Source organism: Megalops cyprinoides, chromosome 1, assembly GCF_013368585.1.
Source record: "Megalops cyprinoides isolate fMegCyp1 chromosome 1, fMegCyp1.pri, whole genome shotgun sequence".
In the NCBI taxonomy this organism is placed as follows: Eukaryota; Metazoa; Chordata; class Actinopteri; order Elopiformes; family Megalopidae; genus Megalops; species Megalops cyprinoides.
In genome coordinates this window covers 45,994,970-46,055,917 of record NC_050583.1, presented here as the reverse complement: position 1 = coordinate 46,055,917, position 60,948 = coordinate 45,994,970, and the positions used below count along the sequence as shown (strand labels likewise).

At 47.3% G+C, this 60,948-nt stretch overlaps 4 protein-coding genes across 4 annotated transcripts; 2 read left to right on the top strand and 2 right to left on the bottom strand.

The window, feature by feature from the left end:
* Window positions 1-787: 787 nt before the first annotated feature.
* Window positions 788-11,310, top strand: habp2 (hyaluronan binding protein 2). Its single transcript, XM_036523535.1, has 13 exons — window positions 788-903; window positions 1,308-1,341; window positions 2,881-2,973; window positions 3,577-3,684; window positions 3,785-3,901; window positions 4,630-4,746; window positions 5,632-5,800; window positions 6,268-6,374; window positions 8,570-8,828; window positions 9,211-9,353; window positions 9,571-9,705; window positions 10,169-10,311; window positions 10,759-11,310. Exons 1-13 carry the CDS (start codon window positions 832-834, stop codon window positions 10,918-10,920), a joined length of 1,659 nt encoding a protein of 552 aa, XP_036379428.1. The 5' UTR covers window positions 788-831; the 3' UTR covers window positions 10,921-11,310.
* A 91-nt stretch (window positions 11,311-11,401) lies between these two features.
* LOC118774299 (nebulin-related anchoring protein) lies at window positions 11,402-38,917 on the bottom strand. Its single transcript, XM_036523548.1, has 43 exons — window positions 38,730-38,917; window positions 38,209-38,303; window positions 37,768-37,855; window positions 35,636-35,740; window positions 35,173-35,277; window positions 34,923-35,027; window positions 34,475-34,582; window positions 33,610-33,714; window positions 33,032-33,139; window positions 32,278-32,373; window positions 31,665-31,772; window positions 30,632-30,748; window positions 29,632-29,736; window positions 28,871-28,978; window positions 28,065-28,178; window positions 27,615-27,713; window positions 26,520-26,624; window positions 26,091-26,198; window positions 24,893-25,000; window positions 24,457-24,654; window positions 23,985-24,089; window positions 23,749-23,847; window positions 23,040-23,144; window positions 22,683-22,790; window positions 21,892-22,203; window positions 21,302-21,406; window positions 19,867-19,965; window positions 19,654-19,758; window positions 18,943-19,050; window positions 18,494-18,607; window positions 18,061-18,258; window positions 17,577-17,681; window positions 16,948-17,046; window positions 16,720-16,824; window positions 16,314-16,421; window positions 15,618-15,929; window positions 15,236-15,340; window positions 14,874-14,972; window positions 14,653-14,757; window positions 13,984-14,091; window positions 13,418-13,729; window positions 12,856-13,008; window positions 11,402-11,876 (listed from the first exon to the last, which is right to left on the bottom strand). Exons 1-43 carry the CDS (start codon window positions 38,799-38,801, stop codon window positions 11,748-11,750), a joined length of 5,355 nt encoding a protein of 1,784 aa, XP_036379441.1. The 5' UTR covers window positions 38,802-38,917; the 3' UTR covers window positions 11,402-11,747.
* Window positions 38,918-39,677: 760 nt separating this feature from the next.
* Window positions 39,678-53,818, top strand: casp7 (caspase 7, apoptosis-related cysteine peptidase). Its single transcript, XM_036531508.1, has 7 exons — window positions 39,678-39,817; window positions 40,446-40,565; window positions 48,726-48,877; window positions 49,532-49,660; window positions 50,027-50,202; window positions 50,499-50,637; window positions 51,016-53,818. The coding sequence occupies exons 2-7, from the start codon at window positions 40,468-40,470 to the stop codon at window positions 51,240-51,242; spliced, it is 921 nt and encodes a 306-aa protein (XP_036387401.1). The 5' UTR covers window positions 39,678-39,817; window positions 40,446-40,467; the 3' UTR covers window positions 51,243-53,818.
* Window positions 53,819-55,076: 1,258 nt separating this feature from the next.
* Window positions 55,077-59,156, bottom strand: si:ch211-28p3.4 (E3 ubiquitin-protein ligase TRIM39). Its single transcript, XM_036544355.1, has 6 exons — window positions 59,139-59,156; window positions 58,854-58,949; window positions 57,958-58,191; window positions 57,738-57,757; window positions 57,102-57,244; window positions 55,077-55,648 (listed from the first exon to the last, which is right to left on the bottom strand). The coding sequence occupies exons 1-6, from the start codon at window positions 59,154-59,156 to the stop codon at window positions 55,077-55,079; spliced, it is 1,083 nt and encodes a 360-aa protein (XP_036400248.1).
* Between the last annotated feature and the right edge of the window lie 1,792 nt (window positions 59,157-60,948).

The following is a 60,948-nucleotide window of genomic DNA, read 5'->3' as shown; positions in this document are numbered from 1 at the left end:
TTTTATATAGGTTACAGTTTTTACATATTATCCATTTATACAGCTGGATATTGATTGAGGCAATTGTGGATTGGTACAGCAGCAGTGCTCTACTGAGGAGTCAATCCACCAACCTTTCAGTTACAAGCCCAATTCCTTACCACTATGCATACTGTGGCCCACTCAGCCACATGGTGCACAAATTTAAATGGTCATCACCCAGCAGACGCTCTCAGTCAAAGTGACCCACATGTCCGTCATGGGGCGACCCTACAACAGCCTACAGCCGCAGCTGATGTGCGTAACCGGGGAGAGCGGGCGGATTCTCTTGACGGTAATGAGGGAGAATCTGCAGGGTCAGGCCATTGAAGTGGCGACGCCAAAATCGCTGGCGGAAAAGAAGGGGACCACAGTGGAGCCGTGTGCGACATGAAAACGTTGGTTGCGAGGACCGAGCTAACTATGCTAGCTGTTACAGCCTGCCAAACCCAAATAATACCTGCGGTTTCAGCGTTTGATTACAAAACAGAAACGTTTATACATTGACAAGTGTATAATAAATTATAAATAATCTATGTGCCAAAATGATCAAAGCGAGAACCATAGGCAAGGGACGCTCAAGAGTGACCCACCTTTGACCCGGCTCGTGCTATCCAAACTCTCTCGAAGGTAGCTGACTCCGTATGGCTACCGTCTGACATTAAGAAAACACTACGATGATTGGATGATTCGTGGATGTAAAAATCAATGGATAGAGATAATTATTGACAGACCGAAACTTCTGGAATTTGATCCCTGCTGCCCTAGCTTAGCGATATAGTCCTGTTTTGGCTCCCGCGACGGACGCGCAAAATGGTTGGAAAGCTGGTGGTCTTGCTCGGCCTGTGCGCGTTCCTTGCGCCGGCCTCTGCTGGGAGTTCGTCGGTACGTACAGTATGCGCCGTTTCTGCATAAATTGTCCAGTGGGACAGCAGCTCTAGTTCCAGAGACTGAATTTGAACTCCGAATCCGACGAACTAATTTTCCCAAAGAACAGTTGCCACATCATGCGTTTTTTTCTGATATGGTTCTTTGCATCTATAGTCCTGTTGTGACATTAACACATTTGGACAGGTTAATGCAACTATGTGAGGTTGCAAATAAAATAAGGATAATAAGCATACTTTTTTATGCTATTGAAGTAAATATGTCCTTTGTAAAACTAAACTGTATTATTGCTTAAGCAGAATATGTAGTGAGATATAAATCAACTGTCCTCTTCTACATATGACCTGCTTCGTACCACATTAAAGTTTTTCTCACGGGGAATAATTATAATGTCCGTGTAGGAGTTGTTGGATGTCCTTGGTGTGCTCGTGGATGGTGAGTACATCTACCTTTTCACCAGTGGCGGCGGGTGAGCTGGAAACAGAGGAAGCACGAACACTACCTTTAAATCTATCATTACTTTCAATCTGTTCCCCTTTATGATTAACAATAAAACAAATAATTCACAGAATAATCGACACCAATCGCGTAATTAGAATAAATGATTATGCTCGCGAAACACCGTAGATTTCCTGTAGTTTGTGTGCTTGCGAAATCTACAGTGTGAGATTGTTTAACAAGGATGGCATTTATCGATTTAAATTATGTTAAATGCTCATGACACATCACAGCTTTTGTGAGGTCTGTGTTCTAAACATTATTGTTCATTGCACTCAACCTAACCTAAAAGTTTATTCTCAGTAATTTAAATCGATTTAACTAAATTTAGCTCCGTGTTGTAATTTGAATTTTGTGACACAAGAAAGCTATAATGTGAAACATTTAAGAGAAAGCTTTGGGGTTACTTGCCACTTAATTATTCAAATTGCCATCCTTGTTAATTAAACAATCTCATGCTGTAGCTTTTGCAAAATAGCACACAAATTTCCGACAATCTGCGGTGTTACGCGAGCATAATCATTTATTCTAATTACGCGATTGGTGTCGATTATTCTGTGAATTATTTGTTTTATTGCTAATCATAAAGGGGAACCGGTTGAAAGTAACGATAGATTTAAAGGTAGTGGTCGGGCTTCCCCTGCTCCCAGCTCACCCGCCGCCACTGCTTTTCACATAGTGCCATTGTTTCAATTTATAATCTTGAATTTTCATAAGAGTTTTACATATATTTAACATGATCAATACAAAAATCAGACTGGCAAATTTACGAAACAAATTCTTGGTCTTTGTCTTTTGAATATCTTAAAATGTGGAGTTATTTTCAACTGTCGCAGAGTAATCGCGCTTGACAGGCGTCCATCTCTGCCTTTGTTAAACTGTGTAATCTGCGGAGTTTTGCTGGACTGATTCATGCCCCATGCAAGTCGTCAAAGGAATGGTAGCTGTTTTTGGAACGCTTCGACACTACAGTCTCTTAGTGAACTCTGGGAGGCTGTAAATGGTGGGATTCGCCTTGTTGGAAAAAAAGAGAGAAACCCTCCGTCCTCTGACGCCGCTTCTGTAACCGGTGGGCTCTTGCGTTGTGTTGTATGACTCGCCGCGCGTCTCACGCAGGCTGTGTGGCTGCTGTAACCTGTTAACATGGGCGCCGAAATGAAAATCAAGACGTTTACATTTACATTTATTCTAACTGTAACCTTTTACATAGGTTACAGTTCTTTACAATGTCATCCATTTATACAGCTGGATATTTACTGAGGCAAGTGTGGGTTAACACTGCTACACTGCCGCCCCGTTCCGCAACCGTCACGCAAACGCAACGCAACTGGTATCAAATACTGTCGCTAACAATCCAAGTAGTATCTGAGTTGTAAAAAGGAAAAGTGTAAAAAGTGACTACACTACAAACAGGTGGGAAGTGGACATTTCCCGCACTTTCTGTTATTTCTTCTTTTCGCTCTTCTGTTCATACAGCGTTGTATGAGTATTTTGACGAGGGAACAGAAATGCCAACAGAGGGGGAACCTGAAGACTACGACTGGCTGTACGAGTTCCTGGAGACAGAGGGTAGGAGTAATTACGACCACATTTTGACAATATCTACAAATGAATACGTAAGTACTTTTACGATAAACAATATACACTATAGGGATCAAATCTGCAGCATCGGGGGGTTACTTTAGCGTGAAATGTCGAGCGAGCATAAATAACATTGGGGTACCTGTAATTCAGTCACAGTTGACAGCCGCAGACTTTCTCTGCTATTGCTTTTATTTTTGTTCTCGCTCAACGTTTTAGATATTTCTGTATTTCTGTAATATTTTAATGCTTAGAAAGTTATGCAGGCTTTTTTCTGCATTGACTACAAGACCTAAGTTTCCTAGCACATTGATTTTCACTAAGAATAAATTAAGATTTGTTTTAGGACGCTTTTGCTCTGAATAAAGCAGCATCCCCTTTCCTGAGATCGGGCTTTTTGAAAACCTTTTTTGATCTAAATCCCGGTATTTACTGCCATATTGCGTTCTGACGGCATTGCTCTTAATCAGTCACACCCACGTTCTGCTGTAACCCCATCTAGTGGTTCCTCTTTCTCACACAGTTTTCCCATTTCTCTGTGTAACTGATTCAAAGCCGGGTCCTTTTCCAGCTTCTTTCTTTCTCTTTCAGATGAGTGTGATCCAAACCCGTGCCTGAACAACGGCAAGTGTGAAGTCAAAGGAGACAGCTTTAAGTGCACCTGCCCTGAGCCCTTCACGGGCAAGAAATGTCAGAAAGGTATGAGACTGTGCAGGCATGACAGCTGATGCAAGCCTGATCTGAGATCAGTGTATAGCCTGTATGTTGTCCTTGACTGAGGTGCTGTTTGCCTTTTCAGTGCGTAACTACTGCAAGAGAGTGAACTGCGGCCGTGGTGAGTGCGTCATCACCTCAGTGGCGCCTTACTACGAGTGCAAGTGCAAAGCGCCCTTCCAGCCCCCCACATGCAGGAAAGGTGCGTGCAGCAGACGCCGCCTCCAAAGCCCGGAGGAGGGCTATGCCAGGCCACTGCAGGCTGGAGAAATTTTTTTTTTATCGCCTTAATGTTTATAAAATTAAATTGCTTTGCATTTTTTATGGAGGACAGCAGTGTGGTTTAGTGGTAAGGAGCAGCAGTGTGGTGTACCGGTAAGGAGCAGCAGTGAGGTGTAGCAGTAAGGAGGAGCAATGTGATGTAGTGGTAAGGAGCAGTAGTGTGATGTAGCGTTAAGGAACAAGGCAGCAGTGTGGTGTAGCGGTAAGGAGCAGCATTGAGGTGTAGCGGTAAGGGGAAGCAGTTTGGTGTAGTGGTAAGGAGCAGCAGTGTGGTGTAGCGGTAAGGAGCAGCAGTGTGGTGTAGCGGTAAGGAGCAGCAGTGTGATGTAGTGATAAGGAGCAGGGCAGCAGTGTAGTGTAGTGGTCAGGAGCAGCAGTGAATTGTAGCGGTAAGGAGCAGCAGTGTGGTGTAGTGGTAAGGAGCACCAGTGTAGAGTCTGACAAGAAAATGTAAATGTAAAACTGATATTGATAAAGGCATTGTCTAAATGAACTAATCTTCTAATAATGTACTTGCTTTATTAGTACGTCCATATGAATGCTTGTGTGGAGCTCACAGTAATGTGAATAGGGACGGAGGCATGTAAACATTGTCCAGCAGAGGGCGCTATTGTCCCTACTTGATGCTATGTGTGTGTGTCCCCTCAGGGGCGGCCTGTAAAGAGAACCCCTGTCTGAACGGTGGCACCTGCATCAAAGGACGCACCAGGTCTAGATTCACCTGCGTCTGCCCCACAAACTACACCGGGAAGTTCTGCCAAGTCGGTAAATGAGTTCTCGTTTCACTCTGAGAACACCGTGAGTACACGCATGCCTCTCAGCCTAAGCGGGTATTCCTCGTCCAGCTCTGCAGACCTTCACACTCACACACACACACACACACACACACACACACATACACACACACACAAACACACACGCACGTCTTCTGCTGTGCAGGGGCATAATTTGACAAGCACTGCAATTAACATTAAATATGTTAAGGATCTGCAGTGCTGGTTCCCTCCCATGGTGGCTGAGTCCCAGAGAAACACTCCTCATGCAGCAGTGTGTACGTGACAGTGCTCAAGCATCATATGATCAGGCCACCTTAAAGCAAACGGCTGTGCGGCTCTCAGCAAATGTGACATGTGGCATTATCAGAAGCTCAGGTCTGTAACTCTATCATGTCACACACACGGTCATGTTTAGCAACATACCATACATTAGTATTATTATACGAACATTTTCATATCAAAGAACTGAATTGTGTGCAAAAATGATTCAGAACTCAGAAAAGTAATTTCAGTCCTAGTGAACCAGGTGTCACTGACTCTGATTATACATGGTGTGATTTTGGGATTTTTCTCAGTATATTCTGTCTGTGATTAAATAGATTTGGCCATCCACTTTCACAGGCTCAGATGCACTGAGTGGGAAAGCTCTGTGTGAGCACACAGTGAAATAAAGTCCCAAGAGAAAGATCGTCCTGTTGGCTATGTGTTGGGTGTGTGTGGGTGTGTCGGTGTTCCAGTGCGGCAGTGGATCGGCATGTCCGTGTGCGGGTGTGTTGGTGTGTCGTCCTGTGTGCTGGTGTGTCGTCCTGTGTGTTGGTGTGTCGTCCTGTGTGCTCGGAGGGTGTCTGCTGAGAGTCCCGCTCTCGCCCCGCAGGACCGGATGACTGCTTCAAGGGCGATGGCTCATATGACGGTTTCGTGAGTGAGACAGAGGATGGGGTCGAATGCCTGCCCTGGAACTCCCACCTGCTGCTGGAGAAGCTGGACGAGGACATCTCTATGTCCCAGGATGAAGCGACCCTCCGTGAGCACAACTACTGCAGGTCAGAGACCCCTCAGCGCCCCCCTCTGCGCCCCCCTCAGCGCCCCCCTCTGCGCCCCCCCTCTTTTTCTCCCTCTCAGCAGAGACTCAGTGTGTAAGAACATAGATCATGTTCAAAGAGTCCAGAGTGATAAAGGTGGTTGAAATCATGTATTTTTAAGAATGATTAATGATGTTTTATGAAAAAAATACAACCAGTGAAATTCAAAGTGGTCTTACACTTCAAACACTGCAGTCAGAAAGGTGTCCTTATTATAACAGGAGCTGAGGTATGCTGAGGATGAGGTGTGGTAGTGTGTTAGAACAGGAAGCCATGAAACGATGATGTAAATGTTTATATTCAAATTTACAAAATACATCAATATCTCAGTGCAGACTTTTAGCTGGTCATGTGCCCTGGGTTAGCCTGCGATGTGAAGCTGATGAATGAGTCCTATCTGTAAATCCAGGCCCTGCTTCTCTCTGCAGAAACCCGGACAAGGACGTCAGGCCCTGGTGTTTTGTCAAATTGAAAGGCAAACTGAACTGGAACCACTGCAATGTGACACAGTGTCCTGGATCAGATGACATAACAGGTACAGTTATGCTGTCAGTATGCTGCAGCTGCCCTGAATCACACAGTGCAGCTGCAGACACACAGCAACCCTGAATCACACAGTGCAGCTGCAGACACACAGCAACCCTGAATCACACAGGGCTGCAGACACACAGTAACCCTGAATCACACAGGGCTGCAGACACACAGTAACCCTGAATCACACAGTGCAGCTGCAGACACAGTAACGCTGAATCACACAGGGCTGCAGACACACAGTAACCCTGAATCAGACAGGGCTGCAGACACACAGTAACCCTGAATCACACAGTGCAGCTGCAGACACAGTAACCCTGAAATCACACAGGGCTGCAGACACACGGTAACCCTGAATCACACAGTGCGGCTACAGAGATACAGTAACCCTGAATCACACAGTGCAACTGCAGACACACATTAACCCTGAATCACACAGTGCAGCTGCAGACACACAGTAACCCTGAATCACACAGGGCTGCAGACACACAGTAACCCTGAATCAGACAGGGCTGCAGACACACAGTAACCCTGAATCAGACAGGGCTGCAGACACACAGTAACCCTGAATCAAACAGTGCAGCTGCAGACACAGTAACCCTGAATCACACAGGGCTGCAGACACACAGCAACCCTGAATCACACAGTGCGGCTACAGAGATACAGTAACCCTGAATCACACAGTGCAGCTGCAGACACAGTAACCCTGAATCACACAGGGCTGCAGACACACAGTAACCCTGAATCACACAGTGCGGCTACAGAGATACAGTTACCCTGAATCACACAGTGTAACTGGAGAGATGCACTAACCCTGAATCACACAGTGCGGCTACAGACACACAGTAACCCTGAATCAGACAGGGCTGCAGACACAAAGTAACCCTGAATCAGACAGGGCTGCAGACACACAGTAACCCTGAATCACACAGGGCTGCAGACACACAGTAACCCTGAATCACACAGGGCTGCAGACACACAGTAACCCTGAATCAGACAGGGCTGCAGACACACAGTAACCCTGAATCAGACAGGGCTGCAGACACACAGTAACCCTGAATCAAACAGTGCAGCTGCAGACACAGTAACCCTGAATCACACAGGGCTGCAGACACACAGTAACCCTGAATCACACAGTGCGGCTACAGAGATACAGTTACCCTGAATCACACAGTGTAACTGGAGAGATGCACTAACCCTGAATCACACAGTGCGGCTACAGACACACAGTAACCCTGAATCAGACAGGGCTGCAGACACAAAGTAACCCTGAATCAGACAGGGCTGCAGACACACAGTAACCCTGAATCACACAGGGCTGCAGACACACAGTAACCCTGAATCACACAGGGCTGCAGACACACAGTAACCCTGAATCACACAGTGCAGCTGCAGACACAGTAACGCTGAATCACACAGGGCTGCAGACACACAGTAACCCTGAATCAGACAGGGCTGCAGACACACAGTAACCCTGAATCACACAGTGCAGCTGCAGACACAGTAACCCTGAATCACACAGGGCTGCAGACACACAGTAACCCTGAATCACACAGTGCAGCTGCAGACACAGTAACCCTGAATCACACAGGGCTGCAGACACACAGTAACCCTGAATCAGACAGTGCGGCTACAGACACACAGTAACCCTGAATCACACAGTGCAGCTACAGATATACAGTAACCCTGAATCAGACAGTGCGGCTACAGACACACAGTAACCCTGAATCACACAGTGCAGCTGCAGAGATGCACTAACCCTGAATCACATACAGTAACCCAATCACAGTTAAAATGTGCACAAAAATAGCATTATCATGTCAGACACAATTAAATACAAAACAATCAGTTGCTGGTGGGTGATGCTCTCTAAAATGGCTTCTTGTTAGTTGTGAAAAACTGTCAAGCCCATTTTCACTTTATAATTGTAATTCCGCTCTAATCATATCTTGCTGACGTCAGTTCAAGGCAGGTGAGCAGAAACACCATGAATTGCTCTGTTTTCTTCTCAAATTCCTTAGAATGTGGTCACAGCTGAGCATTTGCATGGTACGGCATACAAGTCCAGCAAGCTAAGACCTTGCCTTGCGTATGTGGCCGTTGTATATGACCGTTTCCCTGTTTATGACTGCACGTGTGACCTGTGCACGCGACCGCACGTACCCTCACACTGTCATGTTGGCGCTGTGTTTGGGGCAGTCCCCCCTCCCCCGACGGACGATCCGTCGGACCCGGCAAGTCCGACCGATGCGGTGACCACAGAGTTCACCACCTGCGGCATGCCTGAGCCCAGCGAGGTGGTGGCCAGGATCTACGGTGGCAGGAAGTCCATCCCTGGGGCGCACCCCTGGCAGGTCTCCTTGCAGACGCGGCCCAACGGTTCCAACGAGGAGTTCGAACACATGTGCGGAGCCGCCCTGATCCACCCTTGCTGGGCTCTGACCGCAGCCCACTGTATGTGAGTGTAGCCACCTTACCGCACTGTGACCGTAATGTGACCATACTGTCATCATGGCTTCCAAATGTGTATATATGTTACAGACTGTATGATGACCGTAGCTCACTGTGAGGATACTCTCCTGACTGTACTGTGACCGCAGCTGCATGTGAGGATAGTCTCCTGACCGTACTGTGACCGCAGCTGCATGTGAGGATAGTCTCCTGACCGTACTGTGACCACAGCTTACTGCATGTGAGGATCCTCTCCTGACTGTACTGTGGCCACAGCTTACTGCGTGTGAGAATACTCTCCTGACTGTACTGTGGCCAAAGCTTACTGCGTGTGAGAATACTCTCCTGACCGTATCATCGCCGTGCATCACTGTGCTTCTCCTGAGCAGTAGCCCTCATGAATCCTGGAGGGTGCTTCTGGGCAGTGTGAATTTGCACAGAGATGAGTGGACGAGACAGGCAGTGGACGTGGAGGAAGCCATAGTTCATGAAAACTACACCGAGACATCAGAGGCCCTCTATAACGACATTGGTGAGTCGTTACTTTTGACTCTGATCACCACTTTGGCCTCCAGGCTGTAAACGTACCTAAAGATTTGCCCTGTCAGGTGAATGGGTTTCGCTCCATTGTGAGTATCATATTAAACGCAGATCCACACCTTTGGGGCGGTTTATGTTTGGCAGGGGATAAGGAATTGGGGAAAAGCGGTTTTGGGTGAGTGTGTCGTCCTCTCCCCCCCTGGGTGCAGCCCTGTTGAAGCTGAAACCGGTTGACGGCCGCTGTGCCCGGGAGACGCGTTTCGTGAAGACGGTGTGCCTGCCCGAGGAGCCTTTCACCGACGGGACTCAGTGCAGCATCTCTGGATGGGGCGCTACTCCAGATAGTATGAGCCACCCCGTCTCTCCCAGCAGCGTCCCGCCCCGAAACACAGCATCACCAGACAGACAGTACTCTCTATCACACACACAACGCCCCAGACCGCTCTAACACTCAAACACACAAACACACACACACACAGCATCACCCTAATACACACACAGCATCACCCTAATACACACACAGCATTACAATACTCTCTTCTACACACAGACAGACTGGGGGGAGGAGCACAACAGAGAGCAGAGAGTATGAAATTCCTTGTTTTCCCTAAAGGATGTGAGAGTGTGTAGGGGCATGTGCTATGCCAGCGCAGGTGTGGAGCAGGAGTGTGAGAGAGAGGGGACCCCAGGCCCCGGTGCTGCATGTGGCAGGGCCGTCCCTCACTCCCCTGCTCTGTCTGTGTGTGTGTGTGTGTGTGTGTGTGTGTGTCGGCCGGTCCCTCACTCCCTCTGTGTGCTGTTTTGTAGGCAGTTTCTCCAAGCAGCTGCTGGATGCACAAGTCCTGCTGATCCCTCAGTGGCGCTGTGCCTACAACTCCTCCTATGGAAACAAACTGGACCAGAGCATGCTCTGCGCCGGCCGCCTGCGAGGAGGGGTGGACTCCTGCCAGGTGCGTGCGTGCATGCGTGTGCGTGTGTGTGTATGAGTGTGTGTCTGTTTGGTATATCTGTGTATCTGATTGATGCCTGTGTGTGTGTGTGTGTGTGTGTGTGTGTGTGTGTGTGTGTGTGTGTGTGTGATTCTCCTGACAGATACGGAACACATTGATTATGTTATCGGTCCCACTGAGGCCTTACCCGGGGCGTTCGCTCAAAGACCAAACTCAGTGTCGTAACAAGGACAAAAACCTGCAACATTCTGGGTGCAAACACACTTCCCTCACCACTGTGGTCTCGGACAGTGGAACAGAGTGAGAGAGCAGTGAGCTGGAGCGAGTGTGGTATAGTGGGCCTGTAAGCTGCAGAGTGGATGATAAGCAGTGTGAGCTGCTCTGGGTGCGAGAACCAGCTGAGCTAATGTGAGATGGTGAAGGTGTTTCCCTGTGCCGTCTCTGCAGGGGGACTCCGGGGGCCCGCTGGTGTGTGAGAAGGACGGGAAGCACTTTGTGTATGGGGTGGTGAGCTGGGGGGACCGCTGTGGGGTGAAGAACAAACCCGGAATCTACGCCCGCGTCACTGAGTTCACCGACTGGATCAAGGCTAACATACAGGCCGCTTAGCGTTGGGAAACACGCCGCTGCTGTGTGTCTGTGTGTGTGTGTGTGTGTGTGCATGCACGCATGTGTGTGTCTGCATGTGTGAGTGGTTTTTTAAACTGGGCTTCCACCTACGTGTCCAGTACAGAACCCAGTCAGTCAACTGTCAGGGAGTGAGTGAAAGAGAGAATGAGTGCTTTAATAGAGAGTCTTTATTTCTAGAGATTACAGTCTTCCTCTCATTAGTGCACAAGTGCATTCTCAGTGCTGAACCTGTCAGTCGTATTCTCAATGATCTCTTTTTCAGTGTCATTATGTGGCCGTTGCCATTGGCAGTCCAAAAACAGACTGCTGATCACACGTTAGAGCCCAGAAACGCATGTTAAGCAGGGAGAAAATAAATCTCTACCTGAACCTGTCTGGTCTGGTTCTGTTCTGCCACTTTCCTTAGTCCTGCTGCTGTCTCAGCCCCTGCCTCCAACACCCAGACCCACTCACTGAATAAGCAGGCCATCCTTTCTGCTCAAATGCTCTTCCCTCTTGCAACATCCAGCGTTCCTTCACCCGTGCATCATATACATAATTCAAACCAAACATTCTTTAAGCATTCATAACCTAAAACCTTTCGATCCGCGCAGGAGTTCTGAAATATTTCAAACCCTGTCGGATATTCACTCTGCACACTTATCTCACCCATTTTGGGATGCCATGCAAAGGTCGTTCAAAACAATAATTATACATGAATATAAAAATGATAATAATTAAAAAAAAAAAAACTCCTGCAGACGGCATCAGTTAAAGGATGTTTTAAGGCCCGCCCACTGAGACGCGATTGGCTGAACGGCAGGGCTCTACATGGTGGACTTCTTGATGGTGCGAGTGGTCTTCTTGCGTTTGACATGCAGGATCTCTGTGGCGTCTGGGTTCACCCCTGGCTGCTGAAACTCCTCTGTGGTCTCCTCCACGTGTTGTGCTGACTGCTGCAGAAGGGAGAAAGAGGGAGACAGAGAGCAAGGAGAGACAGAGAGAGAGTGAGGGAGCAAGGAAGAGAACAAAGGAGAGGGAGAGAGATGGACAGAAGGAGAGAGTGAGGAGAGACGGGGGAGGGAGTGATAGAGGGAGAGGGAGAGACAGAGACAGAGGTTGCTCAGTATGTTATTGTAATGTGCTGCAGACTGGTTGGTAGTGTTACTGTAATGTACTGCTGGTTGTGTAGTAGTGTTACTGTAATGCACTGCTGGTTGTGTGGTAGTGTTACTGTAATGTGCTGCAGGTTGTGTGGTAGTGTTACTGTAATGCACTGCTGGTTGTGTGGTAGTGTTACTGTAATGCACTGCTGGTTGTGTGGTAGTGTTACTGTAATGTACTGCAGGTTGTGTGGGAGTGTTACTGTAATGTGCTGCAGACTGGTTAGTAGTGGTACTGTAATGCACTGCTGGTTGTGTGGTAGTGTTACTGTAATGTACTGCAGGTTGTGTTGTAGTGTTACTGTAATACACTGCTGGTTGTGTGGTAGTGTTACTGTAATGCGCTGCAGGTTGTGTGGTAGTGTTACTGTAATGTACTGCAGGTTGTGTGGTAGTGTTACTGTAATGCGCTGCAGGTTGTGTAGTAGTGTTACTGTAATGTGCTGCAGACTGGTTAGTAGTGGTACTGTAATGCGCTGCAGGTTGTGTAGTAGTGTTACTGTAATGTAGTGCAGGTTGTGTGGGAGTGTTACTGTAATGTGCTGCAGACTGGTTAGTAGTGTTACTGTAATGCGCTGCAGGTTGTGTAGTAGTGTTACTGTAATGTACTGCAGGTTGTGTGGTAGTGTTACTGTAATGTGCTGCAGACTGGTTAGTAGTGGTACTGTAATGCGCTGCAGGTTGTGTAGTAGTGTTACTGTAATGTACTGCAGGTTGTGTGGTAGTGTTATTGTAATGTGCTGCAGACTGGTTGGTAGGTTCTATCTCTCACCATCATCTGCTGGTACTGGGCGATGGCTGCATCAGGGTCCAGCCCCTCGGCATAGCCCAGCTCTGCCGCACGGCGGGCCATCTCCACCCTATGGGACCCTGGTGGGGTCCAGCCCACCCCTCTGATCCAGTTCAGGTCCGCTTTGTAGTTCACCTGCAACCAGACGCACAACCTGTCACGCTGCGTTTGGCTCAGAGCGTCACTGAATACTGCGTGTGTGACTCTGTGAGGCTGAGTCCTTGTAAAACTCTGTGACTCTCTACTTTTGTTTGAGATTCACTCCGTGAGTCCTTGACTATTAGTCAGCATACCTATAGGTCTCAGTGTGTCTGTGTGACACCTAACTGTGAAAGTGCTGACAGAAGATTTTCAAAAATTACCCTGTTTATCAAACATAGAAAGGTCTGGCCACTCCTTGAGGTTGTATGAAACTTAAAATGGCCTAATTTCTATTATTAAAGGAATCCTAAGTGAAATGAGTGGGGAGATTAGGACATGAAAATGCTGTTAGCCAAGGGGATACGGCAGCGGAGCGCCCTCTGGTGGACATGCAGACTCTTACATCACTCTGGAGCTTGTAGGCCTGCTTGGCGTGCTTGACGTTGAGCTGCTCAGGGTCGCAGGTGTACTGGTGCAGGTGCTGGCGGTAGTTCAGGTCGCTGGCCTGCGCCTGGCTCTTCTTGGCGTGCAGGAACTGCGGCTGGTCGCTGTGGATCTTGTACTGCGACCGCGTCTCCTGGAACTGCTTCTTGTACTCGTTGCTGCTCTGGAGTTTGCTCACCGCCAGAGAGTGTCTCATCCTGGGGTCGTCCTCCACGCTGCGGAGCCCGACCTGGTGACCCTTCTCCTTCACAAACGCCTCCTTGTATCGGAACTGCAAATGTTGTGATCGAGTGTGCGTTAATCACAAACAAGTGGAAAATAAAATAAATATACCAGACAAAATAACAACACTTTAATTGCCTTTGGATTTTTAAAAAAGAAAAGTAACTGTGTGATCTTTTCTAAGAGCTGAATCAGTGCAGTAAAATGAGCCCTCTGAGCCGGGTGTCTGTGTGGTCATTTCTGATGAACTTCCTGTTGGTACGGCCCTCGCCCCGTGACAACCAGCCCCTCATGGCGACTCACATCGCTGGCGATTTCTCTGGAGGCTTTGGCCGTCTGGAAGGGAATGGCGTCCAGCTTCAGGTCATACCCGGCCGATCTCACCTGCTCGCCCGATGTCTTGTAAACTTTCTGCAGGAGAGGAGGCAGGTAAATGCATGGGTTTCCTAAGCTGCTGAAGGAGGCCATTTGGCTGTGCCAACTGGCTGTGCTAAATGGCTGTGGGGTTTGCTTTTAAACAAACTCTGCTTTACCCAACCCCCATATTTAAAAATGCTTTTATTTTGATTGTTATTGGAGAAGGGTATTGCTTAAAGGCAATAAATGCCAGAGGCCCTTAATTTGCTTGCATTTTGCATATAATCAATTTAGCTGCATATTCACTAAAGCCATTAAGGTTTATGACCTCATTCAAAGGGTCAATGGCAGTGCCTCAGACAGGTATCAAACCTGCAACCTCCTAGCTGAAAGGCCAGTTTTTTTAACTATGAAAAGTTTTACCCTTGAGCCAAGGTACTGAAATGTATCACCATGTATCACCTCAACACGTAAAAATCATAAGCTATGTAAGTTAGTGAACAATGCTGTATACATATATAAGTTATGTAATGTAATGTAAAGTATAGTTAGCCAGCAGGATCCTCAGGGCTGAGCTGCCCTGTTTTTAAAGGGTGTTTAAAGGGAGTTTCTCACATCGCTGATGTGCTGGGCATTCATGCGGGCTCTGATGAAGTCTGGGTGGTCGGCTGGCAGGGTGTAATGGTGCATGGCCTCAGAGTCTCCAGACTTATACAGCCTCTGGAACACAGAGAGAACACGGTTAGAACTGGGTCAGAACTGGATCAGAACTACATTAGAACTGAGTCAGAGGCAGAAGTGAGTGAAACTGGGTCTGAAGCAGGTCAGAGCCCCACCTCGTTGCACTGCAGGTAGCTGTTCTTGGCATGGACGATGTCGGGGGAATCAGCCACAGAGGTGAACTTCATGCTGTCAGGCAGCTGCCGATACTTCTTCTGCAACATCATCAAATAAAAATTCACTTCCAGAATCAGCACAGCCAGAGCTAATTCTCATTATTTTAATGCTACTGTTGGCAATTGACTGATTGATTGACTTATTGTTATGTTGGGCAACTGATTGTGTGAATGACTGGTTGATTTATTGGGTGTTTATTTTATTGGTTGATATTTAGATTGACTGATTGGCTGGTTGATTGAATGGTTGATCTTTTGATTGATTGATTGATTGAATCATAAGCAGTTAGTCCTGCACTCACGTCGCTGATCAGCTCTCCTGCTTTTTTGGCTGACTCCAGTTGGGGCGCTCCTACAGTCATCCAGGCCACACCTTTCATGAAGTTCAGATCCGACTTATAGAGTTTCTGTGAGAGGGAAATGGGAAGTTTACTCGCTCAGTGGTAGAGCAGTAGCATCCCACAGCACAAGAGCTGATTTCAGGTCAGAGCTATTCTGCCATGGTCCTGGAGGGCCACCAAGTCTATAGTGTCTGACCCAACCTATCCCCCCCCCCCCCCCCGGGTCTGAAGGCATTTGCGGTCTACAGAGAGCAGGGAAATCTGCTCAAATGCAGCCCTCCAGGGCCCTGGTTTAGAATGAGCGAAAGGGTAAATGATTGGCTGTTCCGGCCACTCCGCCCACCTCGCTCTGCAGGTCGTAGGCCTTGCGGGCCCACTGCACCTTCATGTCGTCGGGCAGCACGGTGTAGGAGTGCAGGTGGGTGCGGTAGTCCTGGCCGCTGGCCAGCGCCTGGGCCCTCTTGGCGTGCAGCAGGTCTACGCCGTCGGCGGTCAGGTGGTAGCGGCCGCCGGCGGAGCGCAGGTCCTTCCTGTACTCCTGCTCGCTCTGCAGCTTCCCCACCTGCCTGCAGTGCAGCAGCCGCGGGTCGTCCAGGATGCTGCGCGCACCGATGTGCTTCCCCCGCTCCTGCACGAAGTTGTGCTTGTACTGGTACTGCAGGGGGGGAAGAGAACCGTCAGCTCAACACTTTACAAAGAGCCTGGAAACATTAAGCAACCAATTACAAGCAAGTGCAAAAAACAGGAAAAAAGCCAGTTGAGTATTGAAAAAACAGGCCTAAAGGTGGGAGAGAAAATAAGATTGTTAGTTTTCCATCTTCCAAGCAGCGCTGCAGGAGGTCTCATTCATAACTGATGATAATGGAAACTTCTTACCAGCATTCATAATCCTACAAAAGCATTCATACCAGCTTATAACAAATGCCATGAAATGCCTTGAGCTTGGCACACTGTTCTGAGGGCTTGTGTGTACTGTGAAGTGAAATGTGGGGTCACTGTGCAGCCTGAATGTGACCTTTCAGAGTGAGGGGTGTCTTACATCGCTGGCAATGCCCCCCGATGTTTTGGCAGCCTGGAACGGGATGTCCTGCATTGTCAGCTTGTAGCCCTGCGCCCGTAAATTGTGCCAGGACTCTCTGTACTTGATCTACAAAAATGGGGACAAGATATTACATCAATTTCACAAATGAGCCTGGGATGTCCTTACAATTCAGCTTAATCGATAAATGACAAATGCTTATATGTTCCTTTTTTCCCTTCAATCAATCAATAGGAGCAATTGATCAGTTAAGCTATGTACAACAATTGATATAAAATGCACAACATATTTAATCACACATAATGCATAGATTCATATGAACATGACAGCAGTCCTGATCAGCATTTGATAATTGTTTATTTTAAACAGAAGGAAGGTAATGAAGGCCAGTGGAAGTGGGCCTTACCTCACTGAAGTTGGCCGCGTTGATCTTGGCCTGAGTGAGCTCTGGCCGCTCCGCTGTGATGGTGTAATTGTGCTTGGCGTTCACACCCGCCTCTTTGTACAGGCGCTGTGGAAGTGGACAAAAGCAGCTCAGTTTTTGCTCTGATTACCGCAGCAGGCGTTCCAGGGGAAGAGGCAGCTAGGGGAGGGGATGTGTGAACTGGGGCTCATTAGGCACTAATGGCCTCACCTCATTGGAGATCTTGTTGCTAAATTTGGCGTGGACGATGTCAGGAGAGTCAGCCACGGATGTGTGTTTGAGGGAGTAAGGCTGCTGCCGGTACTTCTTCTGTTGCATAAAAACAGAGAGAGGGGAAGAGAGAGAGAGTGAAGGAGAGAGAGTGAGTGCAAGACAAAGACACCATGAAGTCTTTCCAGCAATCTAATCACACACAATGCCACTGTCACCCTGATGAGGCAGAACCACATTCCTGGGTTGAGATTTTACTCTGGAGCATGATGGTTGAAAATGTACATGTACAGTGATATACGTATTCATATAAGCAGATACAGATTATTAGCTATACGATAGGTGTAGAAAACTGCACAACTAAACCCAATGACTGAAACATCTATCTCAAGAATAAAAGTCAACTACTGTTATTGCAACAATAGATGCCCCACTAAAATGTATTCAGTAGAGCCTAAAGGTCCTGGTCAGTCTATGTTGATCCAGCATGATCACAGCCCTCAGTGCACAGCTCCTGCTAAAGCTAATGATGTTAGTGTAGCAGAGCTATATCTGCTGCTGACAATGAGAGATGATGCAGCCGACAAGTGGGACAGAACTGGACCCAGATGACCCTTAAGTGACCTCACCTCGCTGATGAGCTCAGTGGCCCGTTTGGACCCCTCGATCTGCACCGCACCGGTACTGATCCAGGCCACACCCCTCAGGAAGTTCAGGTCAGACCTGTAGAGTTTCTGAGGGGCAGATATGCACTGCTCAGTACTCATTCAATACATATTATTCAGGACTCATTCAATACACACTGGCCCTGCGTTTCTTTTATTATAGCTGGATGAATATGTGTGGAATGACAGAACCTCCAAGATAATACAACGTTAGCTGTAATGATTCTGCTCGTCCACAGTGTGTCCGCTGCCCAGTAGCACAAGTTTTATTTTAAACACAAATCTAAAAATAAAGTGTGAGGGCAGGGGTATTCATTTCAGTCCTCTTCATCTTGTGACCCATCAGGTGAGCAAATATACTGCAGCTTATTTTTACTGCGGACAGAAGATAAATACAGGTGAGCATGCATGTGGTGAGGTGACAGGAGAGGGGAGCCCTGGGCCGTACCTCGCTCTGCAGCTCGTAGGCTCTCTTGGCCGCCTGCACCTTCAGGTCGTCGGGCAGGGCGGTGTAGCTGTGCAGGATGTCCTTATAGTCCTGGTCGCTGATCAGGGCCTGGGCCTTCTTGGCATGTGTCACCTCCAGCATGTCCATGGGCAAGTGGAACTGTGACAGCACCTTCTCCGAGTCCTTCTTGTATTTGATCTGTGTTCAGAGCCAAACATGGGGGGGGGGAGGATGGGGCAAGGTGGGGAGAGGGGTGTGTCATCAAGCATGTAACATGACTGTGATCAAGCATAACAAGAGCTTGAATATCCTGCACTACACTGAGCCTTCAGCTTGTTGTATTATGTAGAGCACATAGCAGGTCATTCACTGATACAGACTGATATACACACATACACTGATAGAAGTAGAGCACCCAGCGAGTGGTACTCACATCGCTCTGCAGCTGGGTGGCGTGGACCGAGTGAACAATGTTGATATCGTCCTGCAGCGCCTTCAGTCCAATCATGCGGCCCTTTGTCTTCTCAAACTGCTCTTTGTACTTGTGCTGCAAGGAGGAAAACATGGGAAGAAAAGAAGGGTTAAGCGGCCTCTGCTCTTTATATATGTGGGGTTCCACCATAACAAGGTCAAAGGTCACCCCCCCCCCCCCCCCCCACACACACTCACTGGAGAAGAGGATCATGGGAAAAAAACACTGCCTGTGTCTTAGCTTGTGTGTGCTGAGTGGCTCACAGATGCTAGATTTTAGGGGAATTCCTTCCTTGCTAGCTGAAGAAAAGACTCTTTTTCACTGTTTTTACAGATTTAGGGACTGACTGTAGATGGGCATGTAGCATTTAGGGAACGAAGATGTGCATTAGATACACAGAGGAAACTCACATCACTGAGGATCTCTCCTGAGGCCTTCGCAGCCTGGAAAGGAATGGCGTCCAAGCGCAGTTTGTACCCCGAATCCCGAAGCCTATTCCAGGACTCCTTGTAATGCGTCTGTTAAACAAACAAACACATAGCATCACCTCAGCATGGCTGACTCACACAGGTCACCTTCTCACTCACATTCCTTTATGGTTAAACGAATGATTTCTCAGAATCCTCGCTGCTATTGTAAAAATCATGAGAGCGTTCCTCTTCTCTGAAATCGGCTTTTGTTGGAATTTCCACTGGTCGTCAAGGATGAGATGTCCTACTGTAGCTTTTTTCTAGATTTCACTCCACTGATCTGAGATTCCAGGCATCCCACAATGCAAGGCTGTCCTCCCTTCTCTAAAGCTCCCACACCACACACACACACAAGTAGGAACTCCCATACTGTGATATTTGGTGCTTTCATTTACAGAGAGAACATCACAGCCATTGAAAATTGATGAAATTAACCAGAATCTCTGACTTTCTGTAAGACTGTGTCTGTCCTGATGGAGGAGGGACAGGTGAGAGAGGAGGCACAGGTGAGAGAGGAGGGGCAGGTGAGAGAGGAGGCACAGGTGAGAGAGGAGGGGCAGGTGAGAGAGGAGGGACAGGCGAGAGAGGAGGGACAGGCGAGAGAGGAGGGACAGGTGAGAGAGGAGGGGCAGGTGAGAGAGAGAGTCTCACCTCACTGATGTTCATGGCGTTGATCTTGGCCTGCACGTGCTCAGGCAGGTCACCTGACAGTGTGTAGCTGTGCTTCAGGCTCTCGCCCTGTTCCCTGTACAGCCTCTGCGAAAGGAAGAGTGTCTGTCAGCAACAACTAGAACATTCATCACTGCAGAATGTGAACACAACCAATCAGTATGATCAATTGATTTGGGAAGCCCCTCCCCTTACATCTATGGCCTGCTTGTTGCTGATCTTGGCCTGGACCATCTCTGGAGTGTCCTCCACACTGGTGAACTTCAGATTACACGCCTGCTGACGGTACTTTTTCTGCAAAATAGATAAATAACCTGGAAATGTGTGCATGTCAATAATCCCAGAGTATACCAAAAGAAAATATACTGTAAAACATATTGTACACACACTAAATATATATGTATGTTACGCACCAGGCACAAGAACAACAAGATAAATATATGTACAGAACAGCCAGCACTGTAATGAAAACTACTGCTAAAATTTACTTTACTACACCACAGTAGTTATTTTAATGTACACACAGTCCCTAATAATTATCCTAAACTACTGTATACTTATTCATAACTATCATCCCTCCATATTCATAGCAACAGTGACCTTCCAGGGCTACCTCACACTGTGTCAAATTTTATTTGGTTTGGAGTGGTCATCCAGGTGAGTGCTAAACAGATGAGTTTAGGTCTGAAGATGGTGTGTGATTCAACAGTAGCAGAGAGGTTGTGCAATGGGTTATAATATACCTATCCTATGTCCATACTATGTGTCCACTAAAGGTAATTCAGAGGAGCCTCCACATGACAGTAATGTTTTTAAGGTTCAGTATTTCCTGAAGGCTGATTTATGGGATGATCTGACGGCTGGATTCTTGTGGGGGGGACGTTTGGGCCAGAAACCTAACCCCATTGCATGTCACACACTATTTAAAGGGCTCTATTTAAACCCTGAGTACCAGGTCTTCTAATAATGGTCATCCTGCCTCGCGGGAATGGGGCAGCCATTTTATTAAGATGATTATTTATACAGGCTTGCACATCATATCAGCATTTTACACATGCATTTGCAGTTTGCATCACCTTCCAGAGTACTGCAAAAACCGCAATGGGAATGTGTCATTTGTATGTGACCACGTGGCTAATAGTAACAGGTTTATCTTGCAGTCGTTACTAATGTGGAACAATAATTTTATGCAAATACACTTAAATAACTCCAAACCATAACTCACACCTTGCACATTAAACACAAGGTAGACATTACAATGTGTGCAATATTATAGCATAGTTACATCAGTATATGAACAATATATTATAAAAGTTACATTTCATATGTGTAATATAAGTGAGATTTTGTGTCAATATTCACCTGTTCAAATCTCAACAAACAACCAGTGTTCTTGTGTGATGTCTCTTTCAATTGATTTGACCATGAAGTCTTTCATTAATATCAAATAAGCAGTAAAATTACGACCCTGACCATACCATAACCACAACTGACCATGATCACACAGGGACAGAACAACGACCTTATATTGACCCAAACATGTCTGCATGTGACCACACCACAACAGCACTGCGACAGCTCCATGACCACACAGTGACCACACTATGACCGCACCATGGCCACAGCTTACCTCACTGACGAGGTCTCTAGCCTTCTTGGCCTGTTCCACATCAAGAGATCCCACAGTCACCCAGCCCACACCCTTCATCCAATTCAGATCAGACCTGTATGTTTTCTGATCGAGAACAAGGAGCAGAAAACATCGGAGGTTATGATCATGCTACTTACAATACCTTCTCTCTTGTTACAGCTTCAAATAAAACCATCCTGCAAGTTATGAAAAATATTTCTTTGGTATGCATTTCCAACAAAACAGCTGAGTGCATCAGTACAATAAAAAACTCTCTGATAATCCTCTTCAGATGATTAGCTGTTTCCATCTGATTGGAAATGGAAATCTTACTGGAAATTTTCAGTAAGGCTGACAGCTGGCTTTCTATTGAAGTCTTTTACCTTTTTCAATCTGCTAAAGCAGATCTCTTTAAGTGTGAAATTACCTGGTACTTTTAAGCAAATTCTGCACATTCTGCAGACTAATTTCTGATAATTTCAGTGACGGCTGAACCACGGGTGAATTGTCAGTGAATTGTGAATGCTGGTCTATCGTTCCCCCCGAGGCTGGGGATGAGTCACTGGGCTGACGATGTCCCTGGGTCTCACCTCGCTCTGCAGGCCGTAGGCCTTCTTGGCCCACTCCACCTTCATGTCGCTGGGCAAGCAGGTGTAGTGGTGCAGGAAGGTCTTGTAGTTGGTGTCGGTTGCCAGGTCCTGAGCCTTCTTGGCGTGGGCGAGCGTCAGCATGTCCAGAGAGGCACAGTGCTTGGTCTTGGTGTCCTCGTAGCCCTTCTTGTACTCACGGTCGCTGAAGAGGCGCATGGCCTGGGTGGAGTGGGCCAGCTGGGAGTCCTCTGTCACCGTCTTCACCCCGATCATCTTGCCCTTCGTTTTCTCATACTGCTCTTTGTACTTCACCTGGGGACACACACACCTGGTCACACGCGCTCTGGAGCAGTCTGCAGCCCACCTGCACGTACCCATACCCCCTTGCCCCCACGCCCCACGCCCCCCCCCCCCCCACCCTGCAGGGCCTCACTAAACATCCATGTGTGTATGGACAACATGCATCATGTGAGATACATAATTCATAATGTCTGGCACGCAAATACATATTGCAGTGATCTTTCATGTCTTCTCCAGTTGCATCATGCAAGCATGATGAGTTCACCCTCTGTGGTTAATGTGTGCAGCATCTGCCTAATGCATGTCACAAGAATTCCCACAATGCCCCAGCAGCATAAACCGAGACATTTGCGGAAGTACTGATCCCAACAGGAAGCGGGTAAACCTACAACCTGATCCCGACAGAAAGTGAGCGTCTCCATCTGACTCAACCTTGTCAGGAGACAGGAAGTAACTCAGAATCTGACCCTCACAGGAAGTGAAAGACTTACATCACTGGCTAAATCCCTCTTGGCTTTGGCAGTGAGAATTGAGAGAGAGTCCAAGCGCAGCTCAAAGCCCTTGTCTCTCTGTTTCTCCCAGCCACTCCGGTATACTTTCTGAAAAAAGGGAGTTACAAATCAATTGCATTACATTTCATTTACATTACATTACATTACATTACATTACATTTATCTAGCAAATGCTCTCATCCAGTGAGTTATTAATCAATCAGACAGGGTTAAATAAAGGAATTCAAACTCAGATTTATCAAACTGGGTTAAAGCAAGGAATTGCAAATCAGTGAGTCATTAATCAGTTGGTTGGAAGGACGTTGTGAGGACACTGAGGTTTAAGTTGGGCCTCACCTCACTCAGCAGGTCGGCGTTGGCCTTTGCCTGTTTGAAGAGCGGCTCGTCTTTGCTCATGGTGTACTGGTGTATCATCTGCTCAGTGCCAGCCTTGTATGCCACCTGGGGGGACCACACAGCCAATCAGATCAAAGCTGCCACATGTGCTGCAAAATGCCACATTCTCGCGCTGGGTAAAATTAAGACCTATACACGCGGTTTACTTACTACTTCATGCATTTGTTTTTAGGTATTCTGTTGTTTTTTTCTGTCTCTGAAGAACTATGGGAGTTAGCCTTTCAAACCATTAAAATGTACTCCTGTTAATATGTGTTTTAGGTAGTTTGGTCTGCAATCTGATTATTGTTGTATGTAAAAAAAACAGATATTAAAAAAGTAATCACCCTAAAAACTGAAAAAAAACATGCTCCTAGTAGCATGACTAATGAAAAGCCTCACTCAAACATATAATATCTAGGAAAATTTAAGATTTAATGGTGAGAATAAGGTTTATTCAAGACAACCTTATTTCAGCACAAATCAATAATAAATTAGAAGAAAAAAAAATTTAAAGAAAAGCTTTGCCACATGATTTATAAGTATTTGAATTGTTATTTTACTGTTCAGGACATTGTTGATTTTTTTCAGTTGAGAGTTAACCACACCAGGACTGCATGGACCACACTGACTGCATGTAGGGTTGCAGTCTGACGTTACAGCCACGCACCCCGCTCTGAAGCTCCTGGCTCTTCTTGGCATGTTTGATGGAGAGCGTGTCAGCCACCTGAGTGAACTTCACGCCGTCCACCTTCTGTCTGTACTTTTTCTGCATGATCGATGAGAAACACAAAGATAGATTTGAGAGTGTGTTACTCCTCCAATCCAGGCTGATCCAGCTGTGGTATAGAAATGTCTCTCTCCCCCTCTCTTTTTTCTTCCTTTCCGTCTCACTCTCTCTCTCACCTCGCTCAGGAGATCACCCGCCTTCTTGGCCTGGGTCATGTCCAGACACCCATCAGCCTCCCAGCCAACGCCTTTCATCCAGGTGAGATCAGACCTGTACAAGTGCTGCACTCCAACAAAGAGAGAGGAAGAGAGAAAGGGAGAGAGACAGAGGGCAAGAGAAAGTGATGGACAGAGAGACAGAAGGGAAAAAGACAGTTGGGGGTCACATGTGTGTAGGATGCCGAGGACACCCTGCAGGAGCACAGAGTCTGCACTCAGAGTTCACTACAGCCACAGAGTATACAGGGCATTCACACATCCCACTCATTTCAATCACTCAACTACATGAGAACTACAGGAAAGAAGAGAGAGGTTGTAGCCTGTTTTTTTCTTTTTACAAAAGCAAATATGAATAATATAATGCAGTACAGAAGCCATCTGCATATTCAGACGTCTCTGCGAACCTCCCTGATCCCCCTTTCTCTCCTACCTCGCTCTGCAGGTTGTAGGCCTTCTTGGCCTGCTGGACCTTGATGTCGTCGGGCAGGACGGTGTAGTCGTGAAGCTTCTTCCTGTACTCCAGGTCGCTTGCCAGGGCCTGGGCCTTCTTAGCATGGCTCAGGTTCAAAATGTCCAACGGCAGGTGGCACTGGGCCTGTGTCTCCTTAGAGCCCTTCTTATACTCAATCTGCGGAGAGACATAAGAGAGAAGAGACAGAGACAGAGACAGAGAGAGAGAGACAACATTGACTGCATTACTGTATTTGTGAGCTGGTCTTCTGGTTCCAAAATTTATTTCAGGATTTGAGGCAATACAAAATATTTTTAACTTTGTGGTAAATTGTCCATGTGAGTCAGCTCAAAGCCACAGGGTGGCGTGCTGTGGGCATGTCCAGGCCTCGCTGGGGCACACCTGTCTCCCTCACCTCGCTGTTGAGCTTGGCCACCTGCAGGGAGTGCAGCGTTTTGGAGTCGCTCACGTTGACCCCCACAGCCTTGTCTTTGGTCTTCATGAAGGACTCCTTGTACTTGATCTGTTAACAACAATAAAATTCAGATGATAAAAAGACAAAATTCACAAATATTCAAAAAAAAAAAAAAAAAAAATATTATATATATATATATATATATATATTTATTTTTTTAACAAAATTTAAATATTTAAATATATAATCAAAAAGAAAACAAGATCACCAAAATATTTCAGAGACACTGAGGTACACAGCCCAACAGTACTGCACAGCATACAGACAGAACAGGCAGGCGGCACAGAGTCTCACCCAGTTACATGCTATACATTCCTATTGGCACCTTGGGCAAAGCCGCAGATTAAAAGATTTTTACTAGGCAGTATTTGGTTGCTGCCTTGTACCTTTTTAAAAATATATTGGGAAACATATTCGGCATATTCTGAAAAACACTTTCGCATATATCAGTTACACCGTGCTGAACCAAAATAACCTTCCGCTGGCCAGGGAGAGATCTGTGTCTCACAGAGGCATCTGCCCCTGGAACGCTCTGTTCTGTTCCACCGCAGCAGAACTGCAGGCCTGGGGCTCACACGCACAGCTCCACACCATCCGTAACACACAGGGAGTGAGGGGAGAATCTCTATAACCCACAAACAGGGAATGAGAGGGGAATCTCCATAACCTATAAACAGCTTTGTCCCGGGATAATGAAGAGGCTGTGTATGACAAATGTCCCCACGTATCCTATGACGTCACAGTGAGGTTGAGTCCCAAATGCCACAGAAGTTAAAAAAAATTGGCAATCCACACAAAAACAGCATTGGGTATTGTCAAGTATTTTTTTTTTTTAACTTCTGGGGTGACCCACCCCAATTGGAGAAAGCTGCTTTAATCCTTAAAGTTTTGGTGGTAGAATGTGTTCTTCACTAGCTCACACACTCTAAGTGCATCAGAGGAAAGTCTCCTGGCAGAAATACTTTCACAGGATCTCTACCATGGTTTCCTGTTGCTCATTAGCTTACTCATATGCCATTAATACATATTAATACTGTATAAACACTCATATCTAATGTTTCAGGGGGGAGAGATTTGTGTTGTCCAGGTAAAATGAGATGAGTGATGAACGACTCTCGTTGCATGGCGACACACTTACATCACTGGCCAGATCCCTGGATGCTTTGGCTGCTTTGACAGTCAGCGTGTCCACCCCGATGTCGCAGGCCTTGGACTTGGTCTTCTCCCAGTCCTCTTTGTATTTGATCTGTTTGGAGAGAGGGAGACATTCGTTTCTGCCCGAGCCTCGGCCATCTCTGCTCACCCTCTCATGCTGCGCTTCATCTGTCTCTGACATCTCAGCCTTTCTTTCTGACAGGGGAAACACTGGCATCTTTTCACAGCGAATCAGTGAGAGGAACTCGCCAGAACTCCTCTGTGGCACTGTCATCCCACAGTGTGCTGCTCCAGGCTAAATTAAACATGGCAGACTGGTTTACCCATGCCAGGCCTGCTGGCACGGTCTCACCAGCCCAGAGCGCTCACAGTGAGGAGACAGGTTTCAGGGTCCGGGACTCAGAGGGCTTACATCGCTGAAGAGCTCTGCGTTGGCCTTGGCCTTCTTGAGCTGTGGCAGGTCCTGTGACAGCGTGTACTGGGTCTTGGTCTTCTCATAGTCCGCCCGATAGTTCAGCTAAGGAGACAGACGTTACCACAGCGTTGCATTAACGTTGCAGAGAGAAACGTTGTGATTCCATTCAGGTGATTCCATTCATGGCATTACTCAAAAATGTTTCTTCATGGCATAAAATCAAACCCCTCAAAGCAAAATAACAAAAAAACGTATACAATGTAATGTCTCTTAAACATGTAACTGCCTGGCAAAGAGGATGGAACTGCAATGAATTCAGCATAATTATTCAGACCAGAGAATTAGATCATTGGGCAGCAATGAACATCACAAAATAAATAAAAAAATACATAAAATGCTTGTGCAGCTTTCTGTGCTTACAGTAAATATTAGCACTGATTTCTCAGTGATGTATCACAGTGTTGCTTCACCTAAGCCTCCTGCTATGATGGCTTAGCGAGTCACTCTGCATTAGAGCATCTGCTTAAACAATTACTTCCTCACTGTTGGCTGTATAAACAGAAGGTGACTCAGCTTCATTGACACAGTTACAAAACTCCCTCCCGGTGTGTAAATAAGCTGGCATGCTCCGCCACATTCCCCTCTCTTTGCCCCAGCACTTATGGGACAAGGGGGTGAGCAAATATCTGGAGTGAGAGATTGCGTGATTCGGGCACGGTAAATTCTCGGGATAGAGGTGCGTGCCAGCGTGCATTGGATCACTGCGCTCCGTCTGCGGTGTGGCAGCATCCTGCTTTAGGAGACACACTTTTTATAGCTGCCACAATACAGCGCTTTCATTCCTGCATGGCAGTCAACAGGATCCGGGCCCAGCCGGGTCAGCTGATCTCACCACCGAGTCACGGAGAAGGCGAATAACCGCATCACGACAAAAATATAAACACTGTTACTCGCGGCAACAGTGTTCTTAAAATGATGTCATCAATACTACACAGAACATACCGTGCTCTTGTAACACAGGACACACATTCTCATACCAGTCAGCGCCCTGGGCTCAAGATCATGTCGTTAGGTCTGTGCAACCTTACTCACATCGCTAAGTTGTTGAGCGTTGATTCTGGCCTGGACGATGTCAGGGGTGTCAGTCACTGAGCTGAACTTCAGCTTGTCAATGTGCTGTCTGTAGTTAACCTGGTTTGGAGAAGGATTCAAAGCTGGTTAGAGATGGACATTTGAGTTACAGCATTACTCTCTAGGCCTGGTGATCATGGGTTTCTGAGGTCAGCACTGGATCTGACTTCATTATATCTTTTGTTTAGCAAATTTGTTAAATTGTCTCATTTAACAAAGCACATATTATAAATATATATATGAACATGAATTTAAAAGACTTGTTACATACAGAGGCAGAGTGCCTTAATCAAGCTCTCACAAAAAATACAGTTTACTCAAAAAACCTCTTTTGTGACACTTGTGTTGTCTGGACCCCTTGTGGGTCTTGAATCTGCAGCCCCCTGGGCTGGTGTGTCGTGTGTGACGTACGTCCTTGAGGGGCTCCAGTTTCCTCTGGGTTTGGTAGGACGGGGTGAGGGTGGCGGGGTAATTGTACTCGCCCTGCTCACTCTTCTCCTGCTCGTAGTCAGATTTGTAGGCAATCTGAAAGAAGGGGGGAGTACAGATTCATGGCCCTTGGCCAGAATCAGGAGGCTGTCACTCCTAGTTAATCGTGACCAAGTCTCCCAGAATCACTGAAATGTTCAGCGAACATGATCAGACATCACTTCACTATCCCATTCAGCAGACACCTTTATGTCTTCATCAGACATTTATATATACAGGAGGAGATTCAGTCACTCAATGACACAACACATATGGACTTGGAACACTGGATATGAGTCCACTAATATCCACTTTTTACGTTACATTATTATATTATTGGCATTTAGCCAACGTTCTTATCCAAAGTGACTAACAAAGGTTACAGTTTTTTACAATGTTATCCATTTTTACAACTGGATATTTACTGAGGCAATTGTGGGTTATGTACCTTGCCCAGGGGTACAGCAGCAGTGCCCCAACAGGGAATCGAACCGGCAACCTTTTGGTTGCGAGTCCTGCTCCTTATCCACTATGCTACACTGCCACCCATTCCGTATTGTCATCCGCTGCCATTATGAACTTCAGCTGAAAGCAGTGATGACTAAAGGAACAGTAGCACATGGTCCTACACCATGAATGTGACAATCATACCCATAGCACCCTGTCTGCTTAAGAGCAGTGGGTATCTATTAACCTTGTCCGCTTAGGAACACTGCAGCAGGAAGAGGAAGTGTGAGTGCGAGTCTTACGTTGCTGGCCAGCTTTCGGGCTTTCATCGCGTGCATGGTCTTCTTATCCATGCCAGAGCCTTCGTAGTGCCCCTTCATGTGGTTTGTGTACTTCTCCTTATACTTGTTCTGTGGAAGGAGACAGACTGGACATCACGCACTCTGACCCGGTCACCTGTTCACCTGTTCACCTGCTCATGTGCTTATATGCTCATGCCTTCCTGTCTGTTCGTGTGCACACGCTCATGTCTTCGTGTTTTCGTGTGTTCACACGCTCTAATGCTCAGGTATTCATGTGTGTGTGCTTTGATTCATGTGTTGGTTTGTATTTCCCTTCCTTGCTGCAAACTTAGATGATGATTCACTCCCATCTGCACGCAGTGAGCAGCGCGCCAGCAGCCCCCTCTCTAGGTGCTGTTTACCAGCCAGTAGCAATCTCTTCCTGTTATGTATCTGTCTGCATTCTGCTGGGCTGAAGGCACAAGGTGACTTCACTGATGTATTTGTTTGTTTGTCCGTAGTGGGGATTTCCACTGATATATGACACTCTGTTTGACCCCAGCAGCACTCCTGCTCCAGACCGCATGATCAGGGCTGGCATTGGACGTGCATTTAATCAATGCTACACAGCTGCTGTGCAGATTAAACCGATCTGTACCCCATCTGCATCTCAAACTATTCACAGCAGCCCATCCACATGACACAAAGATCAGAGAATCACTGCAGCACTGATCCAAATAACAACAGAGACCCTTTTTCATTGGCTAACAATTGATACTTACATCACTGGTAAACTGGGAGACCTTAGTGGAGGTCTTAAACTGCGGCGTCTCGCAGTAATTGATGCTGTGGCCCTTGGTGTTTTCCAGATCCTTCTTGTACTCGACCTGAGTTTGGGGTACAGGGGTTTGGGGGGGGGGGGGGGCAGATGTGAAATACAGGTTACACCATCACAGGCACACTGGGAGGAAGTGGAATGTGAGAGCGCTGTGTATGTACAATTTGTGATGAGAGGACAGATGACCCCCCCTTGCTCTCAGCCCACATAAATCCCGGCTAGCCCTGCAACCTTCACCTGGCGAGAGAGCGCACTGACGACATCGCTGTCACTGTTTTCCACAGCGGCGCAGGAATGTGGGGCGCTCAAAACAGCACCCCAGGGTCAGAAAAAAACAGTTACCAAACCTACAGCTGACTAAATCCAGAAGCAGGATGTGGCCTGTCACTGGCTCCTAAGCACCTAAACACCACAGAGCAAGAGTGAGGAGGTCAGGAATGCAGCGATGTGAAGCATTAAGGATTTGTACTCGAAAGAGGTGATTTATTTTCTTCCTCCCTGTCACTCCCTGACTAATTATGACTGTGGACAGTCACTAGGCAGAAATAAACTGAATAGCCATGAACGGTATTCACTGTCTGACCCTGAACGTTCACAGGACTGACACGACCACTGACTGACTCATCATGGAGTAATAAAGCAGATATTCATTGACTGACTGACCATGAAACTTTCTGACCGTGAACGGTCATGGGGGAGACACTATCTTTCTGAGCAGGAGCGGTCATAGAGGAGAAACTCACTTTCTGACCAAGAACACTCATAGGGGAGACACTCATTTTCTAAATGACTGTGACCATATATGGTCATAAGGGAACGACAGCATAACTGAAATGCATAGGTCAATTAAGGACCCCCCAGAGGCCAAAATTGTGGTTATACAAACATTATGTCCGTGTGAAACATTGCGTTAAACACAGGGTCCCCTTGTCGTGTCCTCTCACCTCACTGACGAGCTTGTTGATCTTGCGGGCACTCTTGAGAGCAAGGTTGTCCTCGGTGGTCAGGGTGTGATAGTGGGCGGAGCCCTTCATCTTGGACAGGTCTTTCTTGTATTTCAGCTGTAAGATAAAAGGCAGGAATGTTGGGGTCTGTAAGAGGAGAGCCCCACTCGGGTCGCACAGACATACCGGCCGTCAGCCCGCATTCCGACAGCATGAGAAAGCGCAGTGTACGCGTGCGTGTGTGCAGACGCCGCAGCTAATTCTGTCTGCAGGAGCCTGGACACTGACAGCATCGCATTCACGCTCAATGTCACAGCATGCGACCGTCATCTCTGTCTCAGACCAACGAAGGACGCTGCTCGAGTTCCAGATGGACACGCCCTCTCTCCCTGTCGAGGAACCCATTTAGGAATGCCCACCCTGCCACACCTGCTGACACCCTGTGTGCTGAGGTCACCTGCAGCAGCACTGTAGAGGAACACCATCCCCACACTGTCCTCTTTACAAACATATGGTTTTAGTCTTGACTGAGGCGGGAGGGAGCAGCCCTGGTAAGCCCCCTCACTGACTGACTGATTGACTGACTGACCAACTCATTTACTGACTGACTCACTCACTAACCATCTCACTGACAGAGTGACTGACTCATTGGCTCAATGACTGATTCACTGGACGAGCGATCACCATCCTTGCAGTAATTACATGAAATTAAAGAAAACTGAAAAATACCCATCAGCTTGGTCACAGCTGTTAAACACAGCCTGTTCCTGTCTTGCTGCTACACCTATTGAAATACAAGCAGCTAAAATTCAAAGCTGAGACCACCATAACGCTGTAATAAAAAGCAACTTCTTGATGCTGCATCAGTGGATTGCCTCATTTTCTTTGTCACATGTTCTCTCCTTGGTCTGTTCCAGGACATTATGGGTGTGTTTTAGCCTTCATTGGATGGGGTAAAGCGCCCATGGGATCCTTAATCACACAGAGGAAAGCCAGAACTGGCTCAGTGGCATGGTGTTTTGGCGGTACTCACGTCACTGGCCAGGTCATGGGCCTTCTTGGCCAGCTGATACGCAGGGGTGATCATTGCGGGGAAGCTGCCTTTCCCCCTCGGCTGCTCGCACTCCTCTGAGTACATCTGCTGCGGGTGACATAGTAATCATAATAAATCATAACTTCATTTACACAGCACTTCTCATACTAACAAGCAAAACACTTCCCAGTAAATAGAGTTTAAACACAATAATAAAAAGAAACACAAATAAAAATAAAATTAACACAAGCAAACATAGAGATAAATGAAAAAACATTGATAGAAAAGATCATACAATAAAAATATCAGGAATTAAACAAAACTAATTCCAAAGAATAAAAAGCAACCCATCAACGGTCAGAACGCTGAGCCCAAAATGAGTCCCAGTATCACATTCAGAGTAACACTGTGAGATGTAATGTGTGTAACATTAACGTGAGTCTTTACTTCTATGATGGGACCGATCAGAATCAAAAACTCCCCTGAGCTATTCTGGTGACTGAGCAAGGTCCATAGCTTCTATCTCAGTGTTGGTGTGACATTGCAATAATGTTATGTGTTGGCTGGTGGGTTCCCTGGCGCAGGGACAGAGCAGCAGGATGGTCTCACTCACCTGGCTGATGCTCTCATCATTCTCCTGAGTGAGTTCCATGGCTTCAGAACATGCTTTTCCTTTGATCTCCTTCTCATACCTCTCATGATACTTCACCTGCAGTGAGGGGGCCACAGGTGAGAGGGGGGGGGAGCCAGGGGTTCAGAACACACAAGCAAGTAATCAGTGTTCTCACTCATATCCCAGGCTAAAGCTAACAGTAAGGAGCAGGGCTTGTAAATCAAAGGTTGCCGTTTCAATTCCCTGCTAGAGCACTGCTGTTGTACTCTAGGGTACCTAACCCACAATTTCCTCAGCAAATATAGATATACATATTATAAATGGATAACATGTAGATACTGTAACCTGTGTCATTCACTCTGGATAAAAGTGACTGGTAGGCAACTAAATGCGGTGCTGAAGAAACTCGGGTTGGTGAAAGGCAGTATATCCTACATTAAACTAAACTACACTATACTATATTAAACTAAATTACACTACACTGGTATGATTCTTGTTATGCCTCAGGTGTCAATTGGTTGAAAGCAGTTCTTTTTTGGCGGAGGAGTCAAATTTCATATCCTCTGTAAATAACCGAACTGCTCATCTAAGGAAGCTGACAGTAACAGAAGCAGCCAGACCCCCTAATAACTGCTCTGCCCCACAGGGCCTCTCCGTCTTCCTCTCCGTCAGGCCGTAAAGATGTGACAGGGGCATGTGTGTTGAGGGGTGTGCACAATAGACCGCTTTCTGGGTAAGAGGAGATGGTACTTACATCACTGGCCATCTCAGTGGCTTTCTTGGCCACCTGGTACCCCGGAGTGACATGGGCAGGAAAACTACCCTTCCCCCTCTGCTGCTCATACTCTTCAGTGTAGAAATACTGGAAACACAGCATGCAGATCCATCAGTGCCTACTACAGTGTAACACACCCATCAATACCTATTGCAGTACAATATACCCATCAATACCTAATACAGTATAACACACCCATCAATACCAACAAATCAGCACATACTAAAAGCACAATATGCAATCATGTGATCATCATATACAAATCAAACTGCAAGACAAACACATAAATATCAAAATGTACCTCAAGATCAGCCCTTACCCTGCATATTAGCACACTCATATTCATTAAGCTCCAATACAAAACATAAAGATATGTGTCAATGTACAACAATACAATACACACACATACATGTATGTAAACTTAATGCAGGGTAACCAGCAAGGCCCACACTGTATCTGAATGCAGTGCTGTGTGTGCATGACGGTTAGGGAGCAATGGCAGCCAAACACTCACACAGCGGTTAGTTACACACAACCACGTGGTCATCTTCGCTTACGTCGCTGGCCAGCTGCCCCCCCGATTTCGCCTGCAGCACCTCAGGCGTGTCCGCCACGCAGGTGAACTTGGACACCCTCTCCTCGTGACCCCGTTTGTACTCCACCTGCATCCCGAAATACAATTCAGACACCACCTCGCAACTCAAGAGCCTCACTCTGTAAGAATGGCACAGGTCTGCACTGATTGCTGTGCTTCACAGTTTACATACTAAGCTGCACATGCTCACTATAACAACTGTGTTAAGTGTAGTGGATTTGTGCACACAACCAGGCCAGTAGAATGCTAATGACCATAATGACCTGTGGTCATTACATCTACAGATGTGTGCTACTATCACTGAAATACAAACACATTAATTTTTTCCCAAAACAAAACTAGCATTCACTCCTGTAAGTTTAAATCCAGTGACAAATATATGGAGCTCTGCACAAATTTAATTTTCACATTTTATGAACTTATTTCTTATTTAAATAAAGCATTCAAGCATACAAATGCCATAAAAGTACGTAAGTACAATAAAATTTGTATTTTATTGTATTTATTGTATATTTTGTATATTTTTTTTTCTATGTCGTGTGCCTTATTTGTATTGTGTTTACATAAATGTTCCACAGTGCGCTGTTGTTGCAGACCACCCACAATTTCGTTGTACCCCCACCGCGCAATGACAATAAAGTCTATTCTGATTCTGATTCTGATAAGCGCGTTGTTTTAGGACCCAGTGCACATGTTCATGTATAATAGCCTAACTGCTCTGGTAATGTGTGTGCCAGTGCAGGGCCATCCTGACCCACTTGCAGCAGAGACACCTGGCTGTCACGCCACCAGCCTCCTGCAGGGGGCGCTGCAGCTTCTTTACTCACGTTGCTGGCTAGGGTGTTGGCTTTCTTGGCGACCTGGTAGCCTGGTGTGATCATGGCTGGAAAGCTGCCTTTCCCTTTCATCTGTTCGTACTCCTCTGTATATTTCACCTGCAACACAGACCAGTCCTCTCAACTGCCACACAACTGCACATACAGTGACAATGACACAAGATCATCACTACCATTACTGCAGAACATACACTCGCATCAGGCTGTCACTTCTGTAAGTACCACACATACAGACATCTGTCAGCCCTGTAACTATCACACATACAGTCAGTCTCTCAAACTGTCCAAACTGTCACCTCTGTAACGACCACAACATAAAGTCAGAGTGTCTCAGGTGTCATCAACTATTACACATACAGTCAAATGTCACCTCTGTAACTATCACACATACAGTCAACTGTCACCTCACAGAGCCACAGGCTTTGATTGCTTTACTCACATCACTGGCGAGTGAGCTGGCAGTCTTGGCATGCAAAATCTCAGGGGTCTCCGACACCGACGTGAACTGCGTCACCCTCTCCTCATGCCCCTGCTTGTACTCCACCTGAAACACCACCACATCCATCAAAGCTCACAAAAACATACCCAAAATGAGCCCACACCCACAAGCTCATACAGAACTCCACCTGTCAGACCACACCCTTCAACTCACACAGAACTCCACCTGTAATGATGTGAGACACACTTACGTCACTGATGGTTTTCTGTGCCTGGGTCACATGCACGATCTCCTGGCTGCTGACGGACCCGGAGTACCAGCCTTTCTGCTCCTCGTACTCCGCCTGGTACGCTTTCTGTAACGGTTCCACATCACAGCAGAATCAACCAAGAGGTAAAATTGATAACAGCACAAGATGCCTTCAGTACAGTCCTGTCTCTCCTACATCCCTCTGCTCTAACAGGTCTGCATTATCCAGAATACTCCTATATTCATGCATTTGTACATGAATACTCCACCATATACTCTTGCAATATACACATTTAGATTATATACAGTGCGTATGTGTAAATGTTGCGAAGTATGATCCATTCATAAGCAATGAGCAGTGTAACAGCTCTTTCTATTGCATGGAAACTAATCCAAAACACCAGAATAAAATGTCCCTCCCCTCCAAGATGGCGCTGCCTACTCCCCAGGTGAACATGCCTCACCTGACTGGCCAGCTGGTTGACCCTGCGGGCGTGCTCCACCTCCTTTGATCTCATATCGTAGTGGAAAGTGGACATGTACCTCTCTCCCTCCTCTCTGTATTTGATCTACAGTAAAGACACACACACATGCACAGCCTGTGTCAGCAGACCACCTAATAAGTAGACAGCACAACCTTGTCTTTCTGCACAGTTTAGCGTGCCAGTGTTAATATGCATCTAATAGCACTGTCCAACCACTTAACATATAACACAGTGTTAAAAAAAAAAGAGTAAGCGGGTTTTGAAAAACATTAAATTTTCAGACAGCATGTTTCACGCTACGGAATTTCAGTGTACTTTCGATGCACCTCTGCAATTCTTGCCATTTCAAAAAAAAAAAAAAAAAAAAAAAACATTTGTAATGTCTTAATCTTAACAGCCATTCTGGATTTGGGGCATTCAGAGGATGGCATCAGAAATCTGAAAGAGCACTGGCCAGCGAGTAATTTACCTTATGGGCAGCCCTTTACAGAGCGTAATGAGTGAGTAGCTCTTCACAGGCAGTGTAACCTTTGAGTAGATCTTTACACAGAGTAATCTATCAGCATAGCTTTATGGGAACCTGGCCAGCCTGTTTTCATCCGATCTGATTAATTGACTGATGTGATTTGGTGGTTTGAACCTCAGGGGTGGGGGGTGTGTCAGGGAAGGCACACAAGCAGAGTGCTAAAGAGGCTAACAGGAAGCAGGCAGACCGGCAGGGCCAGGTGGTGTCTGCACAGACAGGGCCAGAGGTGAAACAGCTTCTCTGCGAGGTAAATTTAACAGCAATGTGAATATAGCGGGGATAGAGACAGAGAGAGTGAGGGAATGAGGGAGAAAGAGAGGGAGCAGGATAGGGTGAGATAGGGTGAGTGGACAGAAAGACAGAGGGAGTAAGAAAAAGAGCGGACGAGAGAGGGTGAGCAAAAGAGATTGCAAGGGAGAGAGAGGGTGACAGAGAGAAAGGGGAGGGTGACAGAGAGAAAGGGGAGGGTGACAGAGAAAGAAGGAGGGGGAGAGGTGTCGTGTCGCTGGGTCAGGTCACAGAAATAGACCCTGCACAGACACAGTCCCCACTGCACATTCCAAGCCAGTAAAGTCATATGGGGGGGGGGTTCCAGGTTTGCCTAAACAGGCCAAACGGCCCCCACTCTCCCCCACTGCGACCTGGAAAGTTATCGCATCAAATTTAACGCTGCCAGGACATTATTAAGCTGTCATTTTTACATCAGACTTGTATGTGTACATGGCAATATATGCTGTAAAATTATTGCAGATACAAATGCATGAATAAAACAGCAAACTGTCTGAAGGGGGATATAATTACATACAAGATAAAGTATACATTTTTTCTGATGCATAAATACAAACTATATTTTCATAACATATTTCGTGTTATATTCCTTGGCCACAGTGGAACCTGTTTTCTTCCCTTATAACTACTGACTGCCCCACACTCTCAGGTACCCAGCAAAGCCTTTCCTGACTGAAGAGTCTGCAGCTCGTGAGGACTTTGGCTGGAACTTAAAGATTTTCTTAAAGATTAGATGCTAATCTCTCCTGATCTATCCCTGTCACAGCTTTGATCTTATGAACTTCACCACTCTTCACCATTTTAATTCATTTTAAAGTTTGGCGGAAAGTCAGTAACTACAACTATTCACACTGTCCACCACCAACTTCCTTTTGGTGCTTTGACCACAGAGGAACAAAAAGTGTTACTGACAAGCTCCTTAGAACTCCATCATAGCATTATGCTTTATGTCCATACCAACTGCAACCTGAGCAGAGAGAATTACCAATTTCTCTCTTTTTAATAAGCACAGAAAAAGGAAAATGTTTGGCATCCCAGTACCACTGTTTCCTTCTAAATCTGGAACCTGTGAGAAAGTGTCTGAAGCACGCTACCTTAGAAATCATTGTGTGTGCAAGATCATACTGCATGACATCACCACAGATATCCTTGTGTGTGTTAGATCATACCTCCACAGCACCGTGGGGTGTGACTAACGAGACAATGGGGATGTCCTTGGCAGGGGAGCAGCTGGTGCATTTTTGCTGGCTGCGGTGCAGTGAGTGTTTTTTTCGGGAAGTGTGACATCATTGCTCACCTCGCTGACAGCCTTAGTCTGCTTCTTAGCGTTGATATTGATGGGAGTCTCGTAGACACTGGTGAACGTGTTATTCCGAGGGTTGTGGCTGCGGTAAAATGCAAAAGGTTAAAGGTAATTCAGGAATGCGGCACACTGACAGGCAAACAAACAAAAAGGCCGGCTGGGAGCTGGCGTGGAGCCGATGAGACTGTGCTTTGGGAAACTGCCATCGATTTACTCTGGCAGATAGGCCTTCACAACAAACATCTAATCTTCCATTAGAGATGTGTGTGAAACTTTTGTCAATCAGTTCCTAGTTGTTTCTGTCAAGTCATCCTCACATGTGAAATAAGAACTACAGGATTATCCACAGAAAACACAGAGTCTGAGGCCTGACATAGTCATATGTCAAAATCCCAGTAAAGTGATATTGAGAGCATGTATTCTTAGCATACTCACACTTGGCAATATGGTCTCTTCTGGTGGCTGACAAAGTTGTTTGCTGTGAGAACCATCTTGCAGACCTCGCAGTGAAAGCATGCCTTATGCCAGTTCTGAAGGAGGAGAGAAGACACAAACTTCGTCACTGCAGAACACTACAGTCGCTTCTGAATCTTAATTTTGGAAATATGACCCCAATCTAATTTACAAGGTGGGGCTTAGAACAGCGGCCTTTGGAAACTCTGACCCGAAAATCATCTGCCTTTCAGATCAGTACAGTTTCCATGCTGCTGTGTTATCACTGAAGAACACACAGACACATCATTTCTGTGTCCCCAGTTCTCCTGAAATACTTTAAATAGGGACACTGGCCTTTTCTGTCTAGTTTTCCTGATTGGAAAAAGACTGATCCCACAAACTCCAGCATTTGTCACTTCAACGTATTCATTCTAGCTTTCACAAATTTTAAAGCAGGCAGTCTGTGTTCTACATACAGTACTTCTTAAGAGTGTGGCATTTTGCTTGCAATATACTCTCACCTGATCAATGCAGTTGATCTTCTCAGCCGGGTAAACCACGAACCCACACCTGGCGCAGTTTGGGATATTCATCTTCACAGACCCGCAGTGAAAGTTAAGTCAAGGAAAGGATGAAAAAATAAAATAGTAAATCAAATTAAGGACAGAGAAAGGTAGTTTCACTTGGACAGCTCCTGGCTGTTCGCTCTCTTGTGATAAACTTAGCTCTTGCAGCGTGCAACTGTGCCTCTTACATCGCGCTGGGCTACAGGGACCGCCCCTTATGGCGCTGACAGTTCATTTGTGACAGGTGATTGGACTTTGAGCTATCCTTCAGCTGCAGGAGAGCGCCCCAGTGAGCCTAAGGTTATGACACCCCTGCCTGTGGTGATTTACATAGTGCCCCGCCCCCTCCCTAAAATAAACGGATGAACTAATGAGCCGATTGCAGTTTGCAGGTGCAACTGGGCTGTCATCGTCAGTAATGTTTACATCCGTTTTTTCATTACACTGTCACATGCTCAAAGGAGAACTGGCGTAGTCCTCTAATCTTCAGGGGCACATAAGCAGACCTATTCTGTTTTGGTGATGCTGCGTAATTCTTATGTCAGTGTGGTCAGCTCTGCTTGACAGCCTTTCTCTTAATGGTCAAGTTTTGAAGTTTGTTTCTTTGTTTGTTTCTAGTAATGGGCAATTATATATGACTGCAAATTAGTTTCTGCCACCATAGTCGGTAGTTTATTTATCTCTGAGTAACTCCCTGGGTAACATCATACAGCGTATTCTATATTTCAAATGCAAATAGAAAAGACAGACAGACAGACTGATAGATAGATATATAGATATAGATAGATTCGATAGAATGATAGATAGATAGATCTCCTCTGTGTCACTGTCCCTTTAAGTTTTACATCTACGATGAGTAATCCGAGCCCTTTCACTTTCTTCCTGCCGTTGTATGTACAACAGCTAAAAATTTCTCTTATTACAGTGACGTTTACGAAAAATCGAAAGAGAAAGCCATTCATTTAGACCCTTCACGGCCACGTAGAGCACAGACAGCCCTGTCTACACGGCTAACCCGAAAAACTCAAACTTGTTCTGTAAAAGTAAGTTGTAGGTGCTTCGGCAGGGTTATCTTGGAATCTGGACCTTGAGTAGCTGCAGTAGCAAACGTTAGCGTTAGCTTCAGAACTTAGTTAGCGTCGGAAGTTAGTTAGCGTTAGCTAAGTTAGCTAGTTAGCTATCCATAGCTAGTTACCTCTAGTTTGCCTCTTTTACCAATGTCTTCGCTCTGTGAAACTTTTTCACTAGTTTACCTGCTTTAGTAAGATCTTTGACAGAAAATGTGAAACCTGGAAAGTGTTGTCTGGCTTTTTATAGCTAGTTAGCTTCGCTCCTAGCTACTACAACTTTTTGTGACTATCGCTAGCATTTAGCTAGCTAGCTATCCTGGTGTAAAGACACGGGCTGCTGCTAATTTAGCTATATCTGTAGTTTATTTACGCAAATTTGAGCATAGTCAGCTTAACCCGTAGCAAAGCTTATCTGAAAGTCTGTCATTACTGTTGTGTTTGAAAAATCATAAGGTAATCATAGCAAACATTTGAATAAGGTTGTGTTAAAGAGCACTGGAGTTGCTCCATTTCATTCACCTTTACAGTCGCGTCATTTGCTCGTTAGGAAACGTTAGATCTACTGTTATATTATTTTAATTTCTTCTTCAAATTATTGTAGGTATATTTCCGGAAAGTTTGAGATGGCAGATGAATCGGAATCTGGGGGTGATATGGAGGAGTTTTCTGACACCACCGACGCCAAGCCGGACAGAAAAGGGCGATTCTTGCTGTTTGGGGGGTGAGTAACGTCAATCTGTTTGTCTGTAAAAGTGTGATCACCTGTGTCGGATAGAAAAGGGGGATTCCTGCTCTTTTGGAGCGTGAGTAACTCAAACCTGTGTATGAAGATGTGATCACCAGGAGAGTGAGTAGGTGTGGTCACCTGCAACCAGCACAGGTGGCAGTTGGAGAACCTGAGTAGGTGTGGTTACCTGTGCTGCCATAGCGACTGTGTGACTGAGCTATCACACAATCGCCCCCACCAGTCACTTCCCAACTCCTGTCTGCTGTCATCTTTCAGCTCCCCATCTGGATCAGTGCTGTTAAAATTGCTGTTTTTTGTTTTTTGTTACCGCCTTTACTCTGGCACTCATTTCGCTGTATTGAATTCGGATCTTGTTAGTTGCCCTATACCCTGTAGTTGTATAAAATTAGCTAATACTGAGTCTTCAAACAGACTTTGCTTTCAGCTGAGAACTACTGTCTCATTGTGGTACTGTACACATCCTGTCCCCGTACTGTCGCTGTACTTACTGTATGCACTTTTGTACGTCGCTTTGGATAAAAGCGTCTGCTAAATAAATAAATGTAAATGTACCAAGGTAACGCAACCCAGTGCACCTAATGTTACATCGATCCGAACCTACCTGCATAACTCAAGTGATGTGAACGTCCAGGCTGCGATCCGCCTGGCTACCATTCCATGCTTTTCCAAAAAGCATTCAGAGTCCGGTTATTCTGAATTAACGGCGATTTCATATATAGTAATTAATAAGCCAACTCAGACTATTATCGCTGTTTGTAATTAGGGAAGACTAAGGATGCTATGGAATTTGTAAGGAAATTCATGGGCCTGTCTGTTTTGGGTGTGATTTATTTGAATAAATGTTTTCTGTGTTGGGCAGAGCTCTACTCAAACAATCCAATAAAATTCCCAAGGGTTTCTGTAGGCTAGGCTTTTCTACCGGCATAGACAGCAGACAGTATAGTGATAAAGATTAAGGCTTGCAACTCAACAGATCAGAACCAAAGATTCCTCTCAGCTCCTCTGGTGACTGAGCGAGGTCCACATCTTTTGTAACTGCTCTCTTTGCTGGTGGTGTCTGAGGCTGGGAAACAGCAGCAGGATGGTCTCACTCACCTGGCTGATCGGAGTGTCTGCCAAGCAAAAATGTGAAAGTGCTTCAGTAGGTGGCAGTGGTATCTAGTGGCTGGTCTGTTTGCTGGAGGCCTTGCTTTTCTCCCAGGGACTGAATACATTTTCTTTGTTTGTAAATGAATTCTGTGATGTGTAATGAATGGAATGAAGTAGAATTTTGAACTGATTGGATGGAGAGTGGACACTCTTTACATGAGAGTGACGTTTTGAGCAGCAGTTTGAGTAGAGCGCCTCAATGAAAGGAAGAGCTAAAGCTGAGATGAAAGTTTTCCCCGCCACAAGGGGGCGCTGCAGACTTTCAGACCGCTTACAATGTGCTCTGTAGCTTCCGTGCAGAGACAGATGAGGAACTGCATGTGGTCGTTAGACCTGATTGGCTGTGTATGTCACACCCACACTGAAAAAGATCCAATCAGTGATCTATTTGTATGATTTCCCAAAACAAGCCCCAACATTTTCCTTTTGCTCTGAACGCAGTCTGAAGGTAAACTGAAGGAGGGTGGAGTTCTGTTGTAGCGATTTGGATACTTGACCAGTAACTAGATGGGCACATGATGGATTCCCAGCTAAGTCAATGTTGCTGACCCCTGAACTATACCCCTGATTTCCTTGCACAAATGTTCAACTGTATGCATAGATAATATGGCTGTATTGTAAAGGCACACTGAATTAAAGTGTCTGCTAATCAAATACTGTAGTGAAAGGTGTGCATTACATACACTACATATGCATTACGCATGCATGACATGTTGTAACATGCTATGTTGTGGGTTCCTGATGGGAAAAAGCCTCAAACAGAACTAAGGCCACCTTTCCTGTATGTTATTGCTCCTCTACCTACAGGGTGAGGGTTGCGTAATGTACGTGTGTGCAGTGGGGTATTGTGGGAAGAGCAGCTCTCTCGGATTGCATGTGCTCTGCTGTCTCTGGTTGGATTTGTGTTGCTGTGGTGCCGTCATCACCCTCCAGACCTTTACCCCCCACAGAGCGCTCCAGACCAAGTTCAAGTTCCACATTCATTCTGAAAAGGGGAACAATGTGTTCCCTCGGCCAAAGGAAGAGCTCTTTCAGGTTTCACGTGACCCCTGACCCCTGCCACGTAGAGACAGAGGCCGGCAGGAGTATAGGAGTTCCTGCCTCAGCAGTTTGGAATGTAGGAGTGATCAATGGCAGACACATAAGGGCTGTGAGTGAGGCAGATCCCAGTGCTCAGAGCAAGCTCTGCCGCAGAACAGGCTCTGCTTCTGCCTCAGAAAAGGCTCCTCCTCAGAACAGGCCCTGCCTAAGAACGGGCTCTGCCTCAGAACGGGCTCTGCCTCAGAACGGGCTCTGCCTCAGAACGGGCTCTGCCTCAGAACGGGCCCTGCCTCAGAACAGGCCCTGCCTCAGAACGGGCTCTGCCACAGAACAGGCTCTGCTTCTGCCTCAGAACGGGCTCTGCCTCAGAACGGGCTCTGCCTCAGAACGGGCTCTGCCTCAGAACGGGCTCTGCCTCAGAATGGGCTCTCCCTCAGAATGGGCTCTGCCTCAGAACAAGCCCTGCCTCAGAACGGGTTCTGCCTCAGAGCATTTATATATAAATTGTGTATACTGTCGCGTAAGAGTGATGTGCTTTGTTATGCCAAGGACTTGATTATGAAATCTGTAATATTCAACCTTACCACAGTCTTTCTCATGTGTCTGGTCTGATGCGGGTGCTTTCGTATGCCGTGACGGCTTTGTGAGACATGCTACTGGCAGTTCTGGTTCTGTGACATTCCTCCGTTTGTGTCATGATCCGCTTGAGGGGGAAAAAGGTTGCTGTGTGTTATTTTTGTGGTGTCATTTATTCATGGGTGATGCAGCAGAATTCCAGAGGGTGTGGAGCTCTGCTGTGGCTGGTGGTCAGAGTCACTCCATAAAGCAGCCACAGTGGGGCCCGGGGTCAGAAAAGTGAAGGTGAAGACACCTTTGCTCCACCCTACTCCTCTGGGCTGTCCTCATCAGCTCCATCCAGTATGTACATAGGCATGGCTTTGCACGTCCCCTGTTGGTGATGTCACGGCATCTCCAGAACTCTGGCGTAGAGACTGGATACAGCTGAGTTTCTATTTGGGAGAATTTTAATCTGTTTTGAAGGCTGGCAGTTTGCTGGGTTTCTAGCATACAGTATGCTTCTCTTGAAAGCACAAAGAGCTGTTTTTTATCAGTTTTATATTACACAGACCCAGCTGCAGCAGGATTTCAGTAATTTAACAAAAAGGTTGTTTATATAATTCGGAGGAGTGTATTTTGGGTTTAGTTTAGCATATGATTGCGTAAATAGGTATTTGCTTGTCAGTGGGACATGTGCAGAGGGTCTGTCATTAGCAGCCACATTAGTCAGGTATAGTTTCCCACGTGGTTAGAGGATGTCACTCTGTATGGAAACAGACACTTGACTTTGGTTTTATGCATTGTTTCCTCCATGTAAGGTTGGCTGTCATTAACTGAGTGACTGAAATGACCGTCCTGTGAATGGCTTGAGTCAGGTTGTTCAGAAGTCGGGAAACTGACTTTGAGCTGGGTCTGTGAGTTGCCGGCTGTGCTGAAAGCAGAATTTATGTAGAGCAACAAAGAGGGAAACAATATGCACACAGGTCCTCTGAACGGATCAGCCAGCTGGCAAAAACACCAAAGAGGAGCTCCAGCACAAAGAGTCTTTCTGACATTGCCACACGCACATGCGCACGCGCATACACGCACACACACACACACACGCACACACACACACACAAGCTCCGAATGGAAGACACAATGGTTCACACAGTCACGTATTCTGGCAGTTTGTTTTGTGCTGAAAGGGTTAATCCACAGCGGAGGAGGGTTTTTTGTAGAGAGAGAGTACAGTAACCCCCCGCCATGTTCATCTGTTCCTGCTCACACTGTACAGATTGTGCCCTGGTCTGTCTCTGATGGTCGTGTTCAATTCGGTCTTTCCAACAGAAGTGTGCATCGGCTCTGTGCAGCTCCCGTGCAGTTTAACGAGGACATTCTCTCACCCCCTGTTACCTGCACAGACCTCCACATCGCTGTCAGTCTCCATATTGGGGGAGTTATTAGTGGGCTGCCCGTATTTGCATTATCCAATCATGCTGCAGCTGGTGTGCAAGCCCTGCACACTGATTTGTGTGGGGCTGCTTGATGCATGCCCACTCTGAGAAGACTCCGCCCTGGCTCCACCCACACGCACACTGTGGGACCAATTCACACAAACTCGCCAAGGAAGGATGAGTCAGTCACAGGTGAGAGCGTTCAGGTTTCACGCTCTCATGTTTTACAGACCTGTCTGGCAGTATTCAGATGTCTCTGATCAGTTGCAGGTGTTAGAATTGCTTTCCTGTGACCCACCAGACCTTTTATGCCATTTGGTTCCACCCGAAGAAACCCAGGAACACAAAATAAAAACCACAACAGGATGCTTGTTATAGTCTCAAGCTGTAATTAAGCTGCACCGACATGTATCAAGTGATTCAGGTCAGTGTTCAGCTCAGACCTTGTAACTCAGCCCTAATGAAGTGAGCACAGCTGCAGGCAGAGTGGGTCCCTGGGACCGGGCCTCGGAAAGGTGGGGTCCAACACTGAGTGTCACAGGGGGGCGCTTTTCAAATGGGGCACGTAAAAAGCCGCAATAAAATGGATAACCTGCTGAAGTCTTTTTTTACTGAGCTGAATGTGGTTTCTGAGTGTATGCACATTTGACTGAAATTAAACAGTAACACTATGCACTCCCTCACACATACTCTACATGCGTAGTGTAGCGTGTGTGCAGTGTATATGTAGCATGGTGCATACTCTGTGTGTATCACATTGAGAGGAGTGCATATTGTGTGTACAGTGTGTGTAGTGTGCCGTGTACTCTATATAACACGTTTAGGGCAGTGCGTAGCGTGTGTAGCTTGTACACTGAGAGCAGTGTGTAGCGTGTACATTGAGAGCAGTGCGTAGCGTGTGTAGCGTGTAGCACAGTTAGGGGCGCTGGGGCGGTTAGCGTGCGGTACAGATTATGTGCCAGTCAGCAGAGGTTAGCGTGCCCCTCATGACCTCAGCAGTGCGGCTGAATAGGCCTTTAGAAAAGTCTGGCGAGGCTGCTGCTGAGTCAGGACCCGCGCGCGGCCGGCAGCATGCCGCTCACTCTCCTGCCTTTATACAGCAGCGGCAGCATGTTGGGCTCCTAGCACACGCACATCACACCGAGCTTTGGGAAAAAAAAAAACACGGACAAAAAAACAGTTTTCAGATGCAGAGTGGTGTGGCACTTAATGAGGACTCCAGGTAAGTGCGGGGCGTTGGTGGGTGGCATCGGGCCCTTGTTCCGCTCTGCCAGAGCCGCAGGGAGGCGGGGGGGCCGGGGTGCGGGGCCCTGGGTCACATGTGGCCGTGGCGGAGTGTCAGGAAAGGCCTGGGGGCCCGGTGTGTGAGGGTAACCTGTTGACTAAGCTGTTCTGCTGGCATTGAGATGGTGGGGCTGGCGCAGCCTCCCGCCCCAGCGGCCTGCGTTATAACATGAAGACTGAGAAGAGAGATTCGAACCCTAACCCGCAGTGACCCGCTCTAGGAAGGCGTGATTTTGTGGTATGAGGCGGAGGGTTTGGAGTGGCTTCAGGAGTGACCTGCGCACTGTTGGTGATATTTACGAAACACTGCTGTTTGGTGCTGCGTCAGATTAGTTCAGCACATTTATGCTTCATTTAACATTCATGTAAGACACGTGTGAGCTAAACCTCTGGCCTTCTCTTGTGTTCCCACTGTAAGCTTGCAGTGCTGTGGACCGATTCTCCTTTTAATTATTTGTGAGGATTTATCATTCTAAATGAGTGCTTGTGTTGGTGCGACACGTGATGTACTTTTTGGAGAAAAAACAGGAGCTGCCCAGTGTTTTTCATGTGTATGTGAAGCTCAGGTATCATCATAGAGGTCAGATTTTGGGGGAAAAGAATGGATTTAGGGATTTAGTTTAGGACTCAGCTGGTTCCCAGTACGGGTCATGTGACCTGCTGTCATATGATTCCCACTTCAGGTGAAGTAATGCTGTGTTTCTGTGACTAGCGTCTGATTGGTTAACTGTGGGGACCACAGGAACAGGCCATCTCCACTCCAGGACCACTTGTGTCAGAGGGTGATAGGATTGTGACCCAGCAAAGTATGGGGCTGACCTGACACAAGGAAATTTGACCCTTTTGTCCTCAAGTCTTTTGTTTCTGTTACATCTTTTCTTTTAATGAGTGTTAGCAGTGTAGCAGCTGAAGTTCTGTTAAAGTTCCGCGTAAGCAGTCAAGCTGTTGGTTCCTGTTGGGCTTTTATGTTAAATGCTGTGCTTCATCCTTTGGTTTTGGCTTTGGGTTTCAGCACAGTATATGATAGTCTGAGACTCAGTGACTGCAGTCAGTAACGTCTGAGAACCCAGGCCTGGGAACGGTGTGTGCTTGGATGAAGCCGGCGGGGTCTCGGGGTCTCAGCCTTTGGTTTAGGCCCAAGGTGTCCTTGAGTTGCGTGTTCAAATCAGTATTTTAATTATGCTGAAACTGAAGCTGGTTTGCAAGTTCATTGTGATAAAGCAAGAATCGTTCATTTCTTCCTTTTTCGGGTCCCGTATGTGGGGAATTTCAGGCACGTATATCCTGTATGTTGGAAAGCCCTGGCATGGCCATTTCCTGGAGTTATGTGCTCCTGTACCGCAGATCACTGCAGCCCTCTGAAGACTCTTCGCAGTGTCTCAGTAAACTCACACTTCTAGCATAATTAAATTGTTTATTTTAACCCCAGCTCTCTATAACATGAACAGGGGAGACTCACTGAACAGCTCCTCCCAAAGTGAAGGCCAGCACACAGCAGAAACCTGGTGTGGCAGTGTCCTGGTGTGGCATAGCCTGAGACAGTGAGTGGCACAGCGGGCTCAGTGACAGATACAGGCAGGCAGAATGTCTTTATTGCTGCTGTCTGTGCTGATATATGTGCAGTATTTGTAGTGTGCTGAGAGCAGTCAGTCTCCCTCGTCTGATGGAGCTGTTCAGCGGTGAAGTGGCTTATCTCCTGGGGAGGTGTGTGTGTGTGTGCAGTCTTACCCCCCCCGCGCCACCCAGCGCAGGGGGGTAGACAGGGTGCATTTTCCCTGTTTTAATGACAGAGAGTTGGGGTTCCTCCTGTGATCCTGACGCAGGGGGGAGCAGGTGAAACAAGCAAATCTCTGTCTGATTCACCAGGACTGCTCCCAGCCTGTAACGATTCAAACATCATAGGCGGCATGCTGCAAGGGCTGATGGGAAATACCCCTGAGAGCAGGGTCACACACACACGCACACACGCACACACGCACACACGCACACACGCACACAAACACACAGACACACAGATACACAGAAACTTTGACTGTATTTTATGTAGTGAAATATATAAAACGTTGCGGAGAGGCATTTTCTATGCTACGTGCGTAGCCCCCATCTGTGTACTTACCGTCACGAACTGTATGCGATGTCTCTGTGAACAGTGACTCCAGCCCTCCAGCTGGGTACTTACCGTCACGAACTGTATGCGATGTCTCTGTGAACAGTGACTCCAGCCCTCCAGCTGGGTACTGACAGCATGTTTATGAGCCTAATTTGTGATGAGCAGGTGTGCTGAGGATTGCACTGCACACAGCCACAGGACTGATGTGCCAGGGCTTTCAGTCTTATGGTATGAAAGGGTCATATTCATATCAGAGAGTGTGCTTTAATAAAACCTGTTTAAATTTATTAACAAGCTAACTTTTCTGTTCCCTTTAACGCACTCTCTCTTTATCACTCTTTTCCCTTTACCAACAGACTTTCTTTTTACACACTCTTTCTTTGATAATATACTTTACCTTTTTTAACGCACCCTTCCCTTACTTAACACTGTTTTTAGCTCACTTCTCTCTTTATTGCTGCACTTTTCCCTTCATTTACAGACATGTTCGTGTGTTAGAGTATGTGTGTTTATGTTGGTGTAATGAGGAAGGTGTCTGCTGTCTCTCTCCGTCAGTAAGAAGAAAAAGGATGGCCAGACGCTGGATCAGGACCACTCCTCTGAGAGCCATTACAGAATCGTTTCACCAACATTCCAGTATAAGATGAGCCACCAGCGAGTGGGCAAGTGCGTCATCATCAACAACAAGAACTTCGACGAGAAAACAGGTACAGAATCCACCAGTAACCTTAAAAACCAGGTACCACAAACACCGGCTCCCGAGTAGCTCATCCTGTTAGAGTCCTACAGCTCAGACTCAGGTTTGAGCATGAGTGAATATGAGCTGTGTCATTTCTCAACAATGGCCAGGAATACAATTGGCATTGTTCTGCCGAGGTAGGGTGGGTTTCATCAGCCACGGTCCCCTTATCCCGTTGCTTTGGCACCCTCTGGTGGCTGGTGACGCACGTGCAAGTCTCTCAGTTGATGTCAGTGGATATACGGTTCGCCTCCGTTCATTGTTCACTCTGCTGTAGTGTACTGGGGGACTTGTAGTGTGATACACAGCCATTGTGTGTGAGAGTATCCCTTAACTGAATGCATTAAAAGCAGAGCGAGAGTACTAAAAAGGAAACGCAGAAACGTCTGAGGAACAGGAGGAAATAAGAACATTACGCTAATGATCTGCCTGTAGCCGCTATGAGGCTGACACAGACACGGTGCATATTTCTGGCTGGCTTTTTGGCAGTATACGTCTGAGGGTGATGTGGGCGCATTATGTCTGGCTTTTTGATGGTATGTCTCTGAGAGGGCGATGCAGGCATGGTGTTGCTGGCTTTTTGGCGGTGTATCTCTGAGGGTGACACGTTTGGGTCTTTCAGGGATGAATGTAAGGAATGGAACAGACCGAGATGCAGGAGAGCTCTTCAAATGCTTCAAGAGCCTGGGCTTTGACGTGGTGATTCACAATGACCAGACCTGTGAGAAGATGGAGAGGCTGTTGCGTGACGGTGAGAGAGAGCTCTGACATCGCTCTGATATATCCTGTATATCAAGCGCAACTCCATCAGTGTTTGGAGAGATGACAGTGTGTGAGTGTGTGTGTGGGCGTGTCTGAGTGTGTGTGTGTGTGTGTATGCAGAGTAGACCCCAGGCCAGTGTGTGTGTGTGTGTGCCTGAGTGTGTATGTGGTTGAGTATATATAGAGCCAACCCCAGACCTGTGTGTATGTGGGTGTGTGTGTGTTTATGTGTAGCTGATCCCAGGCCTGTGTGTGTGCAGAGCTGACCCCAGGCCTGTGTGTGTGTGAGGGTGTGTGCGAGTGTGTATGTGGGTGTGTGTATACAGAGCTGACCCCAGGCCTGTGTCTGCTGCAGCCTCGGAGCAGGATCACAGTGACAGTTCATGTTTCGCCTGCATCCTGCTCAGTCACGGTGAGGAGGGCATGATCTACGGCACGGACGGAGCCATGCCCATCAAGAGCATCACCTCCCTCTTCCGGGGAGACATGTGCAAGAGCCTGGTGGGCAAGCCCAAGCTCTTCTTCATCCAGGTGAGCAGCACAGCACACAGTACAGTACTGCTGCCCTACCTGAGCAGAGAGCTACGCTTTCCCTCTGTGCAGTCTTCACATTACTGTAGGGTACGTTGTTTTGAATCTAGAGTGTGTGCTCTTTGCAGTCTCTGTGTAAATTATCTCTGGGTGAGAGCATCTGCTAAATGGTACTAAGCTAAGTGGATATCTCATGGATGCTCAAGGGGTTTCTGTCAGAAAGAGGCAGGGAGATCCTGCCGTTTTCCTCTGTTTTTGTCCTGTTTTATTAACATCATCACCGTGGTTACACTCAGGCTTGCCGGGGTTCGGAGTTTGATGATGGGATACAGACAGATTCTGGGCCTCCGAACGAGACGCTGGAGACAGACGCAAACCCCAGACACAAAATCCCAGTGGAGGCTGACTTCCTGTTCGCCTACTCCACTGTGCCAGGTACTTCCTGTAGTCATGCAAGCCTACATACAGACACACACATACACACACACACACACACATAAACACACACACACACACACACACACACAAACACACACGAAACACATTACACGCACACACACACACACACACACACAAAACACATTACACGCACACGCACACACACACACACGAAACACACACACACACAAAACACATTACACACACACACACACACACACACGAAACACACACACACACGAAACACATGCACACACACAATTGATTGTTGCTCTGCTGCCTCCAGTGGCAGTGAGCAGGCCTGCTGGGTTTTTGGGGTACCCCCTCTGTGCCAGGGTTCCTGTGTGACGGGGCTCCGTGCTGTCTCTCCTGCAGGTTACTACTCGTGGAGGAACCCGGGCCGTGGCTCCTGGTTCGTGCAGGCGCTCTGCAACGTCCTCAACGAGTTCGGCAAGCAGCTGGAGATCATGCAGATCCTCACCCGCGTCAACTACATGGTGGCGACCAACTTCGAGTCGTGGTCAGAGGACCCCCGCTTCAGCGAGAAGAAGCAGATTCCCTGCGTGGTCTCCATGCTCACCAAAGAACTCTACTTCAACTAACCGACCGCCAACAACCGCCAGCGACCGGTCACACATTCAGGGATGACCAAGACCCCCCCCAGGCATTACCGTGACCGCGTCGGTGCGGGAGACTGTGGCGCGGTCACGCCGGGGGGGGGGCAACACAGCCCACCACTTCCTGTTCAGTGGCACTCTTCAGCGTAAACGTGTTGGTGATAACTTGCCTCTCGAGGTTATCCTTGGATTCTGTCACATGACCTTTGTTGCTAAGCAGTGCAGGATATCTGTGTGATTCTCCTGGCCCAGAAACAATGTGATGCAGTAACCCCTCGGCAGCCAATCGGAACACTCCTCTCCTACAAACTCAGTCTGTGTATTCTGTAGAGATAATGATTTTGCAGGAATCTTGCCTCAAGCGCAGAAGCTATGCAGTTGCTCTTAGAGGAGGCTCATACAGTGAGGATGAAACCCGAACACAGAGCAGAGACTCTCTGAGGTGAGCAGTGAACTCAGTCACAGTGCTACTCCATCAGTCCCAGAATGACTGGAGCCACCGTGTGTGAGGGAGACTCCCTGATTCATGTCAATATTAACCGATCACAGTTTCACTATGGAGAGCAGAGTCCCCTGATTGGTTTATACAAGAGAATGATTTGCAGCCCACGGTGGCTCCACCCATTGCGGGGATCATGAAGCCTCATTTCTCCCATGTTTTTACTCACAGGCATAAGTGTGGATGATAAATCCAGCCCTGAAATTCACAGGAGGCATCCAGAAAAACTTGCAAACCTTTATCTGATTCCAGGACCTGCGCACATCACAACTAATCAATTATGTAATCATTTCAGTGTGTCCTTCACAAAAAGACCTGCATTTTACAGAGTAAACGCATTGATTCTGAGGAGAATGAGTCAGGGAAGCCAAAGGGAATTCGCCCCGGAAACGACGCAGTGCGCTTTCCGTTTGAATGAAGTGCCCTGAAAGCGCAGGGGACAGATGACCCTGGGTTATCATCCAGATTCCCTTCAGTCTCTGCAGTATCTGTGGGAAGTCTGTCACCTCATGTTCTGCTGGGATACCCAGGTAATCAGGTAACTGCGTTATACCTGTGCATCCTGCCATTTCACGCCACAGGCGTTGGGCCACGCCCTCTGACTCACACCGGACAGGTCTCGTCTCCAGCGTTGCAGTGAGATCGATGCGTTTAATCCGTGAATTTCAGCCGGCTGGAATGACACTGCCTCTGTTCCTGCCACAGACGCAGAGAATGGGCTACACCAACACTCGGCTATAGTGAAGTGCACACACATCCACTTAGTCAATCCAGTCAATCTGACTCAAACCAGTGGCATGTGCATATACTTACATACGCATATTCTTCCTGTATGTGTATATGTAAAATATATACACATTTCATGGATTCATTTGCGTGTCCCTCCATGTTTTTAATGTTCAAAGCACAAATGCCCACTTTGTTGTATATCCTTCCTGAGTGAGGCAGATATCTGCAGTATCTTCTGTGAGCAGTAAAGCTGCGTAGCGTTGATTACTTTAAATATTACATATTTAACTTTCCTTTTATTAACCATCATATGTGTGGCGGTAACCCTACACGTTGTATTATGCTCAATATCTTTTAGGGTGGATCAGTACATGTTTGCTATAGCAACACAAACATTTTAGCAGAAAAGAATAAGCCTCAAATTATAAGAAGGCACTGAGACTGAGCAGGTGGAGTCTGGCCAGGTATCTGCTGGGGCCAGAGGCTGTTAACACACACACACACACACACACACACACACACACACACACACACACACACACATTTCCTGGGATTCAAAGGTCCTGATTTCATATTCGCTGCGTATTCCTTCCAAAGTCAGAAACCCAGTTTGTTAATCTACAGAGGCAGCTATTGCTGGTGGTTCCTTTTTCAATGACATGTCTAGCCATTCTAAACCCACTGTTCCAACCAACACATAACATTATCACAACATTGCTGTAGCAGTGACGTAGCGTTTCTGCAACGCTGGAGTAACGCCAGGGTGTTACGTGTCGGCTGGGATTCATTCAGCATGTTCTTTTTTCAGTCTGTTAGTCTGTTTTTATTTTCACTTTTTTATTTTTAATTTGAAACATTTTTATGATTACACTGTAGATCTATAAGCTTCGAGATGGTGCAGATGGCATCTTCATGGTTCTTATTTGGCAGATTTAAGCCAAATGTGCAGATATCCCGCGGTGAAAGAACTCTCAGTTACCCTGGACACGCATGTGGACGAGGTCTCCAGCATCCATTACAGACCTGCATATGCAGTGACCATCGGTCAGCAGTCTGTCATTTTGAGGTCACTCCATGATAACGCTGGATGTGTTGCTGAAGGAGTGTTTGCTCCAGTTGTTTTGGAATGGACTTGAAGGGAAAGTAATCTTTTAGGAAATAAAATGAAGTGTTAATGCTGTTGTCCTCAGGAATATATCTCAGATCTGTTTGGAGCTATGAATATGGTGTTGGGACAGGTGCAGATTAGTTCAAATTTCAGGAGTATGGCTGGAATCTAAGACTTTATCACCCACTGTATTTTGGAGAAAATCTACAGCAAAAAAAAAAAAAAAACTACAGCAAAAAAAACTATGTAAATAAAATTACTGTGTTTTATTAAAACATGAAGATTCTACTGTGTTATTGGCTGCTGTTGTCATTTTTGCCTCTGTTGTTAATAAGGTAATTCTGTCTGTAATTCTGAAGCGTGTGGTGATGAGGGGACACACACAGACAACACAAGCCGGCTGCTTTTACAGTTCATTCCTGGAAACCTGTCAGAAACCAGACCAACGGGAAGTTTTTCTCAGGAACACATCACACATTCCAAAGCACAGGATATAATTCATAGTTCTCTCTAAAAAGGGATACCCAAACATGAGATTAAATCAAATGTTGACAAGATATATTACTTTGAATAAATATTTAGTATTTTTAAATACACTTGCGCAGCACGCAAATCCCTGGTTTTTATTCAGACTGCAGGGTAGCCAGCACAGTGCGTACAGAAAGAATCAAGTCATTTTCTACGCATTCAGCTCCCTCTGACAAGTTCCCCACAGGAAAACAACACACTAAAACAATCCTTTGGCTCTCTTGCAAATAAGCTCTTTTTTTCACTCCCACTTTTGCCCCTCTCGTAAATCAGAATCTTTATCCCTTGAATTCTTTAGTATGGACAGTGAGCGTAGAGGAGAATCACGCAGGAAAACACAGTGTAGGAAACGGGTGTATTTACAGCAGGTAAAACCACTCATTTCCTTGACCTTTGTTGCTCAGGTAAACGGGTGTGCTCCCCCCGCCAATCCCAGGGCCTGACACAATCTCTCTAAACCCCTCCCACTTTTTCTTAACCTCTCCCATTGGCTTGCTGGGCTAAAGCAATAATTCCATAAAGATGCATCACAGCTCTACCTGCACTGAGACTGCAAGGTTGGCGTTGATTCTGCTGACCCGGTCCAGGAGATCCGGCTCTGCTTTTCCCTCCAGCAGAGACTTCACGACCTGCTGAAATGACCCATGATCCATGTAATGTAATGTAATCCTGATGTGTTCAGTGAGTTGAGACATATTCTGTGCCAATGCAAAGGTGAAGACCAAAGAGAAGGTGAAGTCCCCCCCTCTCAGGAGCAGATAAATTATGTCATAGCCCCTGGAGCCCCCCCCCCCCCCCCCTCTTCCTACAGTATTAGAGATGATTAACAGTATCAGGTTGTTAGTTTTATGTGAGGTTTATTCATTTGTTTTCTGTCCAAACATCTATAGGAGTCTTCGTATGCTCTGGGAGCTCAAACCTGCCCCTCACCCCACAGCTACCCCCCACACCTGTGTCACAGCATGGGGCCAGACTTGGAGGCGTCGCAGATGCGTATGGGCGTGGCGTTGGTGCCCGCATGGTCATGCCCAGGGCACACAGCCGGGTGCAGGGCGTCCGCAAAGGTCCCAGCGCAGAAGGTGAAGAGCGGGGTCATGTTGTCGACACCCAGGAAAGAGACCACACCTCCGGGGACACTGCAGAAGATCCCGATTCGCTGGAAGCGTCCGGTGACAGGTAGCGAGCGGGCCACACCCCCGTGCCAGGCGGTATACTCCCCGTCAAAGAACTCCACGCACCAGGACTCGGTGCCCCGCCCCAGCCAGCAGTCCTCCTCGCGCCCCTTGCGGGGGATGCCGGGATACGTAAGGCCCACCTCCCAGTATGTCTTCCCCCCCACCTCCACCTCCCAGTAGTGCCGGCCCTGGAGGAAGGTCGGCTGGCCAATCACGTTGAGGGTGGTGTCGAAGCGGGCGGGGCTGTCGGGCAGCTCCTGCCAGGTGTCGGTGAAGGTGGCACACCTGCCGTCAGGTGAGATCACCAGCTGCGGGTGAGCCGTGTCGGGGTCCAGCTCCACCTCCGTGGCGTCTGGGCAGACAGTTGTCAAACCGGGGGACGGAACATTATTTTCCATAGTTTACTCAGCAAACACTGTTATCCAGAGACTTATACAGTTTACCATTTACACAGTACCCATTTCTGTCCACATTTCACAGTGCAGCTCTACTCTTACTGCTACAACACACTGCTACTCCTTACCACTACACCACACTGCTGTCCTGCTACTTACCACTACACCACATTGCTGCTCCTTACTGCTACACCATGCCCTGCTCTTTACCACTATACTAAATAGAAAAAATCACTATCTTTCTGACACAGGCAACTTTTCTATGGAAGCATAGTGAGTGAGACCAACACTTTCACAATTTTTTTGAACGTAGCATCAGTACTGCGGCAGCAGTATGCCTCAGCAGGGATAGAGAAAGAGGAAGGATCCGGATAACCTCTCCCTCTCTCACTGTGTGCATCTCCCTCAGATCTGCCACCCTCCAGCCAGCGCCTGACCTTCTCCCAACATTGCTGGGACGTTGTAAAAGTGTAATGTGCTGGCTGGGACAGTGAGCTGCCAGTTTGCAGGGAAATTTGACATTAATTAAGTCGTGTATCATTTCCTCTCAGCGGCACTGAGCCTTTGGACGGGGTCACCAGACTGTCACATCATATATTACCTCAGCAGGTGTCCTCATAAACGGACCTGTTTTTATGTGTTATCCGTTTATACGGGATATTAAATGTAACAATTCAGGAGAGGGGTCAGGTTTTCACCTGCTAAATCCTGGCTGCTACGTCAGTTCTCTCAGCTCCTGTATTAAGCCACCCCCTCTTGACAAGTGTATCTGTTGCAGATTGGACCTCCATCATTATATTAACCATCTCAAATGTTAACAGTGGATTGACTCAGTATATGTAGATCAAAAAAAATATGGCCACCAGAATGAAACTCCTTTGACTGACATATTTAAACCCAGCCCCATGTTAATCCTGTGTGATAGATGTGTGAAAGCCAAATGGTGCTGTGAGAGAGACAGTACTATGAAATTCTGATCTCACAGGAATCAGGAAATAAGACCTCAGGACAGCTGTCTAGGGCCTGGATTACAGTATATAACTATACAGTATAGAGAGTGCTATTCAGAGCTTTAAAAGACTTAACATCTCGTTAGTTCAGTGTCTTTGAATACATCCACCGCCATGTGTAAAAGGGCACACCTATTCCCGACCCATGGGACTTGCCCGATCCACCCTGAACCAGCGATCCATACCATGACATTATCTGTTTCATATCAGGAATCAAATGGAGGCAGATGGAAACAGTACACAGCACACATCCTTACAGTAACTTCTGCAGGTCCACATTTTCTGCATACCAGCTGAAGTGGTGGCATGAGGAATGTGGTGCTGAGCATTGTGCGTAAACGGGGGGAGGAGGGGTACATGGTATGGAGGAGCGGGAAGGGAGAGGCTTGGTGAAACTCACAGCTCTGGAGGAGTTTCCTGGAGGTGGGGGTCTGAGAGCGAATAAACAGCAGGAGGTTGTTGGTCAGTGCCAGCAGCTGGTCGGCCTTAAACTCGTCCAGGTGAACCTGGTCAGGATCACTCGCCTTCAGCACCTCCACTACCCTGCAGAGGAGAGTCAAAACCAGCTACTGATGGTAAAAACCAGCTGCTGACGGTCAAAACCAGCTAGTGACAGTCAAAACCAGCCAATGACTGTCAAAACTGGCCGCTGATGGTCAAAACCAACCGCTGATGGTCAAAGCCAGCCACTGACAGTCAGATTGGAGCTCAGACAGATAAAGCCATCTGCTGAAGTTTAAAATCAGCCACTGAAGGTCAAAGGCAGTCGCTGACAGATAACGTCAGCTACTGACCACCAGATTAGACCACTGATGCACTCAGAGCTGTCACTCAGTCAATGAACACTGCATGCACACAGCAAACCGACATTCCAACATCACTGCCTAGAAATACATATGAGCAAATGAAATTCAGGCCTGCATACTGTAGCTTGCCAAGCAATTCTTTTTAAAAAAGCAATGTGAAATCATCTTTATCTGTATTATTTGTGCTTGTGTGAGTACAATCCATTACAACAAGGACCAGGTGTACATACCTCCGCTCAGTCTCAGCATTCTGTAAGGGGGGTGGAGGGGCGGCACAGAGGGAGAGGTCAAAGGTCGAGTGTATGTACGGATGAACATCACAGCTGTCAGCACGACGCTACACATGACGACAGATGTGTGACCCGCGGACGGCTCGAACTCAGGGGAACGGTCAAAAATAGACTCAGACAATGCCAGCGTGAGCTCGGGGGGGGGCACAGTGCCTCTCACCTGCTCGGCGGGCTGCGGCACGGGCTGCTCTAGCTGCACGCCCAGCCGGGACAGCTCTGCGGCGATGTTCTGCGACAGCAGGTAGCAGCTCTCGATGTGGTCCTCCAGCAGGCCGAGCGCGGCCTGGGCCTCCAGGTCCAGCTGCAGCAGGGTGAGGCGCAGGTCCTCCTCCAGCACCCGCACCATCTCCGCATGCTTCCGCTTGATCCTCTCCTGCAGCGCCGCTGACCGCTTCTGGGAAGAGCAGAGCGGAGGCTGAAACAATAAACTTTAAATGGTCAAATGTCCTCAGCTGCGCTGATCTGCAGTGAAGATCCACCCGCTGAATGGATCACTGTTACTGTGCCCGCATGGGAACCTTGCTCTCAGCCTCACAAATGCAGTAAGCATCCTCTGTGCTGTACGCAGCATACAACACACCAGGCTTGTATCAGACACAGTCACAATGACCTCATTTCCTGCTTATACTGATTCCACAGCACCTTTCTTTCATCCACGGCAGCCTCATTGTAAGGGGTTTGCTGTATTGGGTGATACTTATGTTCTTTACAAGGTGAATATTACAGCCTGTGTAGAGCACTTAGCTTATCTCAGGGTTTGACAGTGACGCAACCAAGAAAGCCCCGTGTTCAAGTCCTGACTCAATAGCTAATGAATAATGACTCACAGTAGTTAAAACATTCCCTGGACACCTCCCAATCACAAGGAAACCCAGCCAGAGTTGACTGAATGGCAGGTGATTGTCTCTGAATCTTTCAACCAAATACATTGACCAAACATAAATAAAATATCAAAGGAATGTTATGTTAGCTAACACTGAGAGAGGTGCTCCTTTGTAATCGCTTTAGGAAACACTCTGCTGTCTTTTCTATGACCTCAGTCTCACACAGACTCACGGTGATGTCGGCTTGCTTCGCCGTCAGCCGGCTCATCCTGTACGCCACAGCATCCCGCTGCCTCTGCAGATACTCCTGGTGTTTGATGAGTGGTTCCTAGGAAACAGATGAACATGTGAGAGAAGATACATAAAAGGGTAGAGGGGAGAGATAGAGGAGCAGAGAGAGAGAGGGAGAGAGGGAGAGAGAGAGACGGAGAGAGAGATAGAGAGAGAGGGGATAGAGAGAGGGGATCAGAGACAGAGAGGAGAGAGAGAAGGGCAGATAGAGAGAGACAGCACTCACCCGGCTTTCTGACTTCATGGTTAATTCCTCCACCCCTAGAGAAGGAAGGTCAGTGTGAAGTGAAGGCAACGCAGTAACACCGCGAGCACTCAAATGCGTTCACCGTTGAGGGCTTGGGGGTGTGGAGAAGGCTCTGCCCTTGGTACCCGGCCCCAGTGCAGCTGTCCAGTGCTGTGGCCACGCCTGGGGTTTATATCTCCTGGGTCACAGAAGCGGACGCCCTGGCAGGTGTTCACCTTGGCCCACAGAGGCCCGTAAATCGCAGCGCTGGAGACCCCGGGGGACGAGGAGTGCGTCTCAGCAGCTGCTGTGCACCCTTCTGCCCCCCGTCACGCCGGGGGCGCTATTTATAGCCCACGCCCAGTGCCCACGTGCCTCGCCTGCACCTCTCCCAGAGTCAGCCAGCACCTGTGGGGGCCAAGGGGCAGTGTATGTGTGTACCTGTGTGTGTGCGTGTGTGTGTGTGTGTGTGTGTGTGTGAGTATGTGAGTGTGTGCGTGTGTGTGTGCGTGTGTGTGTGTGTGTGCGTGTGTGAATGTGTGTGTGTGAGTATGTGAGTGTGTGCGTGTGTGTATGTGCATGTGCGTGTGCGTGTGCGTGTGCGTGTGTGTGTGTGTGCGTGTGTGTATGTGAGTGTGTGCATGTGCGTGTGTGTGTGTGTGTGTGTGTGTGTATGTGAGTGTGTGTGCGTGTGTGTGTGTGTGTGTGTGTGTGAGTGTTTGTGTGTGTCGGGTGCTAATCATAGCCGCACCTGCTGACCCTCTCTGGCCAGCACACACATGTCACACGCATGCAGTTGGCAGTGCAGCGTTGCCATGTGTACCGCACGCGTGCAGTGAGTGCGCTGCTTGCAGGTGCAGTGTGGGCCACTGGCAGGGTCAATCTGGGGTGCCCCACCCCCTATCCCGCTGCAGGAGGATCAGAGACCCTGCCTCCACAGCGCCGCCCTCTGGCTGCTTTCCCTGCATCACTCTGCTGTTTCATCACAGTCTTATTATACATTAAAGTGTATGACATGAGGCTATATATTACATTCGTATTATGATAAACTGTATCAGATGAGGATATATATTATTTTTATAATTTGAAGTGTAACAGAGGTCATATTTTGGGAAGTGGGAAAATCTGACAGAGCAGTCAGAAAGAACAGGACACGATTTCCTGGGAAAAGGGGGTTGCCACGGTGTGCTCTGAAACATTTCGGCAATCACTAGAGCCTAGAGTTCCCCATGACGATCACACCTGGGAAAATCCCCCAGAATTTGAGTTTTAAAGGTGCAGGAGGCAGGGCCAGACAGAGGAGCTTCTTGTACTGCGGGGGGGGATTTTAGCCACTGTCACTAATCCAGCGACGCTCCTCAGGAGACCACAAAGCAGGAAGCTGCATTCCCTTCCATCTGCTGCCCGTCACTCTCAGCGTTTATTGAAAGAATGGCACGGAGTTGGGTTTCTGCCATGATGTCATCTGTGTGGCTGCAGCCCTGGGGCGATACGATGAGATGCAGCAGCAGCCAACACATTCTTTCACACTTTCCCGCTCTGCGCTGTGGTACAGTGAGGAGGCTCGTTTTCCCGCTCTGCGCTGTGGTACAGTGAGGAGGCTCTGCGCTGTGGTACAGTGAGGAGGCTCTGCGCTGTGGTACAGTGAGGAGGCTCGTTTTCCTGCTCTGTGCTGTGGTACAGTGAGGAGGCTCGTTTTCCCGCTCTGCACTGTGGTACAGAGAGGAGGCTCTGCGCTGTGGTACAGTGAGGAGGCTCGTTTTCCCGCTCTGCGCTGTGGTACAGTGAGGAGGCTCGTTTTCCCGCTCTG

What these genes read in the sequence shown, in the direction of transcription:
- habp2 (XM_036523535.1), top strand. Translation starts at nt 832, where the DNA reads ATGGTTGGAAAGCTGGTGGTCTTGCTCGGCCTGTGCGCGTTCCTTGCG. An exon ending in GGGCAAGAAATGTCAGAAAG is followed by an intron (nt 3,685 to 3,784) that starts GTATGAGACTGT and finishes TTGCCTTTTCAG; the next exon opens with TGCGTAACTACTGCAAGAGA. An exon ending in CGGGAAGTTCTGCCAAGTCG is followed by an intron (nt 4,747 to 5,631) that starts GTAAATGAGTTC and finishes CTCGCCCCGCAG; the next exon opens with GACCGGATGACTGCTTCAAG.
- si:ch211-28p3.4 (XM_036544355.1), bottom strand. An exon ending in AATGCTGAGACTGAGCGGAG is followed by an intron (nt 57,245 to 57,737) that starts GTATGTACACCT and finishes TCTCCTCTGCAG; the next exon opens with GGTAGTGGAGGTGCTGAAGG. An exon ending in CAGGAAACTCCTCCAGAGCT is followed by an intron (nt 55,649 to 57,101) that starts GTGAGTTTCACC and finishes CTGTCTGCCCAG; the next exon opens with ACGCCACGGAGGTGGAGCTG.
- casp7 (XM_036531508.1), top strand. Translation starts at nt 40,468, where the DNA reads ATGGCAGATGAATCGGAATCTGGGGGTGATATGGAGGAGTTTTCTGAC. An exon ending in CGATTCTTGCTGTTTGGGGG is followed by an intron (nt 40,566 to 48,725) that starts GTGAGTAACGTC and finishes TCTCTCCGTCAG; the next exon opens with TAAGAAGAAAAAGGATGGCC. An exon ending in GAACTTCGACGAGAAAACAG is followed by an intron (nt 48,878 to 49,531) that starts GTACAGAATCCA and finishes TGGGTCTTTCAG; the next exon opens with GGATGAATGTAAGGAATGGA.
- LOC118774299 (XM_036523548.1), bottom strand. Translation starts at nt 38,801, where the DNA reads ATGAATATCCCAAACTGCGCCAGGTGTGGGTTCGTGGTTTACCCGGCT. An exon ending in CGGGTGATCTCCTGAGCGAG is followed by an intron (nt 23,848 to 23,984) that starts GTGAGAGAGAGA and finishes TCGATCATGCAG; the next exon opens with AAAAAGTACAGACAGAAGGT. An exon ending in GCTACCTGCAGTGCAACGAG is followed by an intron (nt 14,758 to 14,873) that starts GTGGGGCTCTGA and finishes TCTGTGTTCCAG; the next exon opens with AGGCTGTATAAGTCTGGAGA.